General features: G+C 44.1%; 1 protein-coding gene, 2 non-coding genes and 1 pseudogene across 3 annotated transcripts; 1 reads left to right on the forward strand and 3 right to left on the reverse strand.

Annotated features, from left to right (window-relative positions):
- Positions 1 to 3,438: 3,438 nt before the first annotated feature.
- trnaa-cgc (transfer RNA alanine (anticodon CGC)) lies at positions 3,439 to 3,510 on the reverse strand. The gene has a single exon. It is a non-coding gene; the product is annotated as a tRNA-Ala (tRNA).
- A 5,509-nt stretch (positions 3,511 to 9,019) lies between these two features.
- Positions 9,020 to 9,866, reverse strand: LOC147271402 (uncharacterized; annotated as a pseudogene).
- Positions 9,867 to 24,005: 14,139 nt separating this feature from the next.
- On the reverse strand, positions 24,006 to 50,618 carry LOC147271403 (uncharacterized). Its single transcript, XM_086202767.1, has 2 exons — positions 50,597 to 50,618; positions 24,006 to 24,604 (listed from the first exon to the last, which is right to left on the reverse strand). The coding sequence occupies exons 1-2, from the start codon at positions 50,616 to 50,618 to the stop codon at positions 24,006 to 24,008; spliced, it is 621 nt and encodes a 206-aa protein (XP_086058893.1).
- trnae-cuc (transfer RNA glutamic acid (anticodon CUC)) lies at positions 37,898 to 37,969 on the forward strand. The gene has a single exon. It is a non-coding gene; the product is annotated as a tRNA-Glu (tRNA).
- Positions 50,619 to 72,089: the final 21,471 nt, after the last annotated feature.

A 72,089-nucleotide genomic window follows, 5' to 3' on the forward strand; every position in this document is an offset into this window, starting at 1 on the left:
ACCCTAGAAGATTGGTGGGGAAGCACGACCTCTGCTGGCAGAGCACAGACACCGCAATTAGGTAGACAGCACCAACGAAAGCCCCACCTGCTGGCCTGACTGTGGTACTGCACTCCACTCTGAACAAACCTTTCACTCATTCTCTATTATTAAGCACGTTAACGCACCTGTACAGGTGTGTTCACATTATATACATATTATATATTTATGCTTGGCCGTTTTTGATGAACTTGGGTGGGACTCTGGTGCAGGGATGAGGTCATGGAGCTGATCTGGGAGCAGTCCTGATGTTAAATGCTGTGATGAAGGACAGTGTGGAGTAAAAATGAGTCAAATTTAAATTGTCAACAGTTCAACGTTGTTGGCAGGACTCCAACCTGAGCAGGGAGACCCCAATGGATTTCTAGTCCATCGCCTTCACCACTCGGCCACAACGACCACATTCACACACTTTTGTAGGAGACTGAAATTAGACAATGAAAGTTCATGTCGGCACAGTGAAATATTTTTGTCCTCTCTCAAAGACAAACTATTTGTGTGTGTGTGTGTGTGTGTGTGTGTGTGTGTGTGTGTGTGTGTGTGTGTGTGTGTGTCAGTGTTGTGACTGAGCAGTGAAGAAGACGACCTTCTGACTCCATTTTCTTTGTTGCTCTTCTATCAGTTCCTCAGTTTCTCTCATCAAGTGAAGCAGCTTTGACAGGTTTACTTCTCTGTGTGTTCACAACTTTGGTCTTTAAACTCCTGACAAACTCACCACGTCACACATTTGGTGAATTAAAGCAACAAATAATGACATCATGATGATTCAGGTTAGGGGGGCACGGTCTGGAGGAAGAGTGGCCGTCTAGCAGAGTTGCTGGTTCAGTTCTCACTTCAGCTGGTGACCATGTTGAAGTGTCCTTGAGCAAGACACTGAGCCCCCCATTGCTCCTGATGACCAGCATCCAAGACCAACAAGCTTCTGATTGGCTCTGATTCTCTGAGGCAAAGTCCAACACAGGAAACAGAAACTCTTGAGGTTGTCTCACATTTTTTAAAGAAACTCAGCACAGGACAGTGATAGGAGGCTTGTTTCCTTGATGTGGGCTTCACCTCCACTGCTGTCCACATTTAAATGCTGGCTGATGCTGGTCCCCTGTTGAAACCTGGACCAGACCAGGGACCTTCAGACCTTCAGTCTAACGCTGTTCCAGCATTGGATGAAAGAGACTGGTGCTCTCATCTTCTTCAACATTGACTTGTTCTACCAGGACAAGAGAATCTGAGCTTGGATGTCATTTAGCAGTCAAAGGCTTGTTAAACTGGTCAACATCAGCTGGTGTTCACTCTGATGATGTAGCGATGGTCTGGATTCTTCCTTCTGGAGCACCAAGCTGCTGGGAAGAAGCCTGATGATGTCAGAGTTGTGTTCAGTGGCTCCTGCTGGGTCCATTTCTGACAAATGGGCTCCAAAGAGTTCAGCTGTTTAAAAGGCTCAGAGAAAGCAGCACATCATGGTGGTCAGGAGACGAGGTGGCCGAGTGGTTAAGGTGATGGACTGCTGATCCATTGAGCTCTGCAGGCGTGGGTTCCAATCCCATCCTCGTCGTAGGAGACTTTGGTTTCTGCTCCTAGATTCTGGAACGACTCTGAACTGTGAGGCTTTTCAAGAGGAGATCCTGCAGCACCAGAGAGCTGCAGTTCCAGGACCCCACAGCACCACCTACTGAATTGGATGATAAAATGCAGTTCTGGGACTTTTGTTTTTTGGTGACAGCGCCACCTATCGAATTAGATGATAGCAAATTACTCCTTTCGAACTACAGTATTAAAGGTTTATTCCACCAAAATACTACTTCCTGTCCTTTAATTTCTGACAACTGTATAAAAGGATTATTCCAATTCCTCCAAAATACTTTCAAACAAGTTATAGTTTTAAAGGTTTATTCCACCAAAATACTTTCTAATTTATAGTTTTAAAGGTTCGTTCCACCAAAATACTTTCTAATTTATAGTTTTAAAGGTTCGTTCCACCAAAATACTTTCTAATTTATAGTTTTAAAGGTTCGTTCCACCAAAATACTTTCTAATTTATAGTTTTAAAGGTTCGTTCCACCAAAATACTGCTTTCTGTCCAACTTCTCAGTTTTAAAGGTTCCTTCAGTTGAGGGCTCCTGGTTCTGTGTGAGGGGTTGAGGGTCGATATGGGATGATGAGGAAGATTTCATGTCCCGATGGTCCTGCTAAAGTAACTGAGAGTCATGATATCAAACAATGTCACCAAAATATGCTTGAACTCTTAAAATGGCAATAAAATCTACTGGAATCATTTTACCACAAACACTTTTATTGTGTTTTTGTGAGCATCATTTTTCAAACATTATAACATAAACTTTAAAAAGGGTCCATTCACTAACACTCTTACTTGAAGGTAGTCACTGATATCAGTAAACAGCTGATAAAGATTTGTGTTCATGTTTTAGTTCTCTACTCTGACCTGTGCTGAGACACTGGACCAGAGAGGAAGACCTGCTCAGCCTCCTGCATGGACCAGTTCTGCAGCTCAGTGATGACGATGAGGGATTCAGCATTGAGTTCATTTTAAACTTTTTGGAGGAAACACCTGTAAATTAACCAGCAGTTACTGGTGATGCTTCACAGTTTCCAAGCTCAAACGGCCTCCTGCTTGTTGGACTCACAATTTCCAAAAAATGTAGACATCAAAAGTCAAATCATGTTTTTGTTTGGTTTTGTGTTGTTTTGTTTTTTACTGGAGGAAAACTTCAAATTGTGATGATGTGTCTGACTTAGAAACTGAACCCCCAAAAATCAAAAAGTCTCCTTCTTCTGTGCCGTGATCTCTGAGCTGATCATGATTGATCTCATCAATAATCCTTGGCAGCCGACCAGTCACACACAGCCCCCCCACACACACACACTGAGACATGCAGCAGCTCACAGTAACTGCCTCAGTCACACAGCAGATAGACTCCTTTCTATAACAAGATAAGCAGTAGAAATGGATGGAAGTGATGATGAACTGATGAACAGGTGATTTGTCCAAAAGTCAACATCAGATTCATTTCCAATCTGTGGAAGCAGTTTCATCTTGAGGTTCCAGGGAAGAACAGCCAGCTGTGGGCTGACACACATCTCTTCAGGAGCACTTCTATGCTCCAAACTTGCCAGGTTGAATTGTGTCTGTATTCTGAGGGCAGCAGGAGGACGGAGGAGTGAGGACACACACATTTGGAACTGAGAGGAGCTGTGTGTGGGATTTCCCCAGCAAAGATAAAACCAGCTCCTTCATGCTGGCTATGAAGGCTCACAGTCACACTGACGCAGCTACAAATACTTTGATATGCAACAGACTGGTTTCTCTTCTGGTAGTTTGTTATCAACTGTTGTCACATTTAATGATCAATTTAGCTGACAAGATGAAGGCTCCAAAGGACCAGCTGGAGATGCCGGGGATTGAACCCGGGGCCTCATACATGCGAAGCATGCGCTCTACCACTGAGCTACATCCCCTCTGGTAGAGTCACTGTTTAACTGATCAAACACAAATTTTAGGGATAAAAAGGAAGTCAGCCTGTGATCTCAAAGGCTCTGTGATCTCAGGAGTTTCACTGTGATGTCAGCCCACACAACCTTAGACCACAGAGGCAAGTCAGGCTCCAGGAAGCTGAGGCTGCTCCGTTCTCAGTCCAGTCCAGAGTGAAGGTTTCCCTCTCAGAAGCTTTCCAATCCAGCCCAGATCCTCTCTGACTAGCAGGAGTCTTTGACCAGGAAATGAGAATTATATTGAACGTCTGCACATCCTCAGAATGAAGTAAAAGTATTTGTGTTCCTAAAATAATCTCCAGATGCTAAGATCAATTATTAACATTGATTGACAGCTCTAAACTGACCCACCATCACTATACAGTTGCAACTGAAATATTTAGAAATATTTCAAGGAAGCAGCAGGCCCTCATCCGCCCCGGTCCACTCGACTGTGTCCCCTTAGACAGATGACAGCTCACTTCTGGCAGAGGCAGTTAGGTTGAGGACCGTTGCTGATGTCATCAACTGATGTCTCCATCACCAAAGGTGACAGACAGGATGGTCATGGACATAAAACAGAGGTCGAAGAATGAGAAAGAATGGTTGTCCTGACTGAAGTTTAGCTTGAGCTTTTTAATTTGTTACTAAAGGAAGTATTGGTACAAGTAAAGGCAGGCGAACTTTCCACAAATATTCAGAATTGACTTTGACAACCAAAACATGAACCAAGACGACAAAATAGTGAACATGAAAAAGGAACCAGTCCCACCTTCTTGTGTGTTCCTGCTGAAGTAAATGTTTATGAAGATTTGTTGTGTTCTTTTTCCAAAGGTCCAGCCAGCATTGCAGGTCTCAGGAGAAGGAGCCACTTCAGCAGGATCTGTGGGACAAATCCCCCCATGGTGAGACCTGTCCAGCTCCCTGCAGCTCTGCAAGTGTTACCAACTCTTCATTCCAGCTGTTTGATTGAATCCCATTTTTTCACCTTTGAACCTTTTGAACACTGATGAGGAGGTGAGGCTGGAGGCAAAACCACAACCTCACGTCATCTCACAGGATGAACCAAAATGCCAGACACTTCCTGTCACTGCTCCAGCACCACCTGTCTCCCCTCCATGTCTTTACCATCTGTGCAGCTTCCTGCTGTCCCTGGACCCTCACAGGTGATCGCTCCACCTGGAGCCTCACAGATGGGTTCTAACCTCCCAATACCTGCAGCCCAGCCTCGACCCACTCAGACACAGTCACCCGTTCAAGCTGGGCCTGGTACCACACTCCAGTACAGACAGAGAGAAAGAAGACACACGGGATCCTTTGAAGAAAATGCAGTAAAGACAGGAAGCCCCCATCACATTGTCAGTGTTTCAGTGACTGGCATTGTGAAGAGACTGAGACAAAGTCAGTTATGAATGGAGGGCTGAGTTGGAGCAGAGGGGGCAGGATCCTGGGGGTGGACTGTCTTTAGGGGGCTGAGGTGTCTCTGCATCTCAAGCTGAGACCACAGAGTCCTGTGTTCTTGAGTCATTGTCTATAGTCTCTGTTGTTGGAGAGCTCAGTGTGGTCCCTGATGGTCTAGTGGCTAGGATTCAGCGCTCTCACCGATGTGGCCCAGGTTCGATTCCCGGTCAGGGAATGAGTTATTTAGAGGTTGAGGGAGAGGTGATCAGGTGGTCCACATGATGGTGGAGGTGATGAACTGTGAGTCCATCATGGCTCCACTCTCACCCCCATTGTAGTGTTCTTGGTTCACTCTGCCATGGCCCCATGTTGAAGGGTTCAACATTCAGGTTCAACCCTTTGTTAGACTCTATTAAGTCACTGACTCCCAAACTCTGTAATCCTCCTTAGTAGCTTTGGATCCTCCTCAGCACAGAAAGTCCATTCACTGATGTAGGAACTGGAAAACTTAGAGCTCCAGTCCTTCGTTCCTTCCTCCACTGAGCAGAACAAACACAGAACAGAGAGCAGTTCCTCCTACAGTTCTCAGAAAGACTGAGGGCACCAAAGAAAGGAGGGAAATGCAATCAATGTTGAATTCATTTACATTTCTTATATTTGATCAAAGATAGAACTTAATAAGTGTCCATCAACCTGCAGGACAAACTCCTTCACTGTGTGTGGTTCAGAGTCCCTGGTTTGATTGCAGCTTTGACCTGAGCAGGTGTTCATCCTCATCTTACTAACAGGGGACACTTTATCACAGCAGTGGACAAACATCAGCATTCATCACCCAGCAGCTCCTCTGATCAACAGAACAAGCTGAAGTATTCTGAGAATGAGGGCATGGATCCCTCTACCTCTCACATGCTAAGCTAGCACTCTACCATTGGAGCTAAGTCCCTGCTAATGAGCAGCAGATGATGGAGGTTGACCTTCATGCAGGGTTGGATGACCTTCACCAGTTGGAGCTTCTCTGGTTGACCAACATGTGGAATCTCTGTCAATACTCCAGTGGTGTTTAAGTGATGACAGTATGGGTTAGTGACTGGGAGTCTTGGATTGGACTAGGCTGATTGGATTCTCTAAATTGACCGTAGGTATGAATGTGAGTGTGAATGGGAGTGTGTGTGTGTGTGTGTTTGTGTGTGTGTTTGTGTGTGTGTATGTGTGCGCGTGTGTGTTTGTGTGTGTGTATGTGTGTGTGTTTGTTTTTGTGTTTGTATGCAGATTTTTGCCTGGAACAACGGATTTTATTTGAAGCAAGAGCCTCCAGATCAAAGTCAGAATTGATGATGATGTCATCAGGGGGCTTTGATAGTGTATTTATTTGTACCTAGAATTCTCGCTTTGATCTCAGGAGGACATGAAAGAAACCCAACTGAGGAAAGTAGAGGAGAACATTCAGCTTCATTAGAAACACTTGAACTGTGTTGAATTATATATATATAATTTTATATATATATATATATAATTCAACATATATTGAATCATCATATAACACACACACACACACATATATATATATATATATATATATATATATATATATATATATATATATACAATGGTTGGATGGATATATATATATAAAAATCCTTCTGTAAATATCTTTTCTGTCTGTAAATCCTTATTTCTGTTCTCCACTCTTTATTATGCTATCTCTTGCTACCCCAGGACCAGAGTTCAATTTTCGTACCACCAACATGGAAATGTGAGTGGTTTGACAATCAAGATCCTTGAATCCTTGAATCCTTGAATCCAAACGTCTACAGAAACATAAAAACTGCAGCATCAAAAACGATAAGGAGAGTGATTTTCATTTCAATGTTTTATTCAAACGTCCCACAAAAGAAAGGAGTTTACTGTTCAGTCCACAAACAAACTCCAACTCTGCTTTCAAGAACTCATCCCCCTGTTGAAGCTCTGGTCTCCATGGCAACAAAGCGCACGCCTTCATAAAAGCTGTCAACCACTCAGGAGCCAGCCTGCATTTGTGTGTGGAAAGAGATAGAAACCCCAAAAGATGGTGCACATTAGTCTCTCTCCTCAGCTTCAGTGTTCAGACACAGCAGTGTGTGTGTGTGTGTGTGTGTGTGTGTGTGTGTGTGTGTGTGAGCAACAACTTAACACAGGAAAGGAAACCATAACACTGATCTTGGACAAGGCTCTGAGACGCTGGCTGCTCAACAAGAGAGAAGGGCTGGAGACCAGGAACTAGAAAGCTGAGGACTGCACTGTCCACACTCCTCTGAGACCTGCTTCCTTTCTTCAAGCGTCATCAAGACGTCCCAGCCTCAGATTTTCTGATTGGAGACAATGATGACCACAAGTACAACGAAAAAAAGAGAAGACAAAACAAATGCAAAGTCCATCCAAATCCATTGATTGATTGATTGATTGATTGACTGATTGATTGCTGCAGTTCTAATGTGGAGTTTCAAACTCAGAGAACCACTGCCGTAAAACACAGAAGAGGAAGAAGAAGGATTTTTATCCATAACTGAGATAAAAATTGAAAAGTTCAAAATAACATGAAAAATGGCAAATAATGTGTTGTTGTTTGTTGCCTTCAATCATTGCAGGAACAACATGAGATGGAAAAACAACTCTTTCATCTATTTAAAGTAGAAAGATGTCTGTAGACAACATCCACTCCAAACAGTCAAACACAAGGGTGGTGATCAAGTAGAGCCTCTACATGGAAACAAAAGCACTGACAACTTTAAAAGAGGACAGAAAGTTTATGAAAAGACAAGTTTATAAGGACATTTAAAGGTGTGTAGACGACTGTTTACACTTTAATTCAGCTGTAGAAGAAGAAGACCTTCACTGTGAAAACTCATCCTGTGTTACAGCCGCCCCTCCAGGACGGTCAGGGACCAACTTCAGTCCTGGTCCTGATACACCGGAAATCCAAGCAATCCCTCACATAGGAACCATGTATTTGTTAAAGCAGCGCTCGCTGTGTCTGTGTAGGAGCCGGTACTGAGCGTATACTGCATGTGTACTACTACTAAAGGTACTTCACCGGAGGCTCCAGCTGATGTCACATATTTCTCCATCAGCTGGATGACATCAATGATATCAGAGACTCCGCCCACTCATTTATTTTCACACATCTCAAAGACAATTCAGTGTTTGATCAGGATCAATACATCAATATAAAGATCAGTAATTGGTGCCAAGTGGATCTTTGATGGTGACCTCAGAGAAATCAGATCAGACCTCACACCCTCCTGTCCAATGGTGGCTCCATGATTTCAGCTTCATCCTGTCTCTGTCCTGCTGAGTTTTCTCCTCTCTTTGTCTCTGTTCCTGCAGTCACACTGGATAGTTCCTGTGTGAAGGGGACCAACAAAGTGGTGGTGGACGCGTTGTCTAGAGTTCCTTCAGTGTGGAAATTGATAGTGAACTGTTTTCCTGTCTCTGGTTCTCCTCTTGTCTTTTCCTAGCCTCCTACATCATTGCTTTCTGGGTGCACTGGTCAATGCGGTACCTTGGGACAAGAGATGCTGGACCACCAGAGCAGCCACTGGTTCACCTCCTGATAGGTTTACCTCATCTGTACAGAACAATGGGTGATGTACATGGTTTGAGGGGGTTTGGTTCATTATCATTTCGGCTTTTAAAAAAAATGCATTTCAGGTACTTTGGTGCCGTGACTTGCTTCTGGACCCCTTTCTTGAGGGTGTGTGTGTGTGTGTGTGTGTGTGTGTGTGTGTGTGGGGGGGGGTATAAAGGTCCCATGGCTGGTGCCTTTCATGCTGTTCCTTGTGTTGCAGCAGGTATCTGGAGGGTGGGGGGCTGTTCGTTCCTCCTAGTTGAAGCTCCTGGGCCCGGTGCTCTCTACATACAGAACCCGCCTTGCTGGCCGGGAGCCTCTCTTCCTCCTCATCCATTGTCACTTTGATTTTCAGCAGACAACATCTCTTCTTTCCACCTCCCTTACACACATGCACACATGAACCCACACCACCAACTGTACTGACGATCACATCACATTGTTGTCTGAGTTCAATTTTGGTTCATCGTTGTGTTTTTTCATGAAATAAATTCATTTTTTGGCCGTCAACCTGCGTCTCCCACTCTTGTCACGCTTCAAAGCCACGTCTTGCAAAGGTGGTTTCTTCCCAGTGTGCGTTCTCATGTGTCTTTTCAGATGTCCCTTTTCTGAGAATCTTTTACCACAAACTGAGCAGGGAAATGGTTTCTCCCCAGTATGAGTTCTCATGTGTTTTCAGAACTCCCTGAACTGAGAATCTTTTGCCACAAAGTGAGCAGGGATATGGTTTCTCCCCAGTGTGAGTTCTCATGTGTCTTTTCAGATGCCCCTTTTCTGAAAATCTTATGCCACAAATAGAGCAGGGAAATGGTTTCTCCCCAGTGTGTGTTCTCATGTGTCTATTCAGATATCCCTTTTCTGAAAACCTTCCGCCACAAACTGAGCAGGGAAATGGTTTCTCCCCAGTGTGTGTTCTCATGTGTGTTTTCAGATCTCCCTTAACTGAGAATCTTTTGCCACAAACTGAACAGGGATATGGTTTCTCCCCAGTGTGTGTTCTCATGTGTCTTTTCAGATGTCCCCTTTCTGAAAATCTTGTGCCACAAACTGAGCAGGGATATGTTTTTTCCCCTGTGTGCATTCTCATGTGTGATTCTAGATGTTCCTTAACTGAGAATCTTGTGCCACAAACTGAGCATGGGAATGGTTTCTCCCCAGTGTGCGTTCTCATGTGTCTTTTCAGATGCCCCTTTTCTGAAAATCTTGTGCCACAAACTGAGCAGGGGAATGGTTTCTCCCCTGTGTATGTTCTCCTGTGTCTTTTCAGATATCCCTCTTCTGAAAACCTTCCTCCACAAACTGAGCATGGGAACAGTTTCTCCCCAGTGTGTGTTCTCATGTGTACATCCAAACGCCTTCTGTTTCGAAAACCTTTACTGCATGTTGAGCACCTAAAGGGACACTCATCCTCACTGACTTCAGGCTCAGCTTCAGAAGAGTCTGACATCTGGTCTTCAGTCTGGGGTTGTACAAGTGCATCTGGATCTACCTTGCTGGCTGGTTCTGGTTCTGGTTCTCCACTCTCTTCTCCATCAGCTTCTGTTTTCAGAGGATGAACTGGGCTGCTGCTCAGAGACTCTTCTTTCAAGTTCTCCTCAGTTAGACTCTGGTGAAGCTGTGGGAACTGAGGTTTCTCTTCGTCCCCTTCACTCTTCACAGGGACCAGAGTGAAGGGGAACGTGGTGATATCAGCCTCCTCCTGCCCTTGAAGCTGCCCTCCCTCCTCACTGATCCTGAGCTCCTCCCACTCCTCTTTAATGTGGGGGGGGCTCTGGGTCCTGCAGCTCAGGGGGAACCTCTTCTTTAATCACCAGCAGCTGCTCCACATCTGCAGGACACAAACAGCAACATCAGAAATCTCTTCATTTGACTCTGAAACAGCGGAGCAACAGACAGAAACAGAACTCAACTCAATGAAAAGAGACGTCCTGCTACTGACGACCAGTCAGCAAACTGGGAACAGAAACACTGGCTTCAGATGCTTGGATCAACGTTGTGTCACCCAGGTCAAAGGTCATAGGTCCCCTCTGCTGAATGGTTTTGGTCCATTCATGATCACATCTGCTAGTCAGAATGTTCATTTCTAGAATGAGACCCTGTAGGAGAATGAGAGTTCAGTCCCTAGAACCAGAGGGAACCTGTACCGATGCTAAACATGTCAGTCCACCTACACTCACAGCCAGGGAGGTGCTGGCCACTGGGAGAAGTGGAATGATTCCCTAATGGCCGGTCCAGCCCAGGCCAACCGGGCAGTGGAGAAAAAAAGGTTGTTTTTAATGGGCTGATATAATTTCCAGTCTACAGGATCATCTTTTAACAAGGTAGCACCGTAGCAGCCTCCAGAAGAACGACACAAGGACACCAACATGCACAGCATGCTGGGCCAGCCTGTCACACACGACTCAGTTAGCAGGAGTTAGCAACACAGTGTGAATGTCCCCTCAGCTTGATCTTGTCTTGGTTCAGTTCAATGGTAACATGCTTTTGATGCCTGTCAATGGGAGTGTTCTTAACATTGACCACTGACAGTGACTCACACCTCAAGTCTCCTAAAATGCTCTCGCTGGCGCGCGGCTGAGGGCCTCAGGAGTTGAACTTCCTGGACTGAATTAGGGGCCCAGCACGTCCCTGCACACCCAAACAGCCAAGTCAGCCAGGATCCAAGATAAGAACAATCTGGGAATGACCATCCCTTCCTGGTAGATCATCAAGCCAAACACACACACACACACACACACCCACACACACACACACACACAGCCTGTCTTCAGTATAAAGCTGTGTTCTGTCTCGTTGGAAGACATCTCTGACTGTGTTGTTAGCAGGGCTGCTGTGAATCAAGAGGTTCTCCATCGATCCCTGAGTCTCCATCACTGATTCCTCTCCTCCACCTCTTTCTGACACAACAATCCTGACAGTGACAGTCTGGGTTGGAGCTGAGCAAAGTTGGATCTGGTCTCTGGATCTGGACTGAAACTGCATTAAAATGATCAACAGAGCTTCACTGGTGTCTGCAGGAGTTCTACCTTTGTAGTTTGTCCACTGAAGCTGCTGTAACTTTAGAGAATTCTGACGGGACTCATTTGGATATCATGTGACTTGCTGCAGGAGACAGAGAGACTGCTGACACGTGTGTGTGTGTGTGTGTGTGTGTGCTGCCTGAGTCCCACCAACATTGTGCTGCCTGCTCTTTGACTTTGTCTCAGGGGTTTTTCCAGCTGGTCTGGACCACTTGGTCTGATGAAGCTCCAGCTAGAATTCCTGGACTTTGTTTCTGAGCTACTAAAACCTCCCTTTATGTTGGGAACAATGCAGCAGGTCCCTGCGGGGACTCACCTGCTCTGTCCAGCCTGACTCGGGGCTTCACCACGGCATCGAGCAGCAACCTCTGCCGGCGGTTCTACCGCTCGTACTCCGCCACGGTTTCCTCCAGCAGAGCCACGATCTGCTCCGCGGCCGCCGCCAGCCGCTCGGTGAGCAGCGCTCTCAGCACCGGGACTCCAGCCGCTGAGTCTCCTTCTCCCAGCTGCAGCAGGAAGTCTTCAGCGGCGGCGAGGATCCGCTCCTGGACCGACACCCGCAGCAGCTGCGCGGCGCACATGTTGAGGTTCTACCGGCGCCACTCAGCCTTCAGGAGACAAAGACCGAGGCCGGGGGTTCACGGACTTCTCCTTCTTTCCTTGTTGTGTTCAAAGCTTCCCGCTTCTTCTTCTCGTTTTGTGAAGCGCGTATTGATGACGTATATGGTGACGTCCGAAGCCTCTTCAGCCGGCAGTGACCACGTGACTGATTCAGGCCCTGCTTCTCCGGCTTGGCGTGAGATTCTAAATGTAAAGCAGTGAAACGCCGTGGTTTCCTCCCTCCTCGTCCAAAAGCGTTCGCTATTTGATCAAAGGAAGGAGAAACAAGTGACTCCATGTTGTGGAGGCTGAACTCAGAGTTGAGAGAACTTTCATTCTGATCTGAGAGCAGCAACAAAGCCACTGAGAAAAACTGAACCACTGTTAGAGTCGGCACAGCATCAGCAGTCAGGCTGTGTTCACACTGGGAGAAACCATCGGACAGAAACCTCCCTCAGTCACACTGAAGGAACCTGAACTGACTGCTGCAGCTGGGACACACACACACACACACACACACACACACACACACACACACACACACACTCACTCAGCAGGAAACATGAACAGAGAGATAAAAGCACGGGATGCCTCCTCCTCCTCCTTCCAGAGATCAACTGATCTCCAGATTGACTTCAGTTCTTTGATCAGAATTCTTCTTCCTCCTTGATAGATTTATTGATACTTTGTCATAGACGGTCCATTCCTATTGGAGGATGTTAAAGAGCAGAAGAACCAGGTTCCCATGTATGGAACTAAAATATTTATATACTGTATTGCAGTAGTTTCCAACATCCATCCATCCATTGTCTTCCTCTTATTCCTGTTAAGGGTCATGGGGTGGCTGGAGCCTATCCCAGATTCTACAGGCGAGAGGCGGGGTTCACCCTGGACAGGTCACCAGTCCATCACAGGACCAACACATAGAGACAGACAACCATTCACTCTCACAGTCACACCTACAGTCAATTTAGAGTATCAATCAGCCTCGTCCCCTCTTGATGTCTTTGGACTGTGGGAGGAAGCTGGAGAACCAGAGAGAACCCACGCAGGAACAGGAGAACATGGAGACTCCACACAGAAAGATCCTGTGCTCCAGCCGGGACTGGAACCTGGAACCTTCTTGCTGTGAGGTATTTTTATCTCACAAGTGGAAAAATGTAGAATCTTCATGTCATTACATGTCGTTCTCCATTGGGTCACTAGGGGGCAGCACCTACCTGCATCGCCAATATGAGCCTTCAGTCTGTCAGGGGGTAGAATTCAGTCACCACCAATGACATCAGAGTCAGAGTTTAGACATCAAAGACAGACATTAAAGCCTCTCTGATAAAACAAAAATATACTGCAATATTTTTTTCCAAAGTGAGACCCTCTTTATTCTCTAGTTTCATCTGCTGCAATAATAATGAGCATCTTTGTCAGTCTACTGATGAATGTCAGATATCTTTGATGACCAAACCTGGACGTTTGTCTCAGTTTGACTGGAAGTCTCATTCATTCATTTCTCCTCCATGATTTCCTGCAATGATTTCCTGGTTCTGCTCCATTCAGGTTCAGAGAGCTGAGATTAAAATCACTCAGGAATAAAAGAGGAGACACCAACAAGTCAGCATGGAAGAGGAGCAGCTTTTCAAACTGGTCACCCTGGCTGCTGGTCTGGGCCTCCCTTTGCCTCGGTGCTCCTTGAACCAGTGAAGGTCCTGGTCCAGTCTTCTCCACTGAGTCCTTGTCAACAGGGAGCACCTCCCCACCAGAGAGGTGCAGGGCAAAGGAAAGGAAAACTCCAACCAGAATGAACGCTGCACTAAAAACTGCCCTCCATTTCTTGAGGGGAACGTTGGGTCTTCCTCAGACAAATGGCAGTCAGCAGTGGCTCAACATCTGAACTGAGCCCAGACCTGGTCAGCTGATCATTCACCAGCTCAGCCCCTCCCACTCATGACGAAGACCTTGAAAACCCCAACATCACCTCCTCCACCTCAGTCTGGCGTGTCTGGATGGAGGGCTGTGATGTCAGCAGCGATGACATCACTGACACAAACACACTGATCTCTGACTGGTTTGGTCTGAGTGGGATTCAGTGACATCACACGACCTGCACGAGATGAAGGGGCGGGGCACCCAGGAGCTGTGACATCACTGGTGACTCTTGTTGGGCCGCCTTCTTGGCCAAAGTGGAGGAGAACAGGACCCAAATACAGACGGGGGAGAGGAGCGTTCAACAAAAGGAGGCTTGAATGATGAAAAGACAAAGAACAACAAAGGAATTCAAAGCACCAACAGAGGAGAAAAGACAAAGTAGCAAACAAAAGCCAAACTTCCACTGGAAACTTGGAGGAGCTGGAACAGGAGGGGGAGAACATGAGGCTGAGAACCCTGGAGAATGAGAGGTGGACAAATCCACCAGCGCAGCATCAGGAGAGCAAAGAAACCAGAAGGAGCTTTGAGGAGCTGCTGACATGCAGCCAGGGAGCGTCTGCCTGAGATGGGAGGAGCTGCTCATCCACCCAGATGGAGAAGCAGCCATCTTGCTCTTCTGACGCCGACCGGCAGAAGGAACAGAGGAGGTGAGGGGCCTCACGTTGTCATGGCAACATGGAAACATTCCACTCTGTCAGCGGTGCCTCCATCAGACGCACTTTGTCTTTGTGAAGATCAAAGTGAAAGGAAATAATAAAATAAAACAATTAAGGCTGCATGAACTGAGTGACACACTTGAGGATGACATCAGCGAAATGTGTGATGTCACACTGCAGAGTCGTGAGGTCACCACCAGAGAACAAATGAGTGATGAGATGCTGATTATTGACTCTCTACTTTAAATGATCTCACTCTCTTCCAGCTTGAAGAAGTTGGAGGATGAATGAAGTCAAGAACTGGAAAAATGGAGAACGTTCATGTCATTACATGTTGTTCTCCATTGAGTCACTAGGGGGCAGCACCTACCTGCAACTCCTGGGAGCCCTCAGTCTCACCTCATTTTCAGGCTCCAACTAAAATGAAGCTTCAACTCTTCTGAATCCTCTCCACCTGTCAGATCTGTTTGAAACTTCCAGGTTTGATCAACATCCCAGTCTGAACACATCTATAGGTCAGTAGTGACCACAGCGCCACCTACTGGCAGCAGGAAATGACAGATTTGACACTGAGATGTCCTCGTCACGGCGTGATGGAGAGTTCTGATGATTCATCAGCACAATCAAACTCTGAGAACTCCTCCCTGCATGGTTGATGAGGGTCAAAGTTCCCATGTGTCTCACTTCAGGTGGAGGACCAGAGATTTTAGGCTCATGTGAGTGGTTGATCTAATGTAAGAATAACAGACCACAGACTAGTCAGTGAATAAAACTGCCGACTTCTTTATAGACAGAAAATGTCAGAAAAACAAAAACTATTGGTTCCAAACCCTTTACATCCACACACATTCAATAAAGGAGTCTCCCTCCAACCAACAGACAGAAACCAAACCTCAGGAGAATCAGGTTATTGACCTCTTTTGAGTCTTATTTGAAGTTAACCCGACTTATTTGAGTTGAGGTTTAATTTGGTGGCTGGATTTCTATGATTGTTTGTTTACTTCACGGTGTCTATTTGAGTTTCCTCAGTCTAGGTTCTCATTTGATCTTGGTTCAGCCTATTGATGAGTTTTAGTTCTACGTTCCCTCTTCCTGTTGGGTTGTTTCACCGGCTCTATCCAAGCTTGAACTCCCTTTCAACAACCCACTCATGTAACACCGATTTGGCACACAATCAGGAAATGTGAACAAAACAAAGTTATAAAAATAAAACTCAGTGCCAAAGTATTTCAATTTACAACTCAAATCTCACAAATCAATAATCAGAGTCTCTCCCGTTCATCAGCAGTCTTTTCGTTCAGTCCGTTATCAGTCCAAAAGAAATTCAAGGTGTCTCTGTGAAACCTGTCAGTTCTGTCCTACCACAATCCCACCGTCAGGGTCAGTGTCACCTGGGTGGGTGAGGTTTGCAGCGCCATTTTCCACTCTGACTCTCTCTCTCGTGTGGGTGGCTCGCCATCTTTTCTCCACAGCGTCAGGTGTGTTCGCACACCAGTGATCCCGCCTACAAAACCTGGCCAAATCCTCGTTCACAACGCAATCAACAAAATCCAGAATCATGGACAGCAGTTGAGTCCAGTGTCTTCTCAAAAAATGAAGGGACCAAGGAGAAAACCTCAAAAGAGTCTGCTTTGTTTACTCTTTCCTCTCTCATTCTCGAGTCGTCCGTCTGCTTTAGTTTACTTTATTTATATTTGTACAGCACTTTTCATCCAGAGACTGCAACACAAAGTGCTTCACAGAACTGAGAGAAAACAGGCAACGTTTAATAAAATATAAAACAATACAATAAATACATGTTAAGAACCCGGCCTTCCCAACCCACATGACCTCATACATGCACACACTACCCCCCACACACACACACGCATACACACAACCACACACTGACTGTAAGTAGGAACATGGCAGGGCACTGAAAATCCTAGTGAGGAAAGACCACCTATGGGAGCCATCCTCACCAGGAGGTGCCACAGCCCACAACCACAGGGAGCGCCGCCACCCAGACCCCCCCGACCCGGACAGACCGGGTACACTCCACATATAATGCAGAGCCCCCCAGCTCTCCGGGCCTGGACGATCCCAAGGACGACGCCCCTGTGGGCGGACCAGACACACCTCCCAGTGTGGAGGGCCCCCACCAGGAAACACTGGAGCTAAAAACTAAAAGACTCAAAGAAGGTAGAATAGGAAAGAACAGAAATTACAATGATATTAAAATATCAGAATGACATAAAATATATATAAAATCTAAAAGTTTTAAGAGCTAATAAAAAAGTAGAATAAAATAATTAAAAGACAAAAGTAACAATAAGATATCGTGATAAAATTAAAGGCTAAGAGAGACTAAGTCAGTTAAAAGCTAAGCTAAAAAGGGGAGTCTTGAGCCTCCTTTTGAAAACATCAACAGTCTCTGCGGTCCTGATGTTCTCTGGCAGGCTGTTCCAGAACTTTGGGCCATAATGGCTGGATGCAGCCTCCCCGTGGGTTTTAGTTCTGACTCTTGGAACGACTAAAAGGCCGGTGCCAGAGGACCTCAGGGTCCGCGATGGTTGATATGATAAAAGCAGTTCAGATAAATAAGGTGGGCCAAGACCATTAAGACACTTAAAAACTACTAAAAGAACCTTAAAATCGATCCTGAAACACACGGGGAGCCGATGCAGCGACATTAAAACTGGTGTAATGAGCTCCCGCCCTCTGGTCCTCGTCAGCACACGTGCTGCAGAATTCTGGAGTCATTGTAGATTATAGATGGTTGTTTTGGGGAGACCAGAGAGCAGCAGGGCACTACAAGAATCTGAAGGACTGGAAATAAAAGCATGCATCAGCACCTCCGTGTTGGCCTGAGAGGAACGGGCGACTCTGGCTCTGTTCTTAAGATGATAAAAACCTCTCTTAGTTATGTTCTTGACATGTGGAATGAAATTCAGCTCAGAGTCAAAAATGACGCCCAGGTTCTTTACAGATTGTGAAGGTGATGTGATCCTTTGATGAGTTTAGGATCAGTCAGAGATCAAAGACTGAAGCAGGAGATCAATGAACAGAATTCAGACATCAAAGACAGAATTCAGACATCAAACACATCCCCGATGGAGGCTACACCCCCCCCAGACAGTTTCCATTTAAGTCGTAAGTTTTACGACTTAAATGATCCATTGTGCGCTTCACGCGTGGGTTCGAATCCCGTCGTAGGAGACTTTCTTCTCCTAGATTATGGAATTACTGTGAGGCTTTTAACTGACACAGATACCAGCTGACTCAACTTCCCTTTCACATCCTGACCAAAACAACTCTGACACCCAGAGCTTGCATGTGTCAATCACCTCTGGAGAAGGTCCCGCCCCCTTAGAGCAAAAATCCTCCCATCAGTGAAGAAAACTGAAGACACCTCTTGGATGAGAGCTGAAGCGTCTTCTAGAAACCTGAAACAGTCCACTTGACACATTTAAATAATTCTACAATCCTACAGTTTCACTGAGCTTTTGTCCAAAGCCATGTTCATGTATCACATGTATATAATATATATGTGACACTCTTTCATCTACTCATTAACAAAAATGCAGTCTAATTCCAGTAAATTTGTGCAGAAGAAAACGTTATTTGTGCTGCTTCTTTATTTATTTATTAAGTTTAGTTAGTATTTTTTAATGTGTTTTCTTTCAAGTCACATTTTGTCCATTAACTTCATAATCAGAGTCTCCATCTCATCACATGACTAAAGTCTGGGTTCTGTATTGGTGGTAAAATATCCTTCCATGCCCCTCACTAGTTTGCACACAGAAAAGCATATTTTACTGGTTTCAGATCTCTTAGCTTGTTCTCTCTCTTAAACCAGCTGAGGCAGCTTTCATTGTGTGATTGATTTTAAAATATAAATATGGAACAGAACCATTGGAATCAGATGTCAGGACATTTGAAGGAATGTCAATCTCCTGTTGAAATGTTGCAGTGTGCAGCTGAGGCTCTCTGGCAGTGGCACCAGGAGCCCCAATGGCAGAACCTGGACCCTCCTGGAGGAGAACCACAGGTGAGGGCCTTCTTGGCTCCAGATTGATGGAAATCAAGTGTCTGAGGCTGTTAGCAGCCATTAAGTTGATCTGGTTGGCACTGGTATTTGTTCTTGCTGCAGCTCAGGAGTGATTCAGGAGAAGAGTTTCAGAACAGCCAAGGTTGGGGACTGGAATTCTAAAATTTCCCCTGGAACCAAACAACCTTGGAGGGTAAAACCTCCAATCATAGCCACTCAGATGCAGCAGCAGAAGAAGCTGTCATCTACCCTGATAGTCAGAGCATCAAGTCAAGGAAACATCACCATCTTGTAGTTCCAAACCTCCACCTGTCAGATTCAGCTACTTCTTATTGTGGGACTTTAAACTTGAACACAATGGAATTTGGACAAGGAGTTTTCCTTCCAGTCCAAACATCATCGTCCAGCCTCCAACCAGAGGTCCATCAGTTATCATGGAGCCACAGGTGGAGTCTGGATTCTTTTCTAGAATGAGACGGCAGTGACAGTCCTGCCAAGTGACATCACTGACATGAATGGATGACTTCAGTCACATGACTGGATGACTTCAGTCACGTGACTGGATGACTTCAGTCACGTGACTGGATGACAGTGTAGATGCAAATGTAGAGGTTTGGGAAATAGTCTCTGAGAATCCAGCTTGAAGCCACGCCCTCCTTGTTCTTCAAAAAGTCTCCCTGCAATCCTGTACTTGGGTTCAGTGTTGCTGTTCCATTTTTCAGCTGCAGGTGTCGCTGTGATACCAGGTTCAGTTCAAGATTCCCAACTCCAGCTCATGTTGGTGACCTCAGTGGCAGGTAAAATGGTGCTTCAGTGGATCATGTGATCAACTCATGTGTGTCCTCACTGCTCCACAGGTCTGTCAAATGTTCTGTAAAATAGTTGGACCCAGCAGAGCTGCTAGATTAGGAGTTGATGGAGTCGTTGCAGATACCAGGGTCCAAAGTCCAGCTTGAACCTGGTTTGTGCAGTTCTTTGTCAAGCTAGCAGCCATTCTTGTCACTGCCAAGCTAAAGTGACTTCTGTCAACAAAGGTCAACATACAAAAGGATATTTCTACTGGCAGTTCAAGATTTTGATCAAACTCCTTTTTCAGAGCTGGAACCTTCCTCTTGTGTCAGCTTCCTGTTCCCATCTCTATGGTAAAGGTAAGTTTTGACCCACGTCTTCAATCAGCTGTCAAATACACTAAAACAATTTTCTATCCTCCAAGTTGTTTCCATCTCTTGGTGACCTTGTTAGGCTTCCTTATCCATGGAAATATTGGTTTGAATATTTAGTTGTGGGCCTCTGGACCTTTTTTTAGTCACTAAATCTTCAATTTCAGTTAAAAAAAATGGTAAAAAGAACCTCAAGAAAATCCTAGAAATAAACCAAAGGTTGTTGTGTTTCCTGACCGTTACTGAGGGTGTTAGAACACATCTCTGACATGGATTGGTTTGATTTAGTATTCATTTTAATATCATTAACTATTGGAACATCCATGGTGTTATGGGTCAGTTTAGACCCTCATATTTACTTCAAGAAAAAGAGAAAAAAGTCTCTTTTTCATCAACAGAACTTTAATACAAACACAAAATGAAAAGCAGAACAAGCCAGAACCCAAAATATGGATTTGGAAGGTCAACAAACAACAACCAGTCAAGCAAACCAAACCAACAGAAACCAGTTACTGGTTCAAAACCAGTAAAAAACAAAAACAGAGGAAAAGTCTCTGTGTGTAAGAACATGCATGTGTGTGTGTGTGTGTGTGTGTGTGTGTGTGTGTGTGTGTGTGTGTGTGTGTGTGTGTGTGTGTCAAAAACTGACCCACTTCTTTTGCCAACATGAGCCCACAGTGGTGGTGTCTCTAAAGAGGTGGAGCTCTGTCCTTCACCTGCTAGGTTCCAGCAGGCAGCTCAGGTCTAGTTTTCTTCACTGAGCCACCATGATGAGTTTCCTCTGAGAAGTTCTTGTCCAAGGTCCCAGCTGGTAAAACCACTGTCACCAGTGATACTGGGACCCTGCAGTCCAGTGGTCTTATCAGGACCACACTGGACCTGCCGTCTTTGTTTGTTGTGTTGTTGTGCAGGTCGATGGGAGAACGAGGCTGATGAGAGTCCCTGAAGCTCCCATGACTGGGAGAGGAGCTGCTGGCAGTGTTGCTGACAGTGCACTTCTGACTTCAGGTTTGGCTCTGATTGTTGCTTTATCATCTTATTTTGATAACTGGGTCTAAACCAATCCTTATGATTTTATAATTCAGTGAAAAACATTTTCTGTTTTATTTTGTTGAACTAGAGGTTCCTGACAAAGTCAGAAAGCCTTGATGCAGTCAACAAGTTGATGTGCTTCTTTGATGCATTTAGAACCTCCAACAAGTCACACAGGAGGAAGGTTAAATCATGTGACCATCATCATAACAGCTGTTGACCTTGTTTAACTAGTTGGTGGTGCTAAATATCACCAGCTAGCTAAAGTTAACTAGCTAATGTTGCTAGCTAGCTAATATTATTTTCTAACTTCAGGCCTAAAATTTGGATTGACTGTTAAAATTGTTCACCTCACCTTTGTAACACCAGGTTTTTTCTTGATGATGTCATTGTAACTGCCTTTCTGATTCTAAAATATAAATGCATCCAAGAATAAAAATGTCAAACTGCCCCTCCATGGAAACATCATATTTAATATACTGCATTATTCTTTTCCAGTGTACTACACTATATTTTTGTTTTATCAGAGAGACTTTAATGTCTGTCTTTGATCTCTGAACTATGACTCTGATGTCATTGGTGGTGACTGAATTCTACCACCTGACAGACTGGGAAGGCTCATATTGGTGATGTCATCATAAATATATGAAGGTCTTGTTTCAATGAATTGAAGTGAAATAACTCGTTATTTTGTTTGTGGTTGTCATGGTGACTCAGGGTGTCGGGGCTCCATTGATGATGGCATTTTGTCGTGGTTGTGCACGTGTGACACTCAAGGTGAACACACTCACAGCTGATTGGACCAACTCAGATCAGCTGTTCTGAACCTGATACTCAGAGTTTCCATCTCAGTGTCAACTCAGGAGTGACTGAGGAGAAGAGTTTCAGAACAGCCACAGTTGGGGGACTTCCATCCAGCAGCCATTTTCTATCCCTGTAAGGAGTTAAGGGATCTGGAGCTGCTGGGTTCAGGTGGATCCAGAACACAAGATGGAGGTCAGTCAGGACCCCAGAAGGAGACCAGCATCTGGAAGGTGGAGATGCTTTAATCTGACACCGTTGTGTCAACAGTTCTGAAATCAGAACAAAAATAAACAGTAGTATTTCCACCTGCTGCTCCTGCATGTATTCAAGTGAACAGGAACACAGATTCATGCTCAACTTCTCCTGTGTGTTCATCCACAGTCACTAAACAACAACAACCAAACAAAGGGGGGTAGGAGGTAGAAAGGCTCTGTACAAACTGAGTCCTTTTACCATTTCTTTCCTGCTTCTAGTGGCGCTGTCGTCACTTCCTGTGACCGCAGGATGGAAGGGGTCCCCCTTCAGAATACGTTTTTTATCATTGTTACTTCCTCTTCAACATGCCTTTAGCAGACCAACTCACTGACTGGCTCAGTGAGGTAGTGTGGCCGAGCGGTCTAAGGTGCTGGATTAAGGCTCCAGTCTCTGAGGAGGTGTGGGTTCAAATCCCACCACTGCCATCATGTCTCTGGAGAGGTGTGGCAGGTCTCTCCCAACCACTCTGTGCTGGAGGTGTTGGCTGCTTTTATCACTCTGGGAAGAAAATGTCCTGAACTTGAGGTGTTCTCCTCATCTTGAGCACTCCAAAACAACAATGTGCAGTAACGCTGAGCTGCCTTCAAGTCAACAACATGGGCACAGTGTACCCAGAGCCACAGGCTCCTCCCAGTATATGCAGCACTGCCGGTGACTCTCCAAACTGAAGCTGATCCAGGACCAGCTCAGGAGGAACCATGGAGAAGACAGGCTCTCTGATTTAATGCTGCTGTCTATTGAGAGGAACATCCCAGTTGACTCCAATAAGGCTGCTGATGTCTTCAAACCCAGGACCAGAAGAAGAACCCTCCTCTGAGTCCACAGACCTGAGCATCGCTGCTCTGACTACCAGGTTACCTCCTGGTTATCAGGGTGAAGTCATGGTGAGGTGGTCAGTTGTTCCTGGTGTTTTATGACAGAGGCCTGGTAGTTAAACACTGAATTAAATCATTTTAATTCTTTACTTGAAGTTTCTTGCTGTTTAGCTGGAAATGTATGACAACTTCCTCCATGCTGGTGCCCCATCACACACAACAGGTGCACTTGTCCTCTTTTCTCCTCTGACCCTCAAACATTCCACCAGTGAACGTCCAATTATCTTCTGAAATAAGAGATGAATCTTTCCCTGCTGAGACTCCTGATCTCTGACTGTCACTAGCATGTGCTAGCAGAATACAGCACTCCTTCTTCATGATCTGTCTTTGTCTCTGACCAGCTCTAATAAATAACTAATTAATATTAAATATTAATTATACGGGGCACCACCCTGAAGAGTTCAGGGAAACTAAAAAACGACCAAACTTGTAACAGTTACCAGTCTCTAACAGAGTTTATCTACTAACAGTCAATATTCTGTAACATTAACGACCAAGGGACAGCTCTGATGTTGGAGGATGAGATCAGAGCACTGCTATTGCTGAGACACGTGACCACAAGTTGGTACACAAAAGACACTACGACTCCTCTCTTATAATAAAAATATATTTATTAACACAGTGCATCCATCAATCAGCAACTATCTAACTAACAATCTTAACACAGTCGTCTCATTCACCCATTCACACACACAATGATGGTGGAGGCTGCCATGCAAGGCGCCAACCTACTCATCAGGAGCAATTATGGGTTCAGTATCTTGCTCAAGGACACTTGGACATGGTCACCGGGGTCGGGGATCGAACCTTTGGTTGCTCGACCTCTACCCCTGAGCCATGCCGCTTGTTTGCAGTAGCCTTGCTTTTTCCCCATTAGCTAATACTAATGAAATGTTCTTTTTAGAACACTTGTGATAATGTGTTCACACAATGTGAGGGATCTTCATGTTTTTGCATGTAACCAAGTCAGTATTTACTTGTCTGTTGCAATGTGGGTGATGCCATCTGTTACATCATAATGTAGAACTGCACCAGCTTTAAACCACTTGCTTTACAGCAGAACACTCACATTTATTGGGCAACTGTATCTGACAATCTAGTCACATACTGGGGAGGGGAACAATTACTCCCCATTGTGCATTCTCATGTGGGATTTCAGACTTTCCTTAACTGAGAATTTTTTGCCACAAACCATGCAGGAGAATGGTTTCTCTCCAGCATGCATTCTCACGTGTCTTTTTCGATTCCATTTTGAGAAACTCTTGCCACATATTGAGCAGAGGAACGGTTTCTCCCCAGTGTGTACGCTCATGTGTGATTCCAGATTCCCGTTAACTCGGAATCCTTTGCCACAAAACGGGCAGGAGAATGGTTTCTCCCCAGTATGCGTTCTCATGTGTGTTTTCAGATGTTGCTTTCCTTTGAATCTTGTTCCGCAAAATGAGCAGGGGAATGGTTTCTCCCCAGAATGCGTTCTCATGTGCATTTTCATATGTTCATTTTCTGAGAATTCTTTGCCACAAAATGGGCAGGGGAATGGTTTCTCCCCAGTGTGTATTCTCATATGTCTTTTCAGATTTCCCTTTGAGAATCTTTTGCCACAAACTGAGCAGGGGAATGGTTTCTCCCCAGTGTGTGTTCTCATGTGAGTATCCAAACTACTTCTGTAACTAAAACCTTTACTGCATGTTGAGCACCTAAAGGGACGCTCATCCTCACTGACTTCAGTCTCAGATTCAGAAGGACCAAAGTTCACATTCCCGATGATCTTTGATTCTCTTTCAGTCTGTAGTTTTTGCTCTTTTGAGCTGCAATGAGTCACTTCCTGTCCTGGTCTCAGTTTCTGAAGCAAATTCCTCCTTGAGCCAAAGGGTTCCTTGTGCTCAGAGGAGGCCGTGTTATCAGGTCTGACCCAATCATCCTCACTGACTTCAGTCTCAGCTTCAGAAGAGTCTGACATCTGGTCTTCAGTCTGGGGTTGTACAAGTGGATCTGGATCTACCTTGCTGGCTGGTTCTGGTTCTGGTCCTCCACTCTCTTCTTCATCAGCTTCTGTTTTCAGAGGATGAACTGGGCTGCTGCTCAGAGACTCTTCTTTCAAGTTCTCCTCAGTTAGACTCTGATGAAGCTGTGGGAACTGAGGTTTCTCTTCGTCCCCTTCACTCTTCACAGGGACCAGAGTGAAGGGGAACGTGGTGATATCAGCCTCCTCCTGCCCTTGAAGCTGCCCTCCCTCCTCACTGGTCCAGAGCTCCTCCCACTCCTCTTTAATGTGGGGGGGCTCTGGGTCCTGCAGCTCAGGGGGAACCTCTTCTTTGATCACCAGCAGCTGCTCCACATCTGCAGGACACAAACAGCAACATCAGAAATCTCTTCATTTGACTCTGAAACAGCGGAGCAACATTTATCCTATTCAGCTGGCGATTTATCAAAGATATCAGATCTTTCTGAAGACAGGCTGTGTGTGTGTGCGTGTGTGTGTGTGTGTGTGTGTGTGTGTGTGTGTGTGTGTGTGTGTGACTGAATAATAACCAGACTAACTTTTATCATTGACCAAGTCGAGTTGACTCACTAAATTCATAACTGAATGATTATTTAATTAATAAACAGAACATGTGTCTAAAGTCATGATCAAATTCATGTAAAATCTGAGCAACGAGGGTTTGAAAATGTTCCAATGAGACAAACCAATGTTGACAGTTAAAGGATCTTAGTTGTGGTGGCAGCAGGCCTGTTCCAAGAGCTTTGCTCACATTCCTGATCAGGCTTCATAATGGTTCTGGACCACTGTGTGATAGAAGCTGATCCTGCGGGTGGACTGTCTTTAGGGGGCTGAGGTGTCTGGTGGTCTTGGTGGACCCTCTGCATCTCAAACTGAGACCACAGAGTCCTGTGTTCTTGAGTCATTGTCTATAGTCTCTGTTGTTGGAGAGCTCAGTGTGGTCCCTGATGGTCTAGTGGCTAGGATTTGGCGCTTTCACCGCTGCGGCCCGAGTTCAATTCCCGGTCAGGGAATGAGTTATTTAGAGGTTGAGGGAGAGGTGATCAGGTGGTCCACATGATGGTGGAGGTGATGAACTGTGAATCCATCATGGCTCCACTCTCACCCCCATTGTAGTGTCCTTGGTTCACTCTGCCATGGCCCCATGTTGAAGGGTGACTGTCTCATTCAGGTTCAACCCTTTGTTAGACTCTATTAAGCCACTGACTCCTGCAAGGACAAACTCTGTAATCCTCCTTAGTAGCTTTGGTTCCTTGCAGCACAGAAAGTCCATTCACTGATGTAGGAACTGGAAAACTTAGAGCTCCATTCCTTCCTCCATTGAGCAGAACAAACAGAGAGCAGTTCCTCCTACAGTTCTCAGAAAGTCTGAGGGCACCAAAGAAAGGAGGGAAATGTAATCAATGTTGAATTCATTTACATTTCTTATATTTGATCAAAGCTAGAACTTAATAAGCTGCCATCAACCTTGATGACCAACTCCTTCACTGTGTAGTTTAAAGTCCCTGGTTTGATTTGTGTCAGGACTTCAGAAGCTCCAATCCTCTCTAAGGTCCAGTGAGAGTGGAAGAGATTATAAATGAGAGAAGCAGGGCCCTCACTCAGAACTGAACCAGCTCAGTTGGGAGAGCCTTAGACTGAAGATCTAAAGGTCCCTGGTCCGATCCCAGGTTTCAGCAGAGGAGCAGCATTGACTTTACTTTCCAGTGGAGGAACTGCAGACATGAAGGAAACTAACATCTTGTCCTGTGCATTCTTGTGACATTCAGGACATTTTTGGAGCCTCTTGTTGGATTTTGCCACAGAGAATCAGAGCCAATCAAAAGCCTGGTGGACTTCAACATGGAGGACTGAACAAGTCAAGAAAGCATCAGTTTGACCTTCACAGGTGTTTCTGTTCCTGTCTCAATGCTGTAGAAAGAGCCTGAGGAGCTCAGACGGTAGAGCATCAGACTTTTAATGTGAGGGTCCAGGGTTCAAGTCCCTGTTCAGGTGCTGTGGAGGTTCCAGTGTTTGACAACATGGTACTGGATGAAGTTTAGTGTTGAACAAACTGTCATCATCAAAAGTAGAAGTGTTCTTGTCTTGCCACTGTGAGACAGTCGCTAGAAAACTGACCAACAATAATTTCATGTGGCATGCAATTAACAAAAGACTACAAATGACACTGGTCAAGTCAGTTTTATTTGTATTGCGCCAAACAACAAAGTTCTCTCATGACTCTTTACTAGTAGAGCAGGTCCAGCACCAAACTCCTTCAATGAACCTCCACCCAACAATTCTCCACCAGCAGCACATCCTGCAACAGTGGTGATGAAAACCTTCCTTTTAACAGGCAGGAACGTGGAGCAGATCCAGGATCAGTAGAAAGGGATGTTTGCTTTGACCGGATGGGGGGAAAGAGAGCAGGAGAGCGGGGCAGAGACAAAGACAGAGAATGGAGGAAGACAGATATACAGAAGGAAAGAGAGGGACAGAGATAAAGAGAGAGAGAAGTGAAGAGACTGGTGGACAGACAGGAGAAGTGGTGAAGGGTGGATGAGGCGTCATGAAGCCTGTGGACGCCATGACACTGTGTTACTGTCACTGAATACTGACACCTGCTGGACTGTAAACTTCCCTGCAGGCTTGACCGACTGAACTGACACTGATTTGATGACCCGTGAACACAATAAGATCATTGAAGTCTTTGTGTTCATACTGGATCGTTCCATGTCTTTGAACAATGGGACCATGATGTGAAAGTCTCAGTGAAAGTGTTGGGAATGAGGACGCTTTGTTTTTACAAATTTTTAATAAAAAAGAAGTTTTTCCAACGTTTTCAAATCAAGTCTGTTGGGTTTCTTGAAGCGATTTCTCCTGCCGTGGAGAACACACGCTCACATGGCCCTGATGATGACGGCCTGCACAGGAAGTCTGTGGCCAGCAGGAAGAGGCTGGGACAGGCAGTCTGCTGGCTCTTCAGTGCACCAGAGGATCTTGAGTCCGTCCAGTATCTGCTAGTATCGCTGTACTTGCTGTACTTGATGTACTCGCTGTACTTGATGTACTCGCTGTACTTGATGTACTCGCTGGAGTTCCACTTCTTCCAAGTCTCCGCACTTCATCATCCAAGTGCTGCCACAGGTCATTTAAAGAAAAAACAAACAAACAAACAAACCGTCCTTTTAGTACAATTTCCAAAAACCAACACGATGATGAACAACATGGCTGATGGGGCTGAGAGAGCTGTGATGGAAAGGAAGCTGCAACAGACGCGCGGACCAGAGGGAGGAAACCACGGCGTTTCACTGCTTTACATTTAGAATCTCACGCCAAGCCGGAGAAGCAGGTCCTGAATCAGTCACATGGTCACTGCTGGCTGGCGAGGCTTCGGACGTCACCACATACGTCATCAATACGCGCTTCACAGAACGAGACGAAGACGCGGGAAGCTTTGAACACAACAAGGAAAGAAGGAGAAGTCCGTGAAGCCCCGGCCTCGGTCTTTGTCTCCTGAAGGCTGAGTGGCGCCGGTAGAACCTCAACATGTGCGCCGCGCAGCTGCTGCGGGTGTCGGTCCAGGAGCGGATCCTCGCCGCCGCTGAAGACTTCCTGCTGCAGCTGGGAGAAGGAGACTCAGCGGCTGGAGTCCCGGTGCTGAGAGCGCTGCTCACCGAGCGGCTGGCGGCGGCCGCGGAGCAGATCGTGGCTCTGCTGGAGGAAACCGTGGCGGAGTACGAGCGGTAGAACCGCCGGCAGAGGTTGCTGCTCGATGCCGTGGTGAAGCCCCGAGTCAGGCTGGACAGAGCAGGTGAGTCCCGCAGGGACCTGCTGGGCCCCGAATTCAGCCAGGAAGTGGAGCTGCAGAGGCCCTCAGAGAGCATTTTAGGGGATTTTAGGTGTAAAAAGCCATTTCCGGGTTGTGTGTGAACGTCTGAAAGGTAAAATGTAAAAATTCAAAGGTCAAAATCAAAGGGTAAACTAGTTTTTCTGTGGATTGTTGTCCAGCCTTCTTTTGTAGTTTTTACCCTGTCCTGTTCAGCAGCAGCATCCATGTTCCTGGTGCCATGTTGGACTGAAGCAGTTCTACTCTGCTAAGGAGGAACCTGATAAACTCCTCCTATCACCTTCTGTGTTGAACTTTATTAGGAATGTGTTGGTTCATTGATGAAGCTACCGGACTGAGGACAGGAGAGGACAGGAAGAGAGAGCAGGGACAGGACAGGAAGAGAGAGCAGGGACAGGACAGGGAGGACAAGGGGGGGGGGCAACAATAGGAGAAAAACAAACAAACAAAAACAGTAACAACAATAACAACAGAGATTTATCGAGGATTCGATCTGAAATTCTACTGGTCACCAAGAGACAAACTATAAAAATAGACCAGAGAGAGAGAGAGAGTAGAGCCAGCAGGTATTTCTTCTCAGAGTATTACAGTTCTACAACACAGAACAACAGAAGTTATCAGTCGAGAAAAACTCTCACTGACCTGTCTTTGTAGCCAGAGAGGCGTGTATTTTGAGACCAGGTGTGTGTGTGCGTGTGTGTGTGTGTGTGTGTGTGTGTGTGTGTGCTACGGTTTGTCTTGGATGCTGTGGGTAGCTGACTGTAGCTGATGTGGGGGACCAGAACATCACACCCCCAGTCCAGGATAGCAGGCAGGTCAGGACCAAACCACCAGGGCACCCAGAAACCCCCTGAACACAGGGAGCCCCAGGAACCCCCCCCCCCCCAGGCCCCCAGGCCCGCGCTGGTGCAGTTAGCAAAAGGGGCAGCAATGGACCCACTCCCCGCCCCAGCTGCCCCCCCATCCCAACATGGGTGCAGGGTGTGTGTTGTGCGTGGGAGTGTAGATGTGATGGTGTGGATGACTAGAATGTAGTTAAAATCCAGGGAGGCACCCGGGGCGTGGGAGCGCCGCCGGTTGCTTGTTTGTGTGCCATTTATTCTTTTTTATATAAATATTAATATTAATATTGGCCCAGACGTTATGTGTGCCAGAGAGCTAAGTATTTCCTGTGTAGGTGTTTTTTGTGTTGTGTTATTTTTTGATGGCGCCATGAGGATCATGAAGTGAAAGAAACAAAGACCTGACGCATCAGTGGATCTCAGGAATCGTCATTCCAGGGCTGGAACCTGAGGTGTGAGTCACTGTCAGTGGTCAATGTTAAGAACACTCCCATTGACAGGCATCAGAAGCATGTTACCATTGGACTGAACCAAGACAAGACCAAGCTGAGGGGACATTCACACTGTGTTGCTAACTCCTGCTAACTGAGTCGTGTGTGACAGGCTGGCCCAGCATGCTGTGCATGTTGGTGTCCTTGTGTCGTTCTTCTGTAGGCTGCTACGGTGCTACCTTGTTAAAAGATGATCCTGTAGACTGGAAGTTATATCAGCCCATTAAAAACAACCTTTTTTTCTCCACTGCCCGGTTGGCCTGGGCTGGACCGGCCATTAGGGAATCATTCCACTTCTCCCAGTGGCCAGCACCTCCCTGGCTGTGAGTGCAGGTGGGCTGACATGTTTAGCATCGGTACAGGTTCCCTCTGGTTCTAGGGACTGAACTCTCATTCTCCTACAGGGTCTCATTCTAGAAATGAACATTCTGACTAGCAGATGTGATGATGAATGGACAAAACCATTCAGCAGAGGGGACCTTTGACCTTTGACCTGGGTGACACAACGTTGATCCAAGCATCTGAAGCCAGCGTTTCTGTTCCCAGTTTGCTGACTGGTCGTCAGTAGCAGGACGTCTCTTTTCATTGAGTTGATTTCTGTTTCTGTCTGTTGCTCCGCTGTTTCAGAGTCAAATGAAGAGATTTCTGATGTTGCTGTTTGTGTCCTGCAGATGTGGAGCAGCTGCTGGTGATTAAAGAAGAGGTTCCCCCTGAGCTGCAGGACCCAGAGCCCCCCCACATTAAAGAGGAGTGGGAGGAGCTCTGGACCAGTGAGGAGGGAGGGCAGCTTCAAGGACAGGAGGAGGCTGATATCACCACGTTCCCCTTCACTCTGTTCCCTGTGAAGAGTGAAGGGGACGAAGAGAAACCTCAGTTCCCACAGCTTCATCAGAGTCTAACTGAGGAGAACATGCAAGAAGAGTCTCTGAGCAGCAGCCCAGTTCATCCTCTGAAAACAGAAGCTGATGGAGAAGAGAGTGGAGGACCAGAACCAGAACCAGCCAGCAAGGTAGATCCAGATCCACTTGTACAACCCCAGACTGAAGACCAGATGTCAGACTCTTCTGAAGCTGAGACTGAAGTCAGTGAGGATGATTGGGTCAGACCTGATAACACGGCCTCCTCTGAGCACAAGGAACCCTTTGGCTCAAGGAGGAATTTGCTTCAGAAACTGAGCCCAGGACAGGAAGTGACTCATTGCAGCTCAAAAGAGCAAGAAGTAAAGACTGAAAGAGAATCAGAAATCATCAGGAACGTGAACTTTGGTCCTTCTGAATCTGAGACAGAAGTCAGTGAGGATGAGCGTCCATTTAGGTGCTCAAAGTGCAGTAAAGGTTTTAGATATAGAAGTGGTTTAGGTACACACATGAGAACACACAGTGGGGAGAAACCATTCCCCTGCTCAGTTTGTGGCAAAAGATTCTCTGTGAAGGGACATCTGACAACACACATGAGAAAACACACTGGGGAGAAACCGTTCCCCTGCTCAGTTTGTGGCATAAGATTTTCAGTTAAGGAACGTCTAGAATTACACATGAGAACACACACTGGGGAGAAACCATTCCCCTGCTCAGTTTGTGGCAAAAGATTCTCTGTTAAGGTTTGTCTGACGAGACACATGAAAACACACACTGGGGAGAAACCATTTCCCTGCTCAGTTTGTGACAAAAGGTTCCCAGAAAAGACATGTCTGATAAGACACATGAGAACACACACTGGGGAGAAACCATTCTCATGCTCAGTTTGTGGCACAAGATTTTCAGAAAAGGGATCTCTGAAAAGACACATGAGAATGCACACTGGGGTGGAACCTCTTGTCTTGACAGCTCTGAAGCAGACAAGAGTGGGAGATGTAGGTTGAAGGCCAAATAATGACTTTATTTAAACCAATGATACATCAAAGATGAACTCAGTGAGCGATGTCACTGTCAGTGAAGTCTATGGTTGTGGTTGTGTGTGAGTGTTAGGGAGGTGTAAGGAGGAGACGATGGATGAGGAGGAAGAGAGGCAACTCGAGACAAGACGTCCACCACCATGTTGTCGTCCCCTTCACATAGTAAATATCCAGGCAGTATAACTGCAGGAACAGAGACCACCTGACTGGTCTCTGGTTGGGACACTGCAACGAATGAAGGAAGGTGAGTGGATTATGGTCAGTGTAGACAACGTGTCTACATGGAGAACAATGATGAGAACACACAGCTGAGAGACATCAGTCTTGCTGAGTTAGTTAACAAAGGAAAAGATGAGACGACGCAACAGAGAGACTTCCTTTGTCCATCCTGTGTTGTGTGACTGAAGCTGAGGAGAAACTGAAACTAATCATGGTGGTGGAGGCCAGACTTGAGGGTTGTGGGTGTAAAGAGTTTTTGAAAGCAGAAGGGAAAACACAGCAGGAAAGAGACAGGATGAAGCTGAAATCATGGAGCCACCATTGGACAGGAGGGTGTGAGAGCTGATCTGATTTCTCTGAGGTCACCATCAAAGATCCACTTGGCACCAAGTACTGATCTTTATAATGAAGTATTGATCCCTGATCAAACACTGAATTGTCTTTGAGATGTGTGAAAATAAATGAGTGGGTGGAGTCTCTGATATCAGTGATGTCATCCAGCTGTTTGAGAAATATGTGGCATAAGCTGGAGCCTCCGGTGAAGTACCTTTAGTAGTAGTACACATGCAGTATACGCTCAGTACCGGCTCCTACACAGACACAGCGAGCGCTGCTTTAACAAATACATGGTTCCTATGGGAGGGATTGCTTGGATTTCCGGTGTATCAGGACCAGGACTGAAGTTGGTCCCTGACCGTCCTGGAGGGGCGGCTGTAACACAGGATGAGTTTTCACAGTGAAGGTCTTCTTCTTCTACAGCTGAATTAAAGTGTAAACAGCAGTCTACACACCTTTAAATGTCTTTATAAACTTGTCTTTTCATAAACTTTCTGTTCTCTTTTAAAGTCGTCAGTGCTTTTGTTTCCATGTAGAGGCTCTACTTGATCACCACCCTTGTGTTTGACTATTTGGAGTGGATGTTATCTACAGACATCTTTCTACTTTAAATAGATGAAAGACTTGTTTTTCCATCTCATGTTGTTCCTGCAATGATTGAAGGCAACAAACAACAACACATAATTTGCCATTTTTCATGTTATTTTGAACTTTTCCATTTTTATCTCAGTTCCGGGTAAAAATCCTTCTTCCTCTTCTGTGTTTTACGGCAGCTGTTCTCTGAGTTTGAAACTCCACATTAGAACTGCAGCATCAATCAATCAATCAATCAATCAATGGATTTGGATGGATTTTGCGTTTGTTTTGTCTGCTCTTTTTTTCGTTGTACTTGTGGTCATCATTGTCTCCAATCAGAAAATCTGAGGCTGGGATGTCTTGATGACGCTTGAAGACAGGAAGCAGGTCTCAGAAGAGTGTCGACAGTCTGGTGCTGCATTTCTCTCTCTTCTAGACTCAACTGGTGTCCATCAGTCTGTCCATGAACGCCCTCACTGTCACAACCACACCTCCACCTCCTCCTAACATGTGGAACTGAAGCTGAACATCTAGTTGTGTTTCCACAGAACGCTTTTATCAGACCACCAATCAATCACTTTGGAATTTGGACTGATCAACTACAGTCCACTCAGGAAAACAGTGGTTTCCAGATGTTTGTCTGATCAGGCCACACCTGGATTTAAGGAAGCGATTCCAGTGGTGCTAAATTCAGTGTCGTGTCCCATTGTTACAGAGGACACTGTTGTCAACCTTAGTCCCTCCCAAATTGATAGTTTTATCAATAGAGCAACAGGCACCTTAGGATCAACTCTGGACTCATTTGCCCCACTAAAAACTAAATCTATAAATCCAAGGAAACAAGCACCTTGGTACAATTCAGAAACCAGACAGCTTCAACAAAAAACCCAGAAGTTCAAGAGAATATGGCGCTGCCCCAACTGGAGGAGTCTCATTTAGTCTGGCAAGACAGCCTTAAAAGCTATAAGAAAGCCCTTCGTATAGCGAGAGCAGCCTACTACTCAGCACTAATAGAGGAACACAAGAACAACCCAGGTTCCTCTTCTTTCATGGACTTCTTTAATGACAAAATTGTCCTTATTAGAGAGAAAATTCACCTCCTCCTGCCATCAGCTGACAACATGGCACCTATAGCCTCAGAAGCCTTAGAGGCTGCTGGAGGACCAGACGTACACTTGATAGTTTTTGTACCGTGAGCCTTGATGAGCTCAGTTCAATCATTTCCTCCTCTAAACCATCCACCTGTCTTCTAGACCCCATCCCAACCAAGCTACTTAAGGACTCTCTACCCTTCGTTAGCACCTCCCTCTTAGATATGATCAATGTGTCTAGTATCTGGTTACGTCCCACAGTCCTTTAAAGTGGCAGTAATTAGACCCCTCCTCAAAAAGCAACCCTGGATCCAGAAGTTTTGGCCAACTTCAGACCAACATCAAATCTTCCTTTTCTCACCAAAATTCTGGAGAAAGCAGTTGCTAAACAGCTCTGTGACTTCTCCATAGCAACAGCCTATGAGAGGATTTCCAGTCAGGGTTCAGGATTCATCCTAGCACAGAAACAGGACTAGTCAAAGTTACCAATGACCTCCTACTAGCATCAGATGAGGGACTGGTCTCTGTGCTGGTCTTATTAGATCTTAGTGCAGCTTTTGATACCATTGATCACCATATCCTTCTACGGAGACTGGAACATGTCATTGGCATTAAAGGAACTGCACTTAACTGGTTCAGGTCCTATTTACTAGGTCATCTCAGTTTGTACTGACTAATGATAAACCCTCGGAAACCACTGCAGTCTCTTATTGTGTTCCTCAAGGCTCTGAGCTTGGACCAATCCTCTTCACCCTTTATCTGCTTCCTCTCGGTCACATTATTAGGAAACACTCAATTAATTTTCACTGCTATGCTGACGACACACAGCTGTACTTATCAATGCATCCACATGAAATAAATCAGCTGACTAAACTGGAGGCCTGTCTAAAGGAGATAAAAAACTTGGATGACCCTTAATTTCCTTTTATTGAACTCTGACAAAACTGTGTCATGAAATAACTTCTGTTGTGATTTGGTGACTTGACTTGACTTTTAGGTTAGAATTAATTTTAAAGCAGAAAACTCTTCCCTCTTCAATCCTGTCACTCAGTGTTGTAAACTGTTTCAAACAAATTCTACTGTTCAACAGTTCAAGTGTTTGTAATGAAGCTGAATATTCTCCTCTACTTTCCTCAATTGTGTTTCTTTCATGTCCTCCTGAGATCAAAGACAGAATTCTAGTTACTGTCAAAGCCCTGATGACATCGTCAGGAATTCTGACTTTGACCTGGAGACTCTTGCTTTAATCTTAATTTGATCTGACTAATGTTTTAGTTTAGGTTGCATGATACCGACCACCTCATTTCTCCTGATGGACTGGTGACCTGTCCAGGGTGAACCCTGCCTCTTGAACAATGTCACCTGGGATCACCCCCCCCCCCCCCCCCCGTGACCCTTAAAGGATAAGAACAGAAAGTGGATGGAGGGATGGACTCAACACTGAAATCAGCTGATCTGATCCACATTCTAATGTTTCCTGTCCCTCTTTAGGAGTCAGTGAGAATAGTAGTGTATATAATAATGTATATCCAACCTTGTAGTATCTTTCCAAAGCTTTGAGTATTTCTTCTTGTTTCTACTTGTAGTTTTAGTGTCTGGATCTTTTCTTTTGATATCCTGCTGTCTGCTCTTTGCTTTTGGAGCTTCCTTCCCAACAACTACCAGGCCTCCTGGGTACTGTAGGAAACATGGTCAAGTTCTTCTGACTTCTCCAGTAACGTCCTGCTCACATTGGTCTGTCTTCATTTTGACTCCTCCCACTGCCACAATGACCAGCCTTTATACTCTTGGTGACTGGGGCCCTGGTTGCTGCAGGCCTCAACACCAGCCTGTGGTTGTGAGCAGTGCAGAACAGAACTGACAGTATCTCCCATGCAGGACCTGGGTCAGCGCCTGGTGCCAGCTGGGGCACCGCTTTAACCTGGACCCCTAGAAGATCTTCTCCAGGAACTGGCCTTTTTGGTTCCATCAAGGCCTGAGAGGATGGTGAAGAGTGATCCTCCACCAGGCAGCACAGTCAGCAGCAGCCATTTTGTTCCACTAGAATCAAGTATGATAGTGACAGACTGGTGAGTACTTGCTAACTGACACTTCCTGTTTTTACTGCTATTCTTCCATGAATGTGCTCATGTTGGCTGGTCCCCAACCACAGTTTCAAAGCCATGATGACATCTTTCATCAACAATCAGACTTATATTTTCTCTATTTGGACAAATAAGGTTTCAACTGACACAGCTGGCCAACGTCCTGGAGTTCATTCAGCCTGGAGAACCAGGTGCTGGTTCCTTCTTTTACCAGGCAGGAACGGGCAGCAGATCCAAGATCAGTAGGTGCAGATGTCTGCTTGACTGGTAGGAGGAAAGAGAGCAGGAGAGCTGGTCAGAGACAAAGACAGACAATGAAGAAGGAGTGCTGTATTCTGCTAGCACATGCTAGTGACAGTCAGAGATCAGGAGTCTCAGCAGGGAAAGATTCATCTTTTATTTCAGAGGACAATTGGACGTTCACTGGAAGACAGTGAATGTTTGAGGGTCAGAGGTGAAAAGAGGACAAGTGCACCTGTTGTGTGTGATGGGGCACCAGCATGGAGGAAGTTGTCAAACATTTTGAGTGAAAAAGCGTGAATCTTCAAGTAAAGAATTAAAATGATTTAGTTAACAATGAGGTCTCTGTCATAAAACAAAAGGAACAACTGACTCCCTCACCATTTCCACCCTCTTCAACAGATTCACATTTCAAAACAACCAGGTTTATTTTGTTCCCTTCTTTTAGCAGAGGATGGTTTTGATCCATCCAACTCTGGGTTCTGGGCCCAGCACGCTTCCTCTGTAAATCCATATTTTGGGTTCTGGCTTGTTCTGCTTTTCATTTTGTGTTTGTATTAAAGTTCTGTTGCTGAAAAAAAGACTTTTTTTCCTTTTTAAAAACACACACACACAAATAGTTTGTCTTTGAGAGAGGACAAAAAAATATTTGACTGTGCTGACATTAAGATGAATTTTTGAATTTCAGTCTCCTACAAAAGTGTGTGAATGTGGTCGTTGTGGCCGAGTGGTGAAGGCGATGGACTAGAAATCCATTGGGGTCTCCCTGCTCAGGTTGGAGTCCTGCCAACAACGTTGAACTGTTGACAATTTAAATTTGACTCATTTTTCCTCCACACTGTCCTTCATCACAGCATTTAACATCAGGACTGCTCCCAGATCAGCTCCATGACCTCATCCCTGCACCAGAGTCCCACCCAAGTTCATCAAAAACGGCCAAACATAAATATATAATATGTATATAATGTGAACACACCTTTACAGGTGCGTTAATGTGCTTAATAATAGAGAATGAGTGAAGGGTTTGTTCAGAGTGGAGTGCAGTACCACAGTCAGGCCAGCAGGTGGGGCTTTCGTTGGTGCTGTCGACCTAACTGCAGTATCTGTGCTCTGCCAGCAGAGGTCGTGCTTCACCACCAATCTTCTCGGGTGTCTGAGTGGTGCCGCCATGTTTAGGTCGTAGCAGGAGGACGTAGGTTGGTACTTGGCAGTTCGGACGTAGCGAAAGTCAGTTATGAATGGAGGGCTGAGTTGGAGCAGAGGGGGGACAGGATCCTGGGGGTGGACTGTCTTTCGGGGGCTGAGGTGTCTGGTGGTCTTGGTGGACCCTCTGCATCTCAAGCTGAGACCACAGAGTCCTGTGTTCTTGAGTCATTGTGTATAGTCTCTGTTGTTGGAGAGCTCAGTGTGGTCCCTGATGGTCTAGTGGCTAGGATTCGGCGCTCTCACCGCCGCGGCCCGGGTTCGATTCCCGGTCAGGGAATGAGTTATTTAGAGGTTGAGGGAGAGGTGATCAGGTGGTCCACGTGATGGTGGAGGTGATGAACTGTGAATCCATCATGGCTCCACTCTCACCCCCATTGTAGTGTCCTTGGTTCACTCTGCCATGGCCCCATGTTGAAGGGTGACTGTCTCATTCAGGTTCAACCCTTTGTTAGACTCTATTAAGTCACTGACTCCTGCAAGGACAAACTGTAATCCTCCTTAGTAGCTTTGGTTATTGATGATCTGCAATGGTTCGTGGGGGGTGGAGCCTATCCCAGCAGCCCTCAGGTGAGGGGCGGGGTTTATCCTGGACAGGTCACCAGTCCATGGCAGGGCCAACACATAGAGACAGATTGATTATAAAAATGTTCATCCCCAGTTTGAAGTTAGAGACAGGATTTAAGTGTGGAAGGTTTTTGTCTTCAATTTAATTCTGAGTGTTGTAAACTGTTTCTAACAAACTCTACTGTTGAACAGTCAAAATGTTTTCTAACCAAGCTGAATGCTCTCATATACTTTTTAAAGTTGAGTTTCTTTCATGTCCTCCTGAGATCAAAGACAGAATTCTAGGTACAAATAAATACACTATCAAAGCCCCCTGATGACATCATCATCAATTCTCTCTTTGATCTGGAGGCTCTTGCTTCAAATAAAAACCGTTGTTCCATGGAAAGATTTGCATATAAACACACAGACACACACACACACACACACACACACACACACACACACACACACACACTCCCAGTCACTAACCCATATTGTCACCACTTAAACACCACTAGAGTATTGACAGAGATTCCACATGTTGGTCAACCAGAGAAGCTCCAACTGGTGAAGGTCATCCAACCCTGCATGAAGGTCAACCTCCATCATCTGCTGTGCTCATTAGCAGGGACTTAGCTCCAATGGTAGAGTGCTAGCTTAGCATGTGAGAGGTAGAGGGATCCATGCCCTCCTTCTCAGAATACTTCAGCTTGTTCTGTTGATCAGAGGAGCTGCTGGGTGATGAATGCTGATGTTTGTCCACTGGTGTGATAAAGTGTCCCCCTGTTACTGAGATGTGGATGAACACCTGCTCAGGTCAAAGCTGCAATCAAACCAGGGACTCTGAACCTCCCACACAGTGAAGGAGTTTGTCCTGCAGGTTGATGGACGCTTTGGAATTCCTTCAACATTGATTCCTTTCCTGTCTCCTGCTGAGTCAGCATCCAGAACCTGGTCAAGAGGAGGCTGAGAGCTCAGGAGGTGATGTGACGGCTGGTTGGACAACTCAGCAGCCAGAGCTTCCAGTCTGAGACCCCAGCTCCACACCATGGAGAGCCTCCTGGATGATGTCCTCAAGCAGCGTCCCTGTTTGTCTCCTGGCTGCACCTGGACGCCTTAACAGCTCTGAGAGTCCAGCAGTGTTGCTCTCTGTCCATCTGATGTCCGTCCTCTCCTGTGTTCATCCGTTGAGGAGAAGGGAGATGGATTTCTCTTCCTCTCTTCTCTCCAGACGACCTTCATGTGTCAAACTACTTTGTGCTGCTCAAAGATCAAACTGATCCAGTGGCTCCAGGTGCCTCCACCTCTCTGGACTCAATTCTGACTTTGATCTGTGTCTGTCCAGCCAGTCCTGAGTGGATCCAACAGTTTCCCATGGGTGACTCTGTCGTGGTCTCTCTCCTGCTGTCTCCAACTCTCAGAGTGCTTCTACTGGTTTCTCTCCATCGTCCCTGTTGCTAGGCAGAGCACTGGTGAGGACTGAGGCCAGTGATGTCATCACCTCCAGCTGAGACCTGCCAGGTGGTCCTGCTTCATTCAACTCTGCTGCCTCTGCCACTGCCCTGACTGGTGAGGCTGACAGCAGGTTCTCTCTCATCTAAACTCTCTGTTTACAATGGAGGCTGAAATCCTTGTGATTGGTGGTTCAATCATCAGGTCTGTTGAACTCCCAGGTGCCATCACCTGCTGTCTTCCTGGTGCCAAATTTGTGGACATTATTGAACGTCTCCAGGACTCATCGACCTCCACCCCTCCTGCAGGTTCTCCCTGTCTCTGTGTGGGTTCTCTCTGGTTCTCCAGCTTCCTCCCACAGTCCAAAGACATCAAGAGGGTAGTGGTTACCTGGACACTCTAAATGACTGAGTGTGAATGGTTGTCTGTCTGTGTGTGCTGGTCCTGGGATGGACTGGCGACCCATCAAGGGTGAACCCCCTCCTCACCCATTGTCAGCTGTGATAGGCTCCACCCCCATGTACCATTGCAGACAATCAGTATAGAAATGGAAACTTAGCTGCTATGTTGAATCACTAAAACCTTCTGAAGACTTCTTTTGCTTCAGTGGAAAAGTAGAATGTTATTAACTCTCTCAATGATTTGAATTCTGACTTCCACCTCTTTTTAACAGATCCACATTTCAAAACAACCAGGTTTATTTGGCTCCTTTCTTTTAGCAGAGGATGGTTTTGATCCATCAACCTCTGGGTTCTGGTCCCAGCTCTCTTCCTCTGCTCCTCTCTGCTCCTCTCTGCTCTACCATCTATTAAACAGGCCTTGATTTAGTATTATTTATTTCTTTTATTATTATTATTAATTATTTTATTGACTTCACACTGATAACCAGGAGGTAACCTGGTAGTCAGAGCAGCGGTGCTCAGGTCTGTGGACTCAGAGGAGGATTATGTCTGGATCTTTTCTTTTGATGTCCTGCTGTCTGCTCTTTGCTTTTGGAGCTTCCTTCAACAACTACCAGGCCTCCTGGGTACTGTCGGAAACATGGTCAAGTTCTTCTGACTTCTCCAGGAACGTCCTGCTCACATTGGTCTGTCTTCATTTTGACTCCTCCCACTGCCACAATGACCAGCCTTTATACTCTTGGTGACTGGGGCCCTGGTTGCTGCAGACCTCAACACCAGCCTGTGGTTGTGAGCAGTGCAGAACAGAACTGACAGTATCTCCCATGCAGGACCTGGGTCAGCGCCTGGTGCCAGCTGGGGCACCGCTTTAACCTGGACCCCTAGAAGATCTTCTCCAGGAACTGGCCTTTTTGGTTCCATCAAGGCCTGAGAGGATGGTGAAGAGTGATCCTCCACCAGGCAGCACAGTCAGCAGCAGCCATTTTGTTCCACTAGAATCAAGTATGATAGTGACAGACTGGTGAGTACTTGCTAACTGACACTTCCTGTTTTTACTGCTATTCTTCCATGAATGTGCTCATGTTGGCTGCTCCCCAACCACAGTTTCAAAGCCATGAGGACATCTTTCATCAACAATCAGACTTATTTTTTCTCTATTTGGACAAATAAGGTTTCAACTGACACGGCTGGCCAACGTCCTGGAGTTCATTCAGCCTGGAGAACCAGGTGCTGGTTCCTTCTTTTACCAGGCAGGAACGGGCAGCAGATCCAGGATCAGTAGGTGCGGATGTCTGCTTTGACTGGTAGGAGGAAAGAGAGCAGGAGAGCTGGTCAGAGACAAAGACAGATCATGAAGAAGGAGTGCTGTATTCTGCTAGCACATGCTAGTGACAGTCAGAGATCAGGAGTCTCAGCAGGGAAAGATTCATCTCTTCTTTCAGAGGACAATTGGACGTTCACTGGAAGACTGTGAATGTTTGAGGGTCAGAGGAGAAAAGAGGACAAGTGCACCTGTTGTGTGTGATGGGGCACCAGCATGGAGGAAGTTGTCAAACATTTTGAGCGAAAAAGCGTGAATCTTCAAGTAAAGAATTAAAATGATTTAGTTCACAATGAGGTCTCTGTCATAAAACAAAAGGAACAACTGACTCCCTCACCATTTCCACCCTCTTCAACAGATTCACATTTCAAAACAACCAGGTTTATTTTGTTCCCTTCTTTTAGCAGAGGATGGTTTTGATCCATCCAACTCTGGGTTCTGGGCCCAGCACGCTTCCTCTGTAAATCCATATTTTGGGTTCTGGCTTGTTCTGCTTTTCATTTTGTGTTTGTATTAAAGTTCTGTTGCTGAAAAAAAGACTTTTTTGCCTTTTTAAAAACACACACACACACACACACACACTACAGCCAAGCATATAGAATGATACAGTCTGAGGTGGTTTTGACTGGTAGGCACCAGTGTGCACTGTTTGGCACTGAAGTCACGTGACTGAAGTCATCCAGTCATGTGACTGAAGTCATCCAGTCATGTCAGTGATGTCACTTGGCAGGACTGTCACTGCCGTCTCATTCTAGAAAAGAATCCAGACTCCACCTGTGGCTCCATGATAACTGATGGACCTCTGGTTGGAGGCTGGACGATGATGTTTGGTCTGGGGGGGTTAAGATGGTAGGGCTGTTTCAGTTCTAGTGCTGAAGGCTTTCACCATGACAGTCAGACTCTCCTCTGTCCTTCATGGTCCCTCAAATGTGCAGTGTGGACCTCACACACTGAATTTAGCCTGAAAACTCTTCATGAACAGCAGGAGACTCAGAGTCTCTGTGGCGCTCGGCTGTTAACAGAGAGGCTGGTGGTTGGAGCCCCCCAGGGACCAGGACCAGGCTCTACTGGTGCTGAGGACTCTGTTGATCAGCTGCTGAGTTGCTACTTGATGTCAACATTGGTCTGTTTCATCCTGAGTAGTTTGATCCTAGCAGAGTGGCTGCATCGATGATCTGAATGTGGACGGACAGACTGACCCTCCACAGCAGACGCCTGTCACAGATCTCTGGATGAGACACTTTGAGGTAAAGCCAGGTTCTGCCAGTCCCACTCACATGTTTCAATCACATGTTCAGAGATGGGTTTGTTGTTCCTGAATCCATTTCTTATTTTCTGATCACCTTGTGGATTGTTCATCATTCTCCTCATCACCATACTTTAGGTTGCAGTACGAACACCTGAGTTAGTCTGGGGTTGCAGGAATCATACAGCATCCAGATAATAGCAGGCTGAAACATTTATTTAAAAGAGTTTAACATGGTTACACACACACGCACACACACACACACACACACAGCCTTTCTTTGGTATAAAATGGTCTGTCACGTTCTCTCACATTGCACAACAACACAACAAACAAAGACGGCAGGTCCAGTGTGGTCCTGATAAGACCACTGGACTGCAGGGTCCCAGTATCACTGGTGACAATGGTTTTACCAGCTGGGACCTTGGACAAGAACTTCTCAGAGGAAACTCATCATGGAGGCTCAGTGAAGAAAACTAGACCTGAGCTGCCTGCTGGAACCTAGCAGGTGAAGGACAGAGCTCCACCTCTTTAGAGACACCACCACTGTGGGCTCATGTTGGCAAAAGAAGTGGGTCAGTTTTTGACACACACACACACACACACACATACACACACACTTGGATATACATGCCTTTAACTGCTTCAATTACTGCAGGAACCAACCAGAACCATCCAGAACCTGAACCTCTATATCTGATTCTGGGTCTGTTTGTTTCCATAGGCTAGCACACGGCACAGGTCGGCCTGGTTTTAGAAAGTTTCTTGGAATCCTTATTATCAATAAAGTATCAAATATTTTGCATAATAAATGCATGCATGGCCTCATATTTTGCCATTTTAACGTGCTTTAAGTTGACGGTGCCCACCTGTGGTGTCAATGTTTCTATGTTTGTCTGTTCTGGTCTGAATGAAAGAGGAGGTTTTCTTGGTCATGTGACGTGGATGAGAGTTCAACTAGAACTTCTTGATTCAACAGGATTTTAGTTTGTTGGGATTTTGTCAAAGCCACCAACCAAACCTCTGAGTGGTGCAGATGTCTGCTGCCTCCTCAGAGCAGACTGGAGCTCAGCCTCACTCACCTGTGGGAGCCCCAGCAGAGCCACCGTGTGATGGAGTTTCAGTTTAGGCTCCAAGGTCCTGGATTGAATTGGTGTTTTGTGTTTTTAGGCCTCCTGGCACCGATGAATGAATGAACCATTGTTCCAGAGGGAGCTGGTGTCAGGTCAGTCCCTGTTTCTACAAGACCTCCTGCTGCAGAGCCACACTGGGAAACATCCATCCATCCATTTTCTTCCACTTATCCTGTTTAGGATTGTGTGTGTGTGTGTGTGTGTGTGTGTGTGTGTGTGTGTGTTAAGTCACAACAAAGTTCTCTCATGACTCTTTACTAGTACAGCAGGTCCAGCACCAAACTGCTTCAATGAATCTACACCAACAATTCTCCACCAGCAGCACATCCTGCAACAGTGGTGATGAACACCTTCCTTTTAACAGGCAGGAACGTGGAGCAGATCCAGGATCAGTGGGGACGGCCTTCTGCTTTGACCGGGTGGGGGGGAAAGAGAGCAGGAGAGCAGGGCAGAGACAAAGACAGAGAATGCTGTCCTAAAACAAGGACTGTTCAGTCAATGTTAGAGCAGAGTGGCGCAGAGGAAGCGTGCTGGGCCCAGAACCCAGAGGTTGATGGATCAAAACCATCCTCTGCTAAAAGAAGAAAAATAAAATGAACCTGCATCTTTAGAAATGTGTGTCTGTTAAAAAGAGGTTCATAAGGATTTTGTCTTCCTCCACAATCACCAACCATTGTGAGAGTTAACAACAGTCCACTTTCTGACTGAAGCAAAAGTAGACTTCAAAAGGTTTTTCTGATTCAACATAGCAGCTAAATTTCCATTTCCATTTCCTGAACAGGACAGGTTAAAAAAAGGGAATGACATGACCAAACTGGGAAACATCCATTTTCTTCCACTTATCGAGGGGGGTGGGGGTGGGCTGGAGCCTATCAATGTAAAACATTTGAAATTCAGATCCCTTCTTCTTTTCCTGCTCCAGCAGAGTGGCTCAGCAGAAGAGAGCTGGGCCCAGAACCCAGAGGTCAATGGATTGAAACCATGCTCTGCTGAAAGAACAAATAAAACAAACCACAACCAGGCTCTACAATCAGTACCCCCCCCCCCCCCCCCCCCCCCAATCTGGGACCAAAGGTTTGCACCTACAGCTCCTAAGGAGCTTCCTCAGGCCACTCTCCCCTTTTCCCCTTTTGGCTCCACCCCCTTTAAGGAAACCACCAGGAAGAGGTGAGGACTGACCGTGACGACTGAAACTGCCACATTTACATGACACAAACTAGATCAACACTAAATACCAGGCCTTGCACAGTGATTCCCACTGACTGACACTGGGGTCTTCATTTTCCACAGGCAGGATGGCCGGTCCCCCTGTGCTTCCCAGGTCCCTCCCTGGAACACATGGCATAGAAAATGTTTCACTTGTTTGCTGATTCAATAAACCTGACCATTAACATGTGTGTGTGCCTCTAATTTACATAAACTGTTAATACCAAGACAAATGCTACCTTCAATTAATCATTCATGTCATGGAACCCTGGGTCTCCATTACATTGGTCAACCAGAGAAGCTTCAACTGGTGACGCTCATTCAACCCTGCATGAAGGTCAACCTGCATCATCTGCTGCTCATTAGCAGGGAATTAGCTCAAATGGTAGAGCGCTCGCTTAGCATATGAGAGGTAGAGGGATCGATGCCCTCATTCTCCAGAATACTTTAACTTGTTCTGTTGATCAGAGGAGCTGCTGGGTGATGAATGCTGATATTTGTCCACTGGTGTGATAAAGTGTCCCCTGTTACTGAGATGTGAATGAACACCTGCTCAGGTCAAAGCTGCAATGAAGTCAAGTCATAACCCTGTAAAGCACCAAGTAACAAAAGTTACACTTTACAAGTAGAACAGGTCCAGTTCAACACTCCTTAAATGAATTTACACCCAACAATTCTTCATGAGCAAGCACATCCTAGTTTAGGCCCAACTTTTCTTGGCGCTCTCCCAGATGCTTGGGAGCTTCTGGGGGAGCGCTAGTTGGGCCTAAGCTAGGAGCTAAGCTAAGTTGGTCTGCACCAGCTAGTGAGGGTTGGCTAGCTCTCGCAGCTTTTGGTGCAGAGCCGCTGCAGGTCCAATTCAACCTCGCTAAGCCTCACCTCCAACACAACAAAAAACTACATTTAACACACTTATCAGTATCACTAAAGGAGGCAGAGGAGGAACAAAACATGTGGCACTCTGAGCAGGAGAGAGGAGAACAAGAGGGAGAAGCCATCGTTAGCTTAGCGTGTTTACAAGGCAGAAAGACTGTTGCTACAAGAATGATGGTCTTTTAAACTTCAGCCAAATAAAGCAAGTAGGTATTAATTTTTGGTGGGTAATTAGTCAATGAAATAAGGAATTAGCAGGGAGGATCACACTTTAGCTAGCACAATGAAGCAAGGCTCTACGTTCAGCAACACAGAAAAAGGAGTTGAGGTCAAACGCTTCCTGCAACCAAGGTCAAAAATCCAGGACGGACGAAGGGGAGGACAACAAAGACAAAGACACAAGAAACAGTGATAATAACCATCAACTCCATAACAACCATAACAAATATAACCATACAGAACATATATAACAAATATAACAAGAAAAGTATGAAAAGATATGTCACCTCTGGTCAAATACCCTGATTTGCATTTGTGTCTGTCAGCATTTTCATTTTCATGTTAAAGCCTCCAGAATGAGGGGAGGGGTCAGGGGCAGTTTTCTGTGTTGTCTGCAAACTGAATTACAGGAAACCTGAACTTCCACTGTCAATGTATCCAACTGATTCATAATTTTTTGATCTATACATAGATAACTTGTAGTTATTGCCCACACACACACACACACACACACACACACACACACACACACAAACATTTTGTGAAACAACTCAGGAGACATCAGGTGTTTTACTTAGAGGGATTCATTTATGATAAACGAGCATGGAGGAGACCCAGTAATCATCAACACAAGCGTCACATGAGCAGGTCACCACCCACTTTTATTGATTGGTTCTTGTAAGAATCACTCCTAACGCCATCAGGAGGTCATTTTTTGTCTGCCCTGTCTCAACTGTTGGAGCACAACTACAGCCTGAACTCTGCCACTACCTTATCCCTCCCTAACAACCTCATACAGACCCACTATCTGGACTAGCCTGACCCCCCTGACCCTCATCAGTCACTCGTAGTGCCTCCCACTGGAGGGAATAGGAGCATCTGTGAGCTCTGACTGTTGGGATGCACATCCATGTGATGAAGAGCTGTTTTAAACAGGGAATCATTTGACCTCTTGACCTGTGTGGGCAGGTACAGAGGGACGATTCCATCATGAACAATAATATTACTAAACAAATGGGTCTTTAGCTTCTTTCTGAAGGTGTCCACAGCGTCCTCATGTCCAGTGGGAGAGCATTCCAGAGTCTAGGAGCTGCAACCTGGAAGGTTCCCTCTCCTTCAGTGAGGCTGAATCCCTGTGGTCAGGGAGGATAAGGGACCCCACAGGTATCACTAAAGTGCTTTAGACTGCAAAGCACTCAGCTAATCAAGCTGGGATCAACTGCTGTGGTGATCAAGGTATCATCATATATAACAAACAAAGAAAACAAAGTTGAGGAAAAGCACACAAAGAAAAAACGATGAACATGAACAGAGCATCTTCTACACCAGATGTCACACGGCTCAGTAGACCTCTGGTTTGACCCCTAGCAGGTCCAGTCTCCAGGGTGCCCCCATCATTCTGCTCTTCAGTCACAGGACATGCAGCAGAATCCCGTCGCTCCTCTGCAGAAGAACATGTGAGAGCCTGCTTGCTCTTCTCTGGCTGGACGTAGGGGAGAGTCTGTTTGCTCTTCTCTGGCTGGACGTAGGGGAGAGTCTGTTTGCTCTTCTCTGGCTGGACGTAGGGGAGAGTCTGCTTGCTCTTCTCTGGCTGGACGTAGGGGAGAGTCTGCTTGCTCTTCTCTGGCTGGACGTAGGGGAGAGTCTGCTTGCTCTTCTCTGGCTGGACGTAGGGGAGAGTCTGTTTGCTCTTCTCTGGCTGGACGTAGGGGAGAGTCTGCTTGCTCTTCTCTGGCTGGACGTAGGGGAGAGTCTGCTTGCTCTTCTCTGGCTGGACGTAGGGGAGAGTCTGCTTGCTCTTCTCTGGCTGGACGTATGGGAGAGTCTGTTTGCTCTTCTGTGGCTGGACGTAGGGGAGAGTCTGACTTGACACACACACACACACACACACACACACACACACACACACACACACACACACACACACACACACACACACACACACACACACAATCCTAAACAGGATAAGTGGAAGAAAATGGATGGATGGATGTTTCCCAGTGTGGCTCTGCAGCAGGAGGTCTTGTAGAAACAGGGACTGACCTGACACCAGCTCCCTCTGGAACAATGGTTCATTCATTCATCGGTGCCAGGAGGCCTAAAAACACACAAAACACCAATTCAATCCAGGACCTTGGATCCTAAACTGAAACTCCATCACACGGTGGCTCTGCTGGGGCCCCCACAGGTGAGTGAGGCTGAGCTCCAGTCTGCTCTGAGGAGGCAGCAGACATCTGCACCACTCAGAGGTTTGGTTGGTGTCTTTGACAAAATCCCAACAAACTCAAATCCTGTTGAATCAGGAAGTTCTAGTTGAACTCTCATCCACGTCACATGACCAAGAAAACCTCCTCTTTCATTCAGACCAGAACAGACAAACATAGAAACATTGACACCACAGGTGGGCACCGTCAACTTAAAGCACGTTAAAATGGCAAAATATGAGGCCATGCATGCATTTATTATGCAAAATATTTGATACTTTATTGATAATAAGGATTCCAAGAAACTTTCTAAAACCAGGCCACCCTGTGCCGTGTGCTAGACTATGGAAACAAACAGACCCAGGATCAGATATAGAGGTTCAGGTTCTGGATGGTTCTGGTTGGTTCCTGCAGTTAAAGGCATATATATCCAAGTGTGTGTGTGTGTGTGTGTGTGTGTGTGTGTGTGTGTGTGCATGCATGTGTACCGTAAATGAGCAATTCGTAGCAAAGTCGATGTGGACCCCGGGCGTTTAAAAGAGACCAGGCGTCTCTTGGTAACAGGCTTTTATTTTGGCACTGGCCAGCGCTGGGCCACTATTATTATTTTTTTTAGCAATAGGTATACAAGGTATAACAATATACTGTAGTACTTTAAAGAACAGTAGTGCAAATATCAAGATTGTCCAGAGAACACTTTACACAAGAACACTTTATTAGTAAGAAAAGGGGCGTGACAACTTGAGGCCCGTATCCTTCCACTTCCACGACAGTCTCATGAGGCCAAAATAGCAGATCTACACATTCACAACGACGCGTTACCACCTTGTAGATCTTTTTTTTTGCATGGAACCGTGAGCTTGAAGATTTGCTGTCTGCGGTGCACTGACATCATGAGACATAAATTACTGGGAAGTTCAAATAAATTGCAACATCTTACATGAAACCAAGTTAAGATAACATTAATCTCAAATAATGGCCCCCAGGCGTTTAAATGAACCTGGCGTTTATTTGAGACAGGCGTCTACTTTACAAAATGAGGTTGGACCCTCGGCCATCAAATGAGACCCGGCGGCACTTTGACACCAGGCTGTTAATTGGTCAGTTAGGGTTGATGAAGGTTGATAACATCCACTCCAAATAGTCAAACACAGGGGTGAGGATACAAGCAGAGCCTCAACATGGAAACAAAAGCACTGACAACTTTCAAACTGTACAGCGAGTTAAGAAAAATACTCTCTTTAAACCTTTTTATTAACGGTCCTCATAAACCTGTCTTTTAATAAACTTTCCATTCTTCTGTTAACTTTAAGTTCACTGTTCAGTAACTGGATGGATGACAACAACAGAAATGCCTGTTTCTGAGTTGAGTCATTTGGAGGTTGATCTCATGGTAGATAAAACTGCAGGCTCACTGCTGCAGAAGCTTGCTTTTTCCTTTGTTTGGTGACGCATTTCCTTTGTTTGTCAGGAGGCAGGGTGAAGGGAAGTAGACCCAAATGAAGAGGAGGGTAAGGAGGGTGCACAAAAGAGGTTTGTTAAAGAGACTGGAGACTGGAGAGACTGGAGGCTGGAGACGAGAGACTGGAGAATTGAGACTGGAGAGACTAGAGGCTTAACATGAGAGACTGGAGGTGAGAGACCAGGGAAACCTGCAGGCTTGAGACTAGCAGCTCGTGACTGGAGACTTGTGGCTTGTGATTGGCGGCTGTCACAATGCTTGACGTAGACTTCGACATCACAGCACAGCAGTACAATAAACATCACCACACTAACGACCCCATCGGTCCTTTAAAAAGAAGATCATTAACAACAGAGAACAGCTCTGTGGTAGAATTCCATCACCAGGCAACTAAACAAGAGGCAGAATCATCTTAAAATACATAAGAAGGTCCTCAGTAAAGCCAGAGCCGCCTCAGTAAACACAGAAACTGCTGCTAAACCAGATATTTCTTTAGACCACTTTTATCAAATTAACAGTCCAGAACTTCATTCAATGATGACCTCATCAAAACCTTCATCCTGTCTCTTAGATTGTTTCCTACTAGGCTGCCTAAGGAAGTCTTCCCTCAGTGACCACCTCTTTATTCAATCTGATTCCTCTGTCTGTAGTAACAGGACATGAACCACAGTCCTTGAAGGTAGCTGTCATTAAACCACTGCTTCAGAAGCCTCCTCTAGACCCTGAGGTTCCAGCCAACTATGGACTGACAGCTAACCTCCCCTCCTCTCTAAAATCCTGGAGAAAGCAGCTGTGTTGCAGCAGGTATCTGGAGGGTGGAGGGCTGTTCATTCAGCCCTACCTGCACCTCGCTCTTTTGTCATGCTTCAAAGCCACAGCATGGCAGTGTTTTCTCCCCAGTGTGGGTTCTCATGTGTCTTTCAAGACTTGCCTTAACTGAGAATTTTTTGCCACAAACTGAGCAGGGGAATGGTTTCTCCCCAGTGTGTATTCTCATGTGTGATTCTAGATTTGCCTTATTTGACAATCTTGTGCCACAAACTGAGCAGGGGAATGGTTTCTCCCCGGTGTGTGTTCTCATGTGTTTTTTCAGACACCCCTTTTCTGAAAACTTTTTGCCACAAACTGAGCAGGGGAATGGTTTCTCCCCAGTGTGTGTTCTCATGTGTTTTTTCAGACACCCCTTTTCTGAAAACCTTTTGCCACAAACTGAGCAGGGGAATGGTTTCTCCCCAGTGTGTGTTCTCATGTGATTTTTCAGACTTCCCTTTACTGAAAAACTTTTGCCACAAACTGAGCAGGGAAATGGTTTCTCCCCAGTGTGTGTTCTCATGTGATTTTTCAGACTGCCCTTTACTGAAAAATTTTTGCCACAAACTGAGCAGGGGAACGGTTTCTCTCCAGTGTGTGTTCTCATGTGTCTTTTCATACATACCTTTTCTGAAAACCTTTTGCCACAAATTGAGCAGGGGAACGGTTTCTCCCCAGTGTGTGTTCTCATGTGTGTACCTAAACCACTCCTGTATCTAAAACCTTTACTGCATGTTGAGCACCTAAAAGGATGCTCATCCTCACTGACTTCTGTCTCAGATTCAGAAGGACCAAAGGTCACGTTCCTGGTGATCTCTGATTCTCTTTCAGTCTTTACTTTTTGCTCTTTTGAGCTGCAATGACTCACTTCCTGTCCTGGGCTCAGTTTCTGAAGCAAATTCCTCCTTGAGCCAAAGTGTTCCTTGTGCTCAGAGGAGGCCGTGTTATCAGGTCTGACCCAATCATTCTCAATGACTTCAGTCTCAGCTTCAGAAGAGTCTGACATCTGGTCTTCAGTCTGGGGTTGTACAAGTGGATCTGGATCTACCTTGCTGGCTGGTTCTGGTTCTGGTCCTCCACTCTCTTCTCCATCAGCTTCTGTTTTCAGATGATGAACTGGGCTGCTGCTCAGAGACTCTTCTTTCAAGTTCTCCTCAGTTAGACTCTGATGAAGCTGTGGGAACTGAGGTTTCTCTTCGTCCCCTTCACTCTTCACAGGGACCAGAGTGAAGGGGAACGTGGTGATATCAGCCTCCTCCTGCCCTTGAAGCTGCCCTCCCTCCTCACTGATCCTGAGCTCCTCCCACTCCTCTTTAATGTGGGGGGGCTCTGGGTCCTGCAGCTCAGGGGGAACCTCTTCTTTAATCACCAGCAGCTGCTCCACATCTGCAGGACACAAACAGCAACATCAGAAATCTCTTCATTTTACTCTGAAACAGCGGAGCAACAGACAGAAACAGAAATCAACTCAATGAAAAGAGACGTCCTGCTACTGACGACCAGTCAGCAAACTGGGAACAGAAACGCTGGCTTCAGATGCTTGGATCAACGTTGGGTCACCCAGGTCAAAGGTCACTGGTCCCCTCTGCTGGATGGTTTTGTCCATTCATGATCACATCTGCTAGTCAGAATGTTCATTTCTAGAATGAGACCCTGTAGGAGAATGAGAGTTCAGTCCCTAGAACCAGAGTTCTCAAAAGATGATCAAACCAGAAACTGGACTCTCCTCTTGTAAGTGAAGACGCCTCTCATCCAAGAAGCTGCTTCAGTTCTAAAATTCAGTGGGAAGTCTCAGGTAGAGAACCACCCCAGGGGCATGGAAACAGGGTCGTTCAGGTCACCTGAATGAAGGCGTGAAAACTCAGTGGATCTAGAGATGGCATTGTGGGGGGTTCATAAATGGTGTCTGAGCCCCCCCCCCCCCATGACCATATGTGGCAGGAGTTTCAGAGAAACTCAGAAGGATCTTTAACACACATCAGATCCCTGTGCACTTTAAGCCCAACAACACCATGAGACAGAAAACCTCAGCCTCAGACACCACCTGGCACCCACCTACAATGCTGTCCTCAGACCCTCCCCAGGAGGTGCAGCCAGCCTTCACGCCTTCATTCAGGTGACCTGAACGACCCCCCAAGAGGGTAACGACCCAGAACTGAGGCCAAGGACTCACATCTCCACCTCATGAGCCTCTCGTTCTGGCCTGACCACCACTTGTTTTTGCCTCCACCCCCTGGGGTGGTTCTGTTCCTGATACTTCCACTGAATTTTAGAACTGAAGGAGCTTCTTGGATGAGAGGCCAAACGTCTTCACTTACAAGAGGAGAGTCCAGCTGCCTGGCTTGAGAATTAGGATGACCTGGAAAACTGAGAATATTCACAAATACTAGAACCAGAGGTGACCTGTACTGATGCTCAACATGTCAACCACCAGATAAAAAGAGGAGACACACACACACACACACACACACACACACACACACACACACACACACACACACACAGCCTGTCTTCAGTGTAAAGCTGTGTTCTGTCTCGTTGGAAGACATCTCTGACTGTGTTGTTAGCAGGGCTGCTGTGAATCAAGAGGTTCTCCATCCATACCTGAGTCTCCATCACTGATTCCTCTCCTCCACCTCTTTCTGACACAACAATCCTGACAGTGACAGTCTGGGTTGGAGCTGAGCAAAGTTGGATCTGACCCCCGGAAACCGGACGGCGCCACCTACTTGTTGGGCGGGACGCAGCCAAGATGGCACCCAGCGCGTCCCGGGCCTTTGGAGGTTTAACGGCTCCACCAACACCGAATAGCAGTCAACTACTAAACACTTCTACGTTGTTCCACTCCTGCTCAGACGGTCTGAACACAATGACCCGGATTGCGGACACAACCAGACAGGAGACACTTGCTGGCAGGAGTGCGGTCTCTCGGTTCTCCTGGTCAGTGTGGGGGGACTCACCTGCTCTGTCCAGCCTGACTCGGGGCTTCAGCACGGCATCGAGCAGCAACCTCTGCCGGCGGTTCTCCCGCTCGTACTCCGCCATGGTTTCCTCCAGCAGAGCCACGATCTGCTCCGCGGCCGCCGCCAGCCGCTCGGTGAGCAGCGCTCTCAGCACCGGGACTCCAGCCGCTGAGTCTCCTTCTCCCAGCTGCAGCAGGAAGTCTTCAGCGGCGGCGAGGATCCGCTCCTGGACCGACACCCGCAGCAGCTGCGCGGCGCACATGTTGAGGTTCTACCGGCGCCACTCAGCCTTCAGGAGACAAAGACCGAGGCCTTCCGCTTCTTTTCTTCTTCTTCTTCTTCAAAACGAGCAGAGTCCAAGCTCTGTTCTCTGTGCCACTCCAGACTCGCTAACCTGGTAGCAGCGGTAGTGATGAGTGGAGTGATCCAGGATTTCGTTTTGAAAAACGGTTATCGATGACGTATTTAGTGACGTCCAAAGCCTCGCCGACCGGCAGTGACCACGTGACGGATTCAAACCCTGGTTCTCCGGCTTGGCGTGAGATTCTAAACACTAAAGCCTGATTTATGCTTCTGCGTCGCGTCGACGAAAACCCCAACAAAATCCTGCCTCCGTGTCGCGTCAACGCGTGGTGACGTCAACGTCGAGGACTTTGATTGGTTTGCTCAGAACGTCATTTCCGGTTCAGTCGCAGCACAAAAACACCGCCATTTTCAAAGTTTCTGTGGTGAAAGCTTCAAGAAAAAATGGACCAAGCCGAAGAAAGGATTATTCGCAGCACTACAAAGACTGACAAATGGCCAACAATTGTTGTCTGTGACCGGAAGAAAACCAAGGAATCCGACAAGAGCCCCGTAAACAATACAAAGACAAAGCCACACCCCCTAGCGGCTTGGCGGTGAATTGCAGAGCAACGCGTTCCCTCGACGCAGAATAAACCAGGCTTTTCAGTCTCACCTGTGTTACGCCCCCGTGCCAGATAAGGACCCCCATCGGGCTGTGCCACTCTGGAGGGAGCGCGTCTCACAGTCAGTCAGCGGAACCATGCGGATCCGGGCCGGAGCTGTGGGAAGGAGCGCCAATTGTATCGGGTTGTTGTTTTCTGGACTGCAGCAGAACAGGAGCAGCCGGGACTGGAATGTAGAAGTAGGTTATCTTGAAGTTGACTCAGTTATGGTGAACGATATTGTGGTTCAACACTTTAATGAGCTTTAAGGCAAACACATTTCATGAGGAAACAACGCCGGAATTGGACGGATTTCAGCGGCACACAACAACGTATCCGATACACCTCATTGGAAACCTGGTGGTCTAAGACTAAGAAACACCAGTCACCATGAAGAAAGGAACTTTTAGCTGAGTACTCATGTTCTTTTCTGCAGGTTGAATGTCGCATTTGTTGGACAGAAGCGTCTCATCTCAACAAAAGCACCTCTTCAGTGCTGAGCCATGATGGGGCCAGGCATGAGAATGAAGTCCCAGATCCACCAGGATGAACTCAGGTATACAGCCACTCTCCAACTGACTCACAGTTGCTTCATTGATCATTAATTCCTCTTCATTTCTTCTCTCCTTCATCTTTAACCATCCAGCTTCCAGGAAGCAGATGCTGGATGAGGCTCTGCTGAATTTGATCCTGAAGGACTGCCAGCCCCTCAGCACTGTTGAGAGGGAAGGGTTCAGGGAACTGGTTCAGGTCCTTGAGCCTCATATGTTTGCCAACCAGAAAGGTTTGTGTGGAAATGATCTAAAGCAGTCGTTGATATCTCCAGTTTATTTCATCTTTAATTTCAATGTATTGATTTACTCTGGGTGTCATTTTTAGACCATCAAACAAACGGTGGCCAAAAAGTACCAGGAGGAACGGGAAGGAGTGAAAAAGGAAGTCCAGCTGCCATGTGGACATCTGTGGACATGGAGGCTCCCTTGGCTCTGACCTGTCACTGCATTAGTGAGAATGAATGTGTTGGGAGTGCAAGACTTTCCACAAAGTCACCCTGCATCATTTTGAGGTTCCTAGCAACTCTCACTACATCACTGTAGCATCATTTCTTAGGTTTGTAGCAAATCTCATTACATCACTCTAGCATCATTTTGAGATTAGTAGCAACTCTCATTACATCACTGTAGCATCATTTCTTAGGGAAGTAGCAACTCTCATGACATCACTTTAGCATCATTTTGAGATTAGTATCAACTCTCACTACATCACTGTCGCATCATTTTGAGGATCGTAGCAACTCTCATTACATCACTGTCGCATCATTTTGAGGATCGTAGCAACTCTCATTACATCACTGTAGCATCATTTTGAGGATCGTAGCAACTCTCACCACATCACTGTCGCATCATTTTGAGGATCGTAGCAACTCTCATTACATCACTGTAGCATCATTTTGAGGTTCGTAGCAACTCTCAGCACATCACTGTAGCATGATTTTGAAATTACTATCAACTCTCAGCACATGTCTGTAGCATAATTTCTTAGGTTTGTAGCAAATCTCATTACATCACTGTAGCATCATTTCTTAGGTTTGTAGCAACTCTCATTACATCACTGAAGCATCATTTGGACATTTGTAGCAACTCTCACGACACCACTTTAGCATTATTTTGAAATTAGTATCAACTCTCACCACATCACTGGAGCATCATTTCTTTGGTTAGTAGCAATTCTTAAGACATCACAATAGCAGCGTTTTTGAGGTTTTTAGCCACTCTCACTACATCACTTTCAACATCATTTTGAGGTTAGTAGCAACTCTCACTACATCACTGTAATTTCATTATGAGCTTTATTGTAATTATCACATCACTGTCGCATCATTTTTAGGATAGTAGCAACTCTCACGTCATTACTGTAGCATCATTTTGAGATTCCTAGCAACTGTCATTACATCACTGTACCATCATTTTGAGGTTCGTAGCAACTCTCACCACATCACTGTAGCATCATTTCTTAGGTAAGTAGCAACTCTCATTACATCACTGTAGCATCATTTTGAGGTTCGTAGCAACTCTCACCACATCACTGTAGCAACATTTCTTAGGTATGTAGCAACTTTCATTACATCACTTTAGCATGATTTTGAAATTACTATCAACTCTCACCACATGAATGTAGCATCATTTTTAGGATCGTAGCAACTCTCACAACATTACTGGAGCATCATTTTGAGGATAGTCGCAACTCTCACGACATTACTGGAGCATCATTTTGAGATTCCTAGCAACTGTCATTACATCACTGTACCATCATTTTGAGGTTCGTAGCAACTCTCACCACATCACTGTAGCATCATTTCTTAGGTAAGTAGCAACTCTCATTACATCACTGCAGCATCATTTTGCGGTTCGTAGCAACTCTCACGACACCACTTTAGCATTATTTTGAAATTAGTATCAACTCTCACCACATCACTGAAGCATCACTTATTAGGTTTGTCGCAACTCTCATTACATCACTGTCGCATCATTTCTTAGGTTAGTAGCAACTCTCACCACATCACTGTAGCATCATTTTGAGGTTTGTAGCAACTCTCACGACATCACTGTAGCATCATTTCTTAGGTTAGTAGCATCTCCCATGACATCACTGTAGCATCATTTCTTCGGTTAGAAGCAACTCTCATGACATCACTTTAGCATGATTTTGAAATTACTATCAACTCTCACCACAACACTGTCAGTATAATTTCTTAGGTTAGTAGCAACTGTCATAACATCACTGTAGTATCATTTTGAGGATCGTAGCAACTCTCACTACATCACTGTCGCATCATTTTGAGGATCGTAGCAACTCTCACTACATCACTGTCGCATCATTTTGAGGATAGTCGCAACTCTCACGACATTACTGTAGCATCATTTTAAGATTCGTGGCAACTCTCACCACATCACTGCAGCATCATTTCTTAGGTAAGTAGCAACTCTCAATACATCACTCTAGAATCATTTTGAGATTCGGAGCAACTCTCATTACATCACTTTAGCATCATTTTGAGGTTCGTAGCAACTCTCACCACATCACTGTAACATCATTTCTCAGGTAAGTAGCAACTCTTATTACATCACTTTAGCATCATTTTGAGGATCGTAGCAACTCTCAAGACATCACTTTAGCGTGATTTTTAAATTACTATCAACTCTCACCACATCGCTGGAGCATCATTTTGAGGATCGTAGCAACTCTCATTATATAACTGTAGCATCATTTCTTAGGTTAGTAGCAACTCCCATGACATCACTGTAGCATCATTTGTTTGGTTAGAAGCAACTCTCATGACATCGCTTTAGGATGATTTTGAAATTACTATCAACTGTCACCACAACACTGTCAGCATAATTTCTCAGGTTAGTAGCAACTGTCATAACATCACTGTAGCATCATTTTGAGGATCGTAGCAACTCTCACTACATCATTGTCGCATCATTTTGAGGATAGTCGCGACTCTCACGACATTACTGTAGCATCATTTTGAGATTCGTAGCAACTCTCACTACATTACTGTTGCATCATTTCTTAGGTAAGTAGCAACTCTCATTACATCACTTCAGCGTGATTTTGAAATTACTATCAACTCTCACCACATCACTGTAGCATCATTTCTTAGGTTTGTAGCAACTCTCATTACATCACTCTAGCATCATTTGGACATTTGTAGCAACTCTCATTACATCACTAGCATAATTTTGAGGATAGTCGCAACTCTCACGACATTACTGGAGCATCATTTTGAGGTTCGTAGCAACTCTCACCACATCACTGTAACATCATTTCTCAGGTAAGTAGCAACTCTTATTACATCACTTTAGCATAATTTTGAGGATCGTAGCAACTCTCACGACATTACTGTAGCATCATTTTGAGGTTCGTAGCAACTCTCACCACATCACTGTAGCATCATTTATTAGGTAAGTAGCAACTCTCACCACATCACTTTAGCATCATTTCTTAGGTATGTAGCAACTCTCATTACATCACTTTAGCGTGATTTTGAAATTACTATCAACTCTCACCACATCACTGTAGCATTAAATTGAGGTTAGTAGCAACTCTAACTACATGACTGTCAGCATCACTTTGAGGTTATTCGAAACTTTCACTCCTTTGTTGTTAGCATCATTTTGAGTTCATTAGCAATTCTTACTACATCAGTGTCGCATCATTTTGAGATCATTAGCAATTCTTCCGACATCACTTTCGCATTATTTTGATGTTCGTAGCAACTCTTACTACACTATTTTTGCATTATTTAAAGGTTCGTAGCAACTCTCACTACATTACTGTTAGCATCATCTTGAGTTCATTAGCAATTCTTCCGACATCACTGTCGCAATATTTTGAGGTTCGTAGCAACTTTCACTACATTATTGTTGCATTATTTTAAGGTTCGTAGCAACTCTTACTACATTACTGTCAGCATCACTTTGAGTTTATTAGCAACTATCACTACATTACTGTTAGCATCATTTTGAGTTCATGAGCAATTCTCACGACATCACTGTAGCATTAAATTGAGTTCATTAGCAACTCTTACTAAATGACTGTCAGCATCACTTTGAGGTTGTTCGAAACTCTTCCTACATTACTGTAAGCATCACTGAGTTGATTAGCAACTATCACTACATTACTGTTAGCATCATTTTGAGATCATTTGCAATTCTTCCGACATTACTGTCGCATTATATTGAGGTTCGTAGCAACTCTTACTACATGACTCTCAGCATCACTTTGACTTTATTAGCAACTATCACTACATTACTGTTAGCATCATTTTGAGATGTTGAGCAATTCTCACGACATCACTGTAGCATTAAATTGAGTTCATTAGCAACTCTTACTAAATGACTGTCAGCATCACTTTGAGGTTGTTCGAAACTCTTCCTACATTACTGTAAGCATCACTGAGTTTCTTAGCAACTATCACTACATTACTGTTAGCATCATCTTGAGTTCATTAGCAATTCTTCCGACATCACTGTCGCAATATTTTGAGGTTCGTAGCAACTTTTACTACATTGCTGTCGCATTATTTTGAGGTTCGTAGCAACTCTTTTTACATGACTGTCAGCATCACTTTGAGGTTATTCGAAACACTGACTACATTACTGTAAGCATCACTGAGTTGATGAGCAACTACCACTACATTACTGTTAGCATCATTTTAAGTTCATTAGCAATTCTTCCGACATCACTGTCGCAATATTTTGAGGTTCGTAGCGACTTTTACTACATTACTTTCGCATTATATTGAGGTTCGTAGCAACTCTTACTACATGACTCACAGCATCACTTTGACTTTATTAGCAACTATCACTACATTACTGTTAGCATCATTTTGAGTTCATTAGCAATTCTTCCGACATCACTGTCGCAATATTTTGAGGTTCATAGCAACTTTTACTACATTACTGTCGCATTATTTTGAGGTTCGTAGCAACTCTTACTACATGACTGTAAGCATCACTTTGAGGTTATTCGAAAGTTTCACTCCATTACTGTTAGCATCATTTTGAGTTCATTAGCAATTCTTCCTACATCACTGTCGCATCATTTTGAGTTCATTAGCAATTCTTCCGACATCACTGTCGCAATATTTTGAGGTTCGTAGCGACTTTTACTACATTACTTTCGCATTATATTGAGGTTCGTAGCAACTCTTACTACATTACTTTCGCATTATATTGAGGTTCGTAGCAACTCTTACTACATGACTCTCAGCATCACTTTGACTTTATTAGCAACTATCACTACATTACTGTTAGCATCATTTTGAGTTGTTGAGCAATTCTCACGACATCACTGTAGCATTAAATTGAGTTCTTTAGCAACTCTTACTAAATGACTGTCAGCATCACTTTGAGGTTGTTCGAAACTCTTACTGCATTACTGTAAGCATCACTGAGTTTCTTAGCAACTATCACGACATTACATTTAGCATCATCTTGAGTTCATTAGCAATTCTTCCGACATCACTGTCGCAATATTTTGAGGTTCGTAACAACTTTTACTACATTACTGTCGCATTATTTTGAGGTTCGTAGCAACACTTACTACATGACTGTCAGCATCACTTTGAGGTTGTTCGAAAGTTTCACTCCATTACTGTTAGCATCATCTTGAGTTCATTAGCAATTCTTCCGACATCACTGTCGCAATATTTTGAGGTTCGTAGCAACTTTTACTACATTACTGTCGCATTATTTTGAGGTTCGTAGCAACACTTACTACATGACTGTCAGCATCACTTTGAGGTTGTTCGAAAGTTTCACTCCATTACTGTTAGCATCATCTTGAGTTCATTAGCAATTCTTCCGACATCACTGTCGCAATATTTTGAGGTTCGTAGCAACTTTTACTACATTACTGTCGCATTATTTTGAGGTTTGTAGCAACACTTACTACATTACTGTAAGCATCACTGAGTTGATTAGCAACTATCACTCCATTACTTAGCATCATTTTGAGTTCATTCGCAATTCTCACGACATCACTGTAGCATTAAATTGAGTTCATTAGCAACTCTTACTAAATGACTGCCAGCATCACTTTGAGGTTGTTCGAAACTCTTCCTACATTACTGTAAGCATCACTGAGTTGATTAGCAACTATCACTACATTACTGTTAGCATCATTTTGAGTTCATTAGCAATTCTTACTACATCACTGTCGCATCATTTTGAAATCATTTGCAATTCTTCCTACATCACTGTCGCAATATTTTGAGGTTCGTAGCAACTCTTACTACATTACTGTCAGCATCACTTTGAGTTTATTAGCAACTATCACTACATTACTGTTAGCATCATTTTGAGTTTTTGAGCAATTCTCACGACATCACTGTAGCATTAAATTGAGTTCATTAGCAACTCTTACTACATGACTGTAAGCATCACTTTGAGGTTATTCGAAAGTTTCACTCCATTACTGTTAGCATCATCTTGAGTTCATTAGCAATTCTTCTGACATCACTGTCGCAATATTTTGAGGTTCGTTGCAACTTTTACTACATTACTGTCGCATTATTTTGAGATTCGTAGCAACTCTTAGTACATGACTGTCAGCATCACTTTGAGGTTATTCGAAACACTTCCTACATTACTGTTAGAATCATTTTGAGATCATTCCCAATTCTTCTGACATCACTGTTGCATCATTTTGAGATCTTTAGCAATTCTTCTGACATCACTGTCGCATTATTTTGAGGTTCGTAGCAACTCTTACTACATGACTGTCACAATCACTTTGAGGTTGTTCGAAACACTTACTACATTACTGTAAGCATCACTGACTTGATTAGCAACGACCACTACATTACTGTTAGCATCATTTTAAGTTCATTAGCAATTCTTCCGACATCACTGTCGCAATATTTTGAGGTTCGTAGCAACTTTTACTACATTACTGTCGCATTATTTTGACGTTCGTAGCAACTCTTAGTACATGACTGTCAGCATCACTTTGAGGTTATTAGCAACTATCACTACATTACTCTTAGCATCATTTTGAGTTCATTAGCAATTCTTCTGACATCACTGTCACATCATTTTGAGATCATTAGCAATTCTTCCGACATCACTGTTGCAATATTTTGAGGTTCGTAGCAACACTTACTACATGACTGTCAGCATCACTTTGAGGTTATTCGAAACTTTCACTACATTACGGTTAGCACAATTTTGAGATCATTAGCAATTCTTCTGCCATCACTGTCGCATTATTTTGAGGTTCGTAGCAACTTTCATTGCATTACTGTTGCATTATTTAAAGGTTCGTCGCAACAATAACCACATGACTGTCAGCAATACTTTGAGGTTTTTTGAAACTTTCACTCCATTACTGTTAGCATCATTTTGAGTTCATTAGCAATTCTTACTCCATCACTGTCACATCATTTTGAGATGATTAGCAATTCTTCTGCCATCACTGTCGCATTATTTTGAGGGTCGTAGCATCACTTACTACATGACTGTAAGCATCACGTTGAAGTTATTCGAAAGTTTCACTCCATTACTGTTAGCATCATTTTGAGTTCATTAACAATTCTTACTACATCACTGTCGCAATATTTTGAGGTTCGTCGCAACTCTTACTACATCATTGTCGCATCATTTTGAGATTCGTAGCAACTCTTAGTACATGACTGTCAGCATCACTTTGAGTTTATTTGAAACATTCACTCCATTACTGTTAGCATCATTTTGAGATCGTTACCAATTCTTCTGACATCACTGTCGCATCATTTTGAGATCTTTAGCAATTCTTCCGACATCACTGTCGCATTATTTTGAGGTTCGTATCAACTCTTACTTCATGACTGTCACAATCACTTTGAGGTTGTTCGAAACACTTACTACATTACTGTAAGCATCACTGACTTGATTAGCAACTACCACTACATTACTGTTAGCATCATTTTAAGTTCATTAGCAATTCTTCCGACATCACTGTCGCAACATTTTGAGGTTCGTAGCAACTTTTACTACATTACTGTCGCATTATTTTGACGTTCGTAGCAACTCTTAGTACATGACTGTCAGCATCACTTTGAGGTTATTCGAAACGTTCACTACATTACTGTTAGCATCATTTTGAGTTCATTAGCAATTCTTACTACATCACTGTCGCATCATTTTGAGATCATTAGCAATTCTTCCGACATCACTGTCGCATTATTTTGAGGTTCGTAGCAACTCTTACTACTTGACTGTGATCATCACTTTGAGGTTATTTGAAACTTTCACTCCATTACTTTTAGCATCATTTTGAGGTTATTAGCAACTCTTACCACATGACTGTGAGCATCACTTTGAGGTTATTGAAACTTTCACTACATTACTGTTCGCATCATTTTGAGTTCATGAGCAATTCTTCCGACATCACTGTCGCATCATTTTGAGGTTATTAGCAACTCTGAATACATTACTGTCAGCCTCATTTTTAGGTTACTCGCAACTTTCACTACCTTACTGTTAGCATCATTTTGAGTTTGTTAGCAATTCATTCGACATCACTGTCGCATCATTTTGAGATCTTTAGCAATTCTTCCGACATCACTGTCGCATTATTTTGAGGTTCGTAGCAACTCTTACTACATGACTGTCACAATCACTTTGAGGTTGTTCGAAACACTTACTACATTACTGTAAGCATCACTGACTTGATTAGCAACTACCACTACATTACTGTTAGCATCATTTTAAGTTCCTTAGCAATTCTTCCGACATCACTGTCGCAATATTTTGAGTTTCGTAGCAACTTTTACGACATTACTGTCGCATTATTTTGACGTTCGCAGCAACTCTTTGTACATGACTGTCAGCATCACTTTGAGGTTATTCGAAACTCTTACTACATTACTGTAAGCATCACTGAGTTGATTAGCAACTATCACTACATTACTGTTAGCATCATTTTGAGTTCATTCGCAATTCTTCCGACATCACTGTCGCAATATTTTGAGGTTCGTAGCAACTTTTACTACATTACTGTCGCATTATTTTGAGGGTCGTAGCAACACTTACTACATGACTGTAAGCATCACGTTGAGGTTATTCGAAAGTTTCACTCCATTACTGTTAGCATCATTTTGAGTTCATTAGCAATTCTTACTACATCACTGTCGCATCATTTTGAGATCATTAGCAATTCTTCCGACATCACTGTCGCTATATTTTGAGGTTCGTAGCAACTCTTACTACATTATCGTTGCATTATTTTAAGGTTCGTAGCAACTCTTACTACATTACTGTCAGCAATACTTTGAGGTTTTTTGAAACTTTCACTCCATTACTGTTAGCATCATTTTGAGTTCATTAGCAATTTTTACTCCATCACTTTCACATCATTTTTAGATGATTAGCAATTCTTCCGACATCACTGTAGCATTATTTTGAGGTTTTTAGCAACTCTTACTACATTACTGTCAGCATCATTTTTAGGTTATCCGCAACTCTACCCATATGACTGTCAGCATCACGTTGAGTTTATTGAAACTTTCACTACATTACTGTTATCATCTTTTTGAGTTCATTAGCAATTCTTACTCCATCACTGTCGCATCATTTTGACATCATTAGCAATTCTTCCGACATCACAGTCGCATTATTTTGAGGGTCGGAGCAACTCTTACTACATGACTGTCACCATCACTTTGAGGTTATTTGAAACCTTCACGACATTACTGTTAGCATCATTTTGAGTTTAATAGCAATTCTTCCGACATCACTGTCGCATTATTTTGAGGTTCGTAGCAACTTTCTCTGCATTACTGTTGCATTATTTTAAGGTTCGTAGCAACTCTTACTACATGACTGTCAGCATCACTTTGAGGTTATTTGAAACTTTCACTCCATTGCTGTTAACATCATTTTGAGTTCATTAGCAATTCTTACTACATCACTGTCGCATCATTTTGAGATCATTAGCAATTCTTCCGACATCACTGTCGCATTATTTAGAGGTTCGTAGCAACTCTTACTACTTGACTGTGATCATCACTTTGAGGTTATTTGAAACTTTCACTCCATTACTTTTAGCATCGTTTTGAGTTCATGAGCAATTCTTCCGACATCACTGTCGCATCATTTTGAGGTTAGTAGCAACTCTTACTACATTACTGTAAGCATCACTGAGTTTATTAGCAACTACCACTACGTTACTGTTAGCATCATTTTGAGGTTATTAGCAACTCTTACTACATTACTGTCAGCATCATTTTTAGGTTTGTAGCAACTCTTACTACATTACTGTCAGCATCACTTTGAGTTTTTGAGCAATTCTCACGACATCACTGTAGCATTAAATTGAGTTCATTAGCAACTCTTACTACATGACTGTAAGCATCACTTTGAGGTTATTCGAAAGTTTCACTCCATTACTGTTAGCATCATCTTGAGTTCATTAGCAATTCTTCCGACATCACTGTCGCAATATTTTGAGGTTCGTTGCAACTTTTACTACATTACTGTCGCATTATTTTGAGATTCGTAGCAACTCTTCGTACATGACTGTCAGCATCACTTTGAGGTTATTTGAAACATTCACTCCATTACTGTTCGCATCATTTTGAGATCATTACCAATTCTTCTGACATCACTATCGCATCATTTTGAGATCTTTAGCAATTCTTCCGACATCACTGTCGCATTATTTTGAGGTTCGTAGCAACTCTTACTACATGACTGTCACAATCACTTTGAGGTTGTTCGAAACACTTACTACATTACTGTAAGCATCACTGACTTGATTAGCAACTATCACTACATTACGGTCAGCATCATTTTAAGTTCATTAGCAATTCTTCCGACATCACTGTCGCAATATTTTGAGGTTCGTAGCAACTTTTACTCCATTACTGTCGCATTATTTTGACGTTCGTAGCAACTCTTAGTACATGACTGTCAGCATCACTTTGAGGTTATTCAAAACTCTTACTACATTACTGTAAGCATCACTGAGTTGATTATCAACTATCACTACATTACTGTTAGCATCATTTTGAGTTCATTAGCAATTCTTCCGACATCACTGTCGCAATATTTTGAGGTTCGTAGCAACTTTTACTACATTACTGTCGCATTATTTTGAGGGTCGTAGCAACACTTACTACATGACTTTAAGCATCACTTTGAGGTTATTCGAATTGTTCACTCCATTACTGTTAGCATCATTTTGAGTTCATTAGCAATTCTTCCTACATCACTGTCGCATCATTTTGAGATCATTAGCAATTCTTCCGACATCACTGTCGCATTATTTTAAGGTTCGTAGCAACTCTTACTACATTACTGTCAGCATCACTTTGAGTTTATTAGCAACTATCACTCCATTACTGTTAGCATCATTTTGAGATCATTAGCAATTCTTTGACATCATTGTCGCATTATTTTGAGGTTCGCAGCAACTCTTACTACATGACTGTCAGCATCACTTTTAAAGTTGTTCGAAACACTTACTAAATTACTGTAAGCATCACTGAGTTTATTAGCAACTATCACTACGTTACTGTTAGCATCATTTTGAGTTCATTAGCAATTCTTACTACATGACTGTCAGCATCACTTTGAGGTTATTGAAACTTTCACTACATTACTGTTAGCATCATTTTGAGTTCATTAGCTATTCTTACTCCATCACTGTCGCATCATTTTGAGATCATTAGCAATTCTTCCGACATCACTGCCGCATTATTTTGAGGTTCGTAGCAACTCTTACTACACTACTGTTGCATTATTTTGAGGTTGTTCGAAAAACTTACTACATTACTGTAAGCATCACTGAGTTTATTTGCAACTATCACTACATTACTGTTAGCATCATTTTGAGTTTAATAGCAACTCTTACTACATTACTGTAAGCATCACTGACTTTATTAGCAACTATCACTACTTTACTGTTAGCATCATTTTAGTTTAATAGCAACTCTAACTACATTATTGTAGCATCATTTTGAGGTTCGTGGCAACTCTCACTACATCCTGTAGCATCATTTTGAGGATTTTAGCAACTCTCACCACATCACTTCAGCATCATTTTTAGATTTTTAGCAACTCCTACTACATTACTGTAGCATCATTTTGAGGTTCGTAGCAACTCTCACGACATCACTGGAGCATCATTGTGAGGTTCGTAGCAACTCTCACTACATTACAGACAGCATCATTTTGAGGTTTTGAGCAACTCTCATCACATCACTTTAGCAACATTGTGAGATTTTAAGCAACTCTCACCACATCACTTTAGCATCATTTTGAGATTTTTAGCAACTCTTCCGACATCACTGTAGCAGCATTTTGAGGTTTTTAGCAACTCTCACTACATTACTGTAGCATCATTTGGAGGATAGTAGCAACTCTCACCACATCACTGTAGCATCATTTTGAGGTTTTTAGTAACTTAATACATTACTGTAGCATCATTTTGAGGTTTCTAGCAACTCTAAATACATCACAAGAGCATCATTTTGAGGTTAGTAGCAACTCTCACTACATCACTGGAGCATCATTTTGAGGTTTTTAGCAACCAAATACTTTACTGTAGCATCATTTTCAGGATCGTAGCAACTCTCACTACATCACTGTAGCATCATTTTGAGGTTTTTAGCAACCTAATACATTACTGTAGCATCATTTTGAGGATCGTAGCAACTCTCACTACATCACTGTAGCATCATTTTGAGGTTCGTAGCAAGTCTCACTACATTACTTACAGCATCATTTTTAGATTTTTAGCAACTCCTACTACATTACTGTAGCATCATTTTGAGGTTCGTAGCAACTCTCACTATATCACTTTAGCATCATTTTGAGATTTTTACCAACTCTTACTACATTACTGTAGCATCATTTTGAGGTTCGTAGCAACTCTCACTATATCACTTTAGCATCATTTTGAGATTTTTACCAACTCTTACTACATTACTGAAACTATCATTTTGAGGTTTTTAGCAACTCTCACCACATCACTGTCGCATCATTTTGAGATTTTAAGCAACTCTCACCACATCACTGTAGCATCATTTTGAGTTTCGTAGCAACTCTCACTACATCACTGTAGCATCATTTTGAGGTTTTTAGCAACTTAATACATTACTGGAGCATAATTTTTAGGATCGTAGCAACTCTCACTACATCACTGTAGCATCATATTGAGGTTTTTAGCAACTTAATACATTACTGGAGCATCATTTTTAGGATCGTAGCAACTCTTACTACATTACTGTAGCATAATTTTGAGGTTCTTAGCAACTCTCACCACATTACTGTCGCATCATTTTGATGTTCGTAGCAACTCTCACTACATTACTGTAGCATCATTTGGAGATTTTTAGCAACACTTACAACATTACTGTAGCATTATTGAGGTTCGTAGCAAGTCTCAGTACATTACTTACAGCATCATTTTTAGAATTTTAGCAACTCTCACTACATGAATGTCAGCATCATTTTAAGGTTTTAAGCAACTCTTACTGCATCACTGGAGCTTCATTTTGAGGTTCGTAGCAACTCTCACGATATCACTGGAGAATCATTTTGAGATTTTTAGCAACTCTTACTACATCACTTTAGCATCATTTGGAGGATAGTAGCAACTCTCACTACATCACTGGAGCATCATTTTGAGGTTTTTACCAACACTAAATACATCACTTTAGCATCATTTTGAGATTTTTACCAACTCTTACTACATTACTGACACTATCATTTTGAGGTTTTTAGAAACTCTCACCACATCACTGTCGCATCATTTTAAGATTTTAAGAAACTCTCACCACATCACTGTAGCATCATTTTGAGATTTGAAGCAACTCTCACTACATCACTTTAGCATCATTTCTTAGATTAGTAGCAACTCTCACTACATCACTGCAGCATCATTTTGAGGTTTTTCGCAACTTAATACATGACTGTAGCATCATTTTGAGTTTCGTAGCAACTCTCACTACATCACTGTAGCATCATTTTGAGGTTTTTAGCAACTTAATACATTACTGGAGCATCATTTTTAGGATCGTAGCAACTCTTACTACATTACTGTAGCATAATTTTGAGGTTCTTAGCAACTCTCACGACATAACTGTAGCATCATTTTTAGGTTCGTAGCAACTCTCACTACATCACTGTAGCATCATTTTGAGGTTTTTAGCAACTTAATACATTACTGGAGCATCATTTTTAGGATCGTAGCAACTCTCACTACATTACTGTAGCATCATTTTTAGGATCGTAGCAACTCTCACTATATTACTGGAGCATCATTTTGAGGTTTTGAGCAACTCTCACTACATTACTGTAGCATCATTTTAAGATTTTAAGAAACTCTCACCACATCACTGTAGCATCATTTTGAGATTTTAAGCAACTTAATACATTACTGTAGCATCATTTTGAGGTTTTTAGCAACTCTGCCGACATCACTGTAGCAGCATTTTGAGGTTTTTAGCAACTCTCACTACATTACTGTAGCATCATTTGGAGGATAGTAGCAACTCTCACCACATCACTGTAGCATCATTTGGAGGTTTTTAGTAACTTAATACATTACTGTAGCATCATTTTGAGGTTTCTAGCAACTCTAAATACATCACAAGAGCATCATTTTGAGGTTAGTAGCAACTCTCACTACATCACTGTAGCATCATTTTGAGGTTTTTAGCAACCAAATACTTTACTGTAGCATCATTTTCAGGATCGTAGCAACTCTCACTACATCACTGTAGCATCATTTTGAGGTTTTTAGCAACCTAATACATTACTGTAGCATCATTTTGAGGATCGTAGCAACTCTCACTACATCACTGTAGCATCATTTTGAGGTTCGTAGCAACTCTCACCACATTACTGTCGCATCATTTTGAGGATAGTAACAACTCTCACTACATCACTGTAGAATCATTTTGAGGATCTTAACAACTCTCACTACATTACTGTCAGCATCATTTTGAGGTTTTAAGCAACTCTGACTGCATCACTGGAGCATCATTTTGAGTTTTTTGAGAAACTCTCACCACATCACTGTTGCATCATTTTGAGTTTTTTGAGAAACTCTCACCACATCACTGTTGCATCATTTTGAGATTTTAAGCAACTCTCACAACATCACTGTAGCATCATTTTGAGGTTCGTAGCAACTCTCACTACATCACTGTGGCATCATTTTGAGGTTCTTAACAACTCTCACTACATTACTGTCAGCATCATTTTGAGGTTTTAAGCAACTCTGACTGCATCACTGGAGCATCATTTTGAGGTCCGTAGCAACTCTCACTACATGACTGTAGCATCATTTGGAGATTTTAAGCAACTCTCACAACATCACTGTAGCATCATTTGGAGGATAGTAGCAACTCTCACCACATCACTGTCGCATCATTTTGAAATTTGAAGCAACTCTCACGACATCACTTTAGCATCATTTCTTAGATGAGTAGCAACTCTCACTATATCACTGGAGCATCATTTTGAGGTTTTTACCAACACTTACTACATCACTGTAGCATCATTTTGAGGTTCGTAGCAACTCTCACTACATGACTGTAGCATGATTTTGAGGTTCGTAGCAACTCTCACTACATTACTGACAGCATCATTTTGACTTTTTTTTTTTTTAACTCTCAACACATCACTTTAGCATGATTTTTAGATTTTTAGCAACTCTGACTACATGACCGTAGCATCATTTTTTGGATCATAGCAACTCTCACTACATTACTGTAGCATCATATTGAGGTTCGTGGCAACTCTCACTACATCACTGTAGCATCATTTTGAGATTTTTAGCAACACTTACAACATTACTGTAGCATTATTGAGGTTCGTAGCAAGTCTCACTACATTACTTACAGCATCATTTTTAGAATTTTAGCAACTCTCACTACATGAATGTCAGCATCATTTTAAGGTTTTAAGCAACTCTTACTGCATCACTGGAGCTTCATTTTGAGGTTCGTAGCAACTCTCACGATATCACTGGAGAATCATTTTGAGATTTTTAGCAACTCTTACTACATCACTTTAGCATCATTTGGAGGATAGTAGCAACTCTCACTACATCACTGGAGCATCATTTTGAGGTTTTTACCAACACTAAATACATCACTTTAGCATCATTTTGAGATTTTTACCAACTCTTACTACATTACTGACACTATCATTTTGAGGTTTTTAGCAACTCTCACCACATCACTGTCGCATCATTTTGAGATTTTAAGAAACTCTCACCACATCACTGTCGCATCATTTTGAGATTTTAAGCAACTCTCACCACATCACTGTCGCATCATTTTAAGATTTTAAGAAACTCTCACCACATCACTGTAGCATCATTTTGAGTTTCGTAGCAACTCTCACTACATCACTGTAGCATCATTTTGAGGTTTTTAGCAACTTAATACATTACTGGAGCATAATTTTTAGGATCGTAGCAACTCTCACTACATCACTGTAGCATCATATTGAGGTTTTTAGCAACTTAATACATTACTGGAGCATCATTTTTAGGATCGTAGCAACTCTTACTACATTACTGTAGCATAATTTTGAGGTTCTTAGCAACTCTCACCACATTACTGTCGCATCATTTTGATGTTCGTAGCAACTCTCACTACATTACTGTAGCATCATTTGGAGATTTTTAGCAACACTTACAACATTACTGTAGCATTATTGAGGTTCGTAGCAAGTCTCAGTACATTACTGACAGCATCATTTTTAGAATTTTAGCAACTCTCACTACATGAATGTCAGCATCATTTTAAGGTTTTAAGCAACTCTTACTGCATCACTGGAGCTTCATTTTGAGGTTCGTAGCAACTCTCACGATATCACTGGAGAATCATTTTGAGATTTTTAGCAACTCTCACTACATCACTGGAGCATCATTTTGAGGTTTTTACCAACACTAAATACATCACTTTAGCATCATTTTGAGATTTTTACCAACTCTTACTACATTACTGACACTATCATTTTGAGGTTTTTAGCAACTCTCACCACATCACTGTCGCATCATTTTGAGATTTTAAGCAACTCTCACTATATCACTGTAGCATCATTTG

The sequence above is a fragment of the Aulostomus chinensis genome, chromosome 1 (genome assembly GCF_037954235.1).
Source record: "Aulostomus chinensis isolate RoL2024-O1b breed Wild chromosome 1, RoL_Achi_v1.0, whole genome shotgun sequence".
Lineage (NCBI taxonomy): Eukaryota > Metazoa > Chordata > Actinopteri > Syngnathiformes > Aulostomidae > Aulostomus > Aulostomus chinensis.

What these genes read in the sequence shown, in the direction of transcription:
- LOC147271403 (XM_086202767.1), bottom strand. Translation starts at nt 50,618, where the DNA reads ATGACAAAAGAGCGAGGTGCAG. An exon ending in GACAAAAGAGCGAGGTGCAG is followed by an intron (nt 24,605 to 50,596) that starts GTAGGGCTGAAT and finishes CTGAGACTGAAG; the next exon opens with TCAGTGAGGATGAGCGTCCC.